Consider the following 71,842-nt stretch of genomic DNA (forward strand, 5'->3'; position numbering starts at 1 on the left):
TTGGTAGAGACCCATAATGGGATCTTCCTATTAATATGGTTTGTAAATTTCTGCCAGGCCCTAAACAACGTTCTTCTGACAAAGTGGTTCAGAAATTCTTTGTTGGCTTTCACCTTGTTGTAAAACATATATGCATGCCAACCAAAGCAATTATCCACTCCTGATTGTAAAAGTTTTCTGTTTCTTAGAGTAATCCATTCCCTAAGCCATTGTAGACTAGCTGCATAAAAGTAGATTTGTAAAGATGGTAAACCCAAACCTCCTCTTTGCGTGTTATCATCTATTAGAGATTTAAATCTGATTCTAGGTTTTTTCCTGCCCAGATGGATTTTTGCAGGTCCTTCTGCCGTTCTAAAAATGGTTTGTCATTAAGAAGGATAGGTATAGTCTGAAATGAAAATAGTAATTTAGGCAGTACGTTCATTTTAACTGCCCTGATCCTACCCAAGAGGGATAGGTTGAGTTTAGCCCATCTATTGGGATCTTGGTTGATATCACCCCATATTTTATCGTGGTTGTTTTTAAAGAAGTCTCAGTTTCTAGAGGTGAACTCAACAGCTAGATATTTGACCTTTTTTCCTACTTTAAAGCCAGTCACCTCTTGTAGATTTTCCTTATCATTCTTTTGTTAAATTCATTGGTAAAATATTTGTCTTATCCCTGTTAATCCGGAAATCTGAATGCTGTCCAAACTCCTTTAATTTATAAAGCAGGGGATCAACACTTTATATTGGGTCGGATAAGTTTATCACCACGTCGTCCGCGTATAGTTTAAGTTTGTACTCTTCCTGTTTTATTTCCAAGCCTTTGGTCTTCTTATCTCCTTTAATGCTAGTAGTCAGAGTCTCTAAAGTGGCCATAAATAACAAAGGTGAGAGAGGTATCTCTCATTACAAGTAACGCCTTTGCTTTCACCCCATTAATAATAAGTCTCACTGTTTGTTTTCTATAGATTGCGTCTATCCAGTTGATAAAGTTATCTCCTAGAACCATTTTTCTTAAGGTTTCCAATATGAAGTTCCAATTAACTTCATCAAACGCCTTTTCGGCCTCAAGAAAAATTATAGCTGCTTTTTAATCTGTTTTCTTCTCATAGAAGTCTATAATATATATTAAATTCCTTGTGTTGTTTCTAAGGTGCCTTTTTGGGAGGAAGAAAGTTTGGTCTTCACTTATGGTTTTTAAAAATCTTTCTGCTAAGACCATTACGAAGATTTTGTAATTGTTGTTAAGGAGAGAAATGGGTCTGAAATGTTTCACCTCCAGCAGCTCCTTACTTTCTTTAGGAATCAGTGCAATGTCAGCTATCTTCCAAGAGTCAGGTGTTCTTCTTTGTGAGAGCCTATTCATGATTTCTACAAGGGTTTAATTAGCTCTTTCTGTAAGCTCTTGTAATACATTGCACTTAGGCCATCTGGCCCTGGTGCTTTGGATGCCTTGGTTTTACTTATTGCTTATAGCACCTCAAGAGCCTTTATTGGTTTATTAAGTTCGATTCTCTGCTCTTCATCAATCTTTACTACGTCTTTTCTGTCCAAAGATTCTTGTATCCTCTCCTGGGAAATATATTCATCTTTGTATAGATTTGTGAAATATGTATATAAACATTCTTTCATATGTTTTTGGTTGGAATGAATCTTGTCCCCTTTTTAACACTTGAAAAGATCAGTTTCTCCTTTTCCTTTTTCAGTTTCCATGATAACCATTTGCAAGGTTTATTATCATTCTCAAAGTGTTTCTGTTTGATGCATCTTGATTTTTTCTCCTGGTCTTCTATTAGCCATCTGGATATTTCCTTTTGTATCTTCTTAATCTGTTGTTGAATAATTTTGTTTTGGGGGTGTTCTTTAAGTAATTGTTCCTCATTGTTTAATTTTTCCTGTAGTTCTTTCCAATTCTTTTCTCTATTTTTGTTTCCTTTCGTAAGATTGTTTCACAGAGAAACCCCTCATTACCGCTTTGCTTGTGTCCCAGACGATCTCTGGGCTGACTTCTCCATTCAGATGTTCTTCAAAGAAGGATTTAAGTGGGTTTGTTTTTGCTTTATCTAGACTTTTTCCGTCTTTTAACAAAGTCTCATCTAGTCTCCATATCAGTTCCTTAGGTTTATTCTTCAAAGACAAAAAAATTGGGTTGTGATCCGATAAGATTTTTGGTAGGGTTTCTACTGCTTCCACCATTTTGCTAATAGTTGGGGAAGTCAGGAACATATCTATTCTCAAACAAGATTGATGGGTGTTTGAAAAGAACATAAATCCTTAGACAGACCATATTGATTCTCCATTACCTTCTAATGTGAAGGCTTCTTTTAATTCAAATAAAGATTTTGGCAATTTCTCTTGCTTTAAGTATATTTTGTTGTCTGCTTTTCTATCTATCTGGGGGTCTATCACCCCTTTCCAATCTCCCATCATTAAGGTCCTATCGCACATACGGTCTGGCATTTGTCTTTTCTATTTTTCAATAAATACGCCTTTATTTCCTAAGGGTACATAAACTCCCACCATTAGGATCTTTTGGTTTTGTAAAGCAACTTCTACACCAACCAAGTATCCATTGGGGTCTGAGAATACCTCTTTAGATTCTGATTTATCCTTTACATATATTACTACACCTTTTTTCCTCTTTTTTGAGGCTGCTATGTATTCTTTCCCCAATTTGGCATTTTCCAACTGTCTTATATCCTCTTTCTTTATATGGGTTTCCTGAAGGCAAATTACATCAAGTCTCTGTTTTCCTAAATAATGAAAAAAATTACCTCTTTTTGGGGGCCTGTTAATTCCTTTAACTTTCCATGATAGGATATCCATCTTTTCCCATTTCATCATCATATTCTCCATCTATATCATCTTCTCTTGTGTTTGGATCTGGTTTCCTAAGCAATTCTCCTTCTTCTCTTTCTTCTTCTAAGCTCTCTTCCTCCTTATCCTCTTCTCCTTTTCCAGGGTTGTTTCTTTCTTCTTTCTGTCTCCGTTATTAAGTTCTTTTTCATTCTCATGTAGAACATTTCTTGCTTTTTGTACCGAGTTGATTTGGTATCTTTTTGGCTTGAATTTAAAAGAAAGACCCTCAATTAGTTCCCATTTGTAGTAGAGTCCATTGCTGCGCAAAACCTTAGTCAGTGGTCCATATTCCTTCCTCTTCCTTAACACTTTCCCAGAGATATCTTTAAATAATAAAATTTCATTTTCTTCAATTCTGAATCTTGTATGAAAGTGTTGTTGTAGAATTGCTTCTTTCATTTGAGTCCTAACAAAATAAATCATGATATCTCCTGGCAGACTCTTCTGTTTTGCAACCCAGGAGCTTACTCTAAACATCTTGTCCACCTCAAGGAGAAACGTTTCATTATCTAGGTCCATAAATTCAGCCAAGGCTGGTATTATCCTTTTATATAGATCTTCTTCTATTCGGGAAGACCTCTTATTCTAAGACATTGCTCCCTAAATCTTTGCTCTAATTTAATTTTTTCTGCTGTATCTTCAGTATGTTCTTCTGTTAATCTCTCTATCTCTTTTCCCAATTTTTTATATTCTTCCTCCAGGAATGTCACTCTTTCCCTGGTTTGTGTTAATTCTGATGTTATCTTTTCCAGAGAGTATTTATGTTAAGCAACGGGGTGGACACTAAACCAACAGAATCCCCAGACTTTCCCTAGTCTTTAAGCTGAGTCAAATACATTCGATGTGGTCCATCATACGGATAGGTACCCTGCTCAAGGCAAGATTGTCTTCATGGACCAAAGGCACTTCCCTTACCTGCTCATTGATGGAGAACCCGGCTGGTAAGGCCTGATCCCAGGTGGCGGAGCTATCATCACCAGCCAGGTCTCCGTGAAACAAGCCAGGTCAGCCTCTTTGTCCAGTAGGAGATCATGGACTATTTGTGTTGTATTTTTGACTGACCTGGCATTACACAACAGCAGGGAAAGGATCTGTGGTTGGTTTGGTATGCTTTCCAGCCCTTTTGGGATAGCAGGGTGAATGGAAGGGGAGAGAGATATCAGTCAGGGTCCTAATTGCAGCCCATCTTGCAAGACAAAAGGCAGTACTTTGAAAAAGGAACAGGTTGTATTGAAGAAGATACATGCAACAGAAGTGACTTTTTTGTCAGGAATGAAAGAGAGTATAAACTTACCACTTTTATAACCATATCAATTAACTCCACTCCATTAACCAATAAAGCTTATTAATTGGATAGCCCTTTCCTGCGTAGCGTCCTCCCATCTGGGATTCTGGCAGCTTTTCTTAAAGCAATTAAGCTCTCATGTGCCTTTTCTCAACCACTGCACCTGTGGCCTTGGACCACAGAACTCAGATACACAACAGTTTTCATTAACATTATGGCTTAACTATATAGATAGCTATCTATAATATAAAACCCTATCAATCTCCACATAATAAGATGCCATATGAAAATATAAGCACAAACCCATAGCAACATAATACATTATAAAAATACCAATAACTCTCTATGTTCCCGCTCCTTTTACAGAGACCAGTCTTTTAAACTCAAGCCTCTGTTAGAAGGGTGATTCCTGCACATTCCACTCCTAGCAAAGAAGCACATTCTTTAGCCATGATCTCCCTACCTCTTTCTAGTATCTTCTATTAAAGCACATATTAAAACATATTATTTTAACCCACCATAAATCCCATCTATCTTAATTCTACCCTAACCCTAACCTATAACCCTTATGTCATGAATCCCTAAATGAATAAATGCATGAATAAAGGGATTCATGACATATTGTGCCTTCAGGCTGGTGCTCCTTACTTGAATGAGACTGGCCCATTGTGATCTCAGGCCGATGCTCTTTGCCTGAATAATTGAGATGGTACTACTGTGACTTCAGAGGGGTGCTCTTTACGTGAAGGATTGGGACTGGCCCATTGTGTGTCAGAAATAGTGTATAAGGGTTCCGTCATAAAGGGTAAAAATATTAGAGTTTGATTATTAGAGTTAAAGTCGTAGTTATAGTTGCAGTTCTTAGTAGGCAGTGTAGAGTGATGGGTTATAGAAAGCACGTAATGGAAAATGATAGAAGGACAGATGGAGTGGCTTTTAGATGAAGGAGGGTGTTTGGAGAGGGGCTGGGGTTGCAGCTGGAGACTGGTTATCAAGGAGGAGTGAAGCTGGCTTGGGAACACCGCTCTTCAAGGTGAGGCTGTCTGGGAGAAGGGAAGGGAAGTATAGACAACCTTGGTATCTATGCAACCTCCGCTTGTGTTGCTTTGGCTTGAGAATTGGGGGCAGGCTTAGGGAGGGATTGAGCAAGTTCCTTTGGACTTCAGACTTTGCAAAAAGGTGTCAATGGATGTTTCTGCCTGGATTCATCAATAAAGCTTCTTTTGTTTCAAATGAGTTTGATTTTTTGAGCACAGGACTGACTCCAGATCTCACTGTTTGCAAAGTCTTACAGTTTTACCTCCAATGGAGACCCAGGAACAAGAAGAGTTGTTGGAGAACCCAGTGGTTCTGGAGATCCCGGTGGTGGAGGAGCAGGTGCCTTCTTCAGAGGAACTAGGGCCAAGCCCAAGACTAGGAAACCTCCTGAAGCTCACACCACCCAGGCCACCACTGGAGGATTTGAGTTTCCGGCCCCAGACTGGGGAAAGGAAGGCCGTCAAGGGGCAGAGTGAGAGCCTGGGACCTGGCAGTGGGGGAGTCCCTTGATAGCCGCCCCAGGACAGAAGAACCCCAGGTAGACGTTTATTGAATGGAGGAAGACAAACAAATTAAAGGTCCTCATGAAGTGGATGGTGTCCAAGTTTAAGATGTGGAGGAGGAAGATGCCAGAGGCGAACCAAGGGCAGCTGATGCTCCTTGCCTGAAGCATTGAGACTGTTCCATTGTGGTTTCCAAATCCTTCACCATTTTAGTCGCCTTCCTTTGGATGTGCTCCAGTTTCTCAACATCCTTTTTGAATTGTGGACACAATTTTCCTTTTTGAATTGTCAACACAATTTCTGACCAGAGCAAAATAGAGTGGCACTATTACTTCCCTTGATCTAGACACTATACTTCTATTGATGCAGCCTAAAATTGCATTGGCCTTGTTAGGTGCTGCATCACACTGTTGATTCATGTTCAATTTGTGGTCTATTTGGACTCCTAGATCCCTTTCACACGTAGAAGTCTCTCGTTCAGCCAGGTGTCCCCCATCCTATATTTGTGCATTTCATTATTCTGCCCTAAGTGCAGTACCTTACATTTCTCTCTGTTGAAATTCATTTTGTTAGCTTTGGCCCAGCTTTTTAATCTATTGTGATCATTTTGAATTTTGATCCTGTCCTCTGGGGTATCACCTACTCCTCCTTGTTTGGTGTCATCTGCAAATTTGATAAGCATGCCCCCATTTCTGTCATCCAAGTCATTGATAAAGATATTGAATAGCACTGGGCCCTGGACAACCCACTGGTCACTTCAGGATGAAACGGAGTCATTGTTGAGCACCCTTTCAGTTTGGCCGGTCAATCAGTTACAAATCTATGTGATACTTACCTTTTCTAGCTTGTTTCTCCAGGATAGAAGTTGGTGAGAAGCCCAAAGAGGCTGCAGTGCCCTGAGTATCCACAAGAGGGCGGCATTGTATTAGGAATGTTCTTTATTGATAAAACTGAAGTCTAAGGGGACTAATGTGATTTTCTCATTGGCTCCCCATTCCTGAGGGGGCGTGGCCTCCTTCCCTTTACGTGGACCTTCCTCCGCTCCCATTGGCTGCCTATTCCCCCCCCCCCCTCGGTTGCCCTGAAAGCTAAAGGACCACTGGAAGGAAATGGGGGGGATTGCAGCGCTACATCATGAGAAATTTGCAACTGGGGGGTTTGTGGTGGTGAAACAGAACAGAAGCAAAGCTGCATTCCCCTCCAGACCAATTCGGAGTGGAATCGGAGTGAACTTGGAAGCGATTTCACCAAAATGAGGGTCACTTTGGAATCACTGCGGAAGCCCCTCGGAAGGAGCCCCCATAGAAAGGAATCGCGTGTGATAACACTCACATTATCGCCTGAATTCGCATAGTTGGACCCACAGTGGCTTCGGATCTGAGCTGCAAAGAGCTGCAAAAACCTCAGTGTGATAAACACAGTCTTTGAGATTTCACAGGGCTCTGTGGTTTTGGGAACAAGAAGCTAATTACCATAATTGTTAATAATAATAATAATAATAATAATAATAATAATAATAATATCCCATTCTCCCTCATAAAGGGACACAACTGAAATTACAAGTTTAAGAAAACAAACTCTCTTCTCCTGGAGTTTGCACCCATTGCTCCGTCTCCCGGTCTCCTCCGCTGGGAGGAGGGAGAGTGTGGAATTCTGGGAAAGGCTGGCGGTTGGCTTGGAGCCTGAATAGGGTTCTAGAAGGCTGGTGGCTTTGACCGTTGGCTGCTTAGGAAGAAGAAGGGCTCCTTTTGGGTTTCCTTGGCAGGAAAGGGAAGGTGGGGGCCTTGAGATGGCGATGGGGGACCCCAGAATTTGGTTCCTCTGTGAGAAGGATGGCTGAGGGGAAGAGCCCCCATTTTGGAGCCAAGGATGGGGGTCTGGAGGGTCTTCTGTAGGAAGGCAGCTTTGGGGGCTGGAAGCAAGGAAGCCTCCCTCCTCCTCCCGTCTTCTCCAGGTTCCAGGCCTCCTCTCCTCTCTTGGGAGTCTCTGTGGGGCCCTGAGATTTTGGAGAGGGATCCAAGAGAATCAAAGGGAGGCTGGGACCAAGGAACCTCAGAATATGATTAAGACTGCAAGGTTCTTTCTGAGGAAGGAGAGGCAAACTAGGAGAGGCTGCAGCTGTTTGCTTTTGCCTGAGCCTCTGGGAAGGGCCCCTCTTCTCCTTTCTCCTTGGTTGTCTTCATGGAAGGCAGACTCCTTTTGCCCTTTGGATTCAGTTTGCAGCAATGGCAGTGAGCTCAAGAGAAGGGGAGAAATGGCAGCAGGAGGAGGAAACTGTGGCCTTTGAAGAGCATCTGAAAAAGTGGGAGGGCAGAGGATGAACCAGGGGAGGGTCCCTGCCAAACTGGGAGAGTTGGAAGGCATTCAGAAGGACCTGGGCCTGAAAATGGAGGAGGAGAAGGGGGCTTCTAAAATGACCTCCATAGATGAGGAAGGTGGGCCAAGTCCATGACATACAATGTCCCAGTGAAACAATGTCCATGATATAGGAGCCAGTGTGGCCTAGTGGTTTGAGCATAGTGGAACTACGACTCTGGAGATCAGTGTTTGATTCCCAGCTCCAACATAGAAACTCTCTGGGTGACTGGGCAATTCACACTCTCTCAGCCTTAGGAGAAGGCAATGGGAAACATTAAATATAGACATTTAAATATACAAATTGCTATGGTTGTTGTTACTGGGTTGTTGTTATTGCTCTTTATCTATACATTATGATTTTATGTAGATTATTAGAAGAAAACAATAAAAAATACAACCATTAAAATCAATCAGTCACATGAGTCCTACCCAGCCCTCCTCCTATTGACATCTTTGGGAGTGATGAAGGCTGGGGCCAACCCTAGGACTCCAATCCTAGCCCCATTTTCTGGAAATTAAGGGGTTGTTCAGGCCACCCCTTTTAGCGCCAGATCAGGGCCACGGCAAACACACTGCTTTGTGCAGCTCCTTTTTGCACTATGATAAGGTTATGCTGTGGTCCTGATGTGGCCTTTCCATGGTGCAAAAAGGAGCTCCTTTCTGCACCAGGGAAAAAGTGCCATATCTGCCAGCAGTGATGCTTTTCTGCACTCCTTTGGCACTGCGTCATCTGGAGTAGTGCCAGAGGAACGCCGTGACATCACCTGCGATGTGGTGCAGTGTGCAGCGTCACACCAGCATGCGGGAAGAGTCAGGGAGTGCGCTGTGCAGACGCCATCTTTGCCCTCATGCCGGCTAATGATCCTGGTCTCTATGCCCCAAAAGGCCCATTGAACTGTCTTAGTCTTCCAGCATTCACAAGATTCTTTCTCTGAGGGTTTGGAGGTGAGACTAATAATAATAGTAATAATAATAATAATAGTAATAATATCATCAATAATTTATATCCTGCTTTCCAACGGATTTATTTTGAATTTTAGGGAAGGTTCAGGTTTGATTTGCCCTTAGTGCTTTTGAATTGTATTTTCGGTGGTCCGTGAAAGATTGCATAAATGTGTGTACATAAAAACACTTTGTATTTTCTGTGGAAAGAACAAGATGCTTCCAAAGGAAGGGAGAGAAGAGAAACGACACTCAATTCCTCCTTTGTGGAAGAAACTGGAGGAAAGAAGACCTCCGGACAGGTTAGTGTCCAGACTTCCCTTTTTTGACTCTGGAGCCTCAGGAGAGAAAGAGAAGCCTCTGTTCAACTGAGGCCTCCGAGAAGGTTCTTGAACATTATTCCCCACAGTCACAAGCAGCACAAAATGCCTGCCGGGACACAAAATGTTTGAGGGATGGTGGGAGGGACGGGGATTCCAGCCAATCAGGGCCAGGGATGGTGGCAGGGACTGGGATTTTAGCCAATGGCAGCCCCTCAGAGTGTCCTCAGGAGCCAATCATGTGTAAAATACATATCACAAAAACATCACAAAGTATAAACATTTCAATTACAGTAATCGCAGGGCATTTAAGCTTTTATGAATGAAAGTAAACATATATACAATTATAATTATATATACATGCTGATGTTGACCAGAACCTGGGGGATGTATACATGCGCAGGTGCATCCATGTGCATTCATATGTACCCGCATATTTCTCCATTCATTTGCTTATGTTTAAATTGTACGCAAGTAGAAGAATATATATAAATGTGTGTGTGTGTGATCCAACATATATGTGTACATGTGCTTGCATCTCTCTCTCTCTTTCTCTCTTTCTTTCTCTCTCTCTCTCTCTCTATATATATATATATATTTAAATACGTGTATGTACACATGCACACATTCAGACAGATATCTATGGGTATGTATAGATGTATCTATAGGTGTTGTATGTAAGATCTATCTATATATCTATATCTATATATCTATATATATAGATAGATATGTAGGCTCATAAAGTTATAAGTCTGAGTGCACTTAGATAGAGATGCCTACACACACGCACACACACACACACATATATACATACATATACATATATACTGTACACACACACACACAGATGTACAGATGTATATACACAAACACACATGCACACATACATCTGTTGTTGTACATTGTTTTGATCCGTTGTTCCAAGTGATGCTGGAGAAGAGGTCCTGCCTCCAGCGGAACCAGAGGCTGCAGTCCTCTGCAGGAGTCCCTTGCCCAATGCATCGCTCACCTGGAGGGTCAGCACCAGGAAGGTCAGTCCCCCCACCTTCACAAAGGCCCCATTCCCACTCCCTCATTTGCCCTGGATAGAACCGGGCAGATCTGGGTGCCCCATATCGAATCTCCCCAGAAACAAGTTCGTACTACCCTTTACCTCAATCGAGGGAATCTACCCCCTGAACTTGACCCGATCATGACCGGGGCTGCGTTCATATTTGCCGGCAGCAGGGAAGAGCCAGTTGTTTTCAAAAAGAAAGGGTCAATAGTCCGCCTTCAGAAAAGCCACACTAAGGGGGATTTGCCCTGGATCTCTTGTGCAAGCCCCTAATCAAGTTGTGTTAAAATCGGCGCGAGTGTGAACTTTTAAACCGGTTTGGGAACCGGGGTAAAATGTAGTCTGAATGGCCCTTATATTTAAGGGTGAAGGTAGCAAGAAACAACAAGCAAAGTCTAAACACTTCCTTTGACCATTGCAGGGAAAGCGAGGTTTATGCAAATACAGAATGACATCACTGCTACGGAAGGCTCTCTTGACCAATCAGAGAGCAAGATAAAGGTTCTTCTGGAAGCTTCCGTGAAAAGGAGATATAAGGCCTGAGAGACCAAGAGACAGTTGGGGGAATTGTGTCGGTTGGAGATCGAGAGAGAGAGTTAAAGAGCGGATCTTGGAAGTTAGTCTCAGAATTGGACTCTTAGGTTTATTTATTGTTTTAATAGCTTGTATGAATTGAATATTATATACAGTGGTGCCTCGGGTTACGAAATTGATTCGTTCCGCTGTCAATTTCGTAACCCGAAAGGCTTTCGCAAGCCGAATCCCCATAGGCGCTAATGGGGAAAAGCCGCGATTTGGTGTAAAATAGCGCCGAAAAGCACCAAAAGTTTTTTCGTAACCCGAAAAAACTTTCTTAACCCGAAACAGTTTTTTTAAATTAATTTTTTTCGTATCCTGAAAATTTCGTAAGCTGGGTAATTCGTATCCCGAGGTACCACTGTACTTACAAATATTGTACCTGCAATATTCTTAATATCTTGTATGACTTATATTTCAGTTATATTTTGTTATTTATAATGAATACCTCCTTAGAGTATCTACTACTCCTTTTACACGTGTTTTGGCTCGATTGATGCTTGGGAAGATCAGTAAAGAAGGAGAAATAAGGTTCCTTAACTGGTCCCAGTGTAGGTTAAGGGAAACCCTTTTATAATTTACTGGGTGGCGGCAGCGAGATTTAAGGAAGTTAAGGGTCTGCTGGGCTAAGAGCCATAATGTCTGAGGCGGTTTACAGACTGCCCTTTTGGGGCGGCCTCCACCCACCCCTTTCCCTGACAGATCGGGGCCTCAGCTGCCACAGCAGCAGTTCTGACGCCTTGATCCGCCGCTTTTCCAGGCAGTGGGGAAGTGGCAAAATGGCACCTCCCCGCAGCCTGGATAGGAGTGATCTTGGGGCTTCAAGCCCCAAGGACACCCCGACAGCGGCGGGAAAATGGAGAATGGGCCTCTCAGCCCCTTTCTCCTTTGTATTGCTGATGCAGCCATGTAAAGGTTGCACCAGTGACACAAACCAAGGAAGGAGCTCCGTTTCAGAGCTACTTCCGGTGCCGCAGAAAGGGCGCCACATGTGGAGGCAGTGTGGCCGTGACGTTGTAATGGTGATGCCCATGGAGAAAGGGTGCCGCCATTACAAAGTACTAGGGTTGCGTGCAGTCTGGAAAAGACGCCCTGAGGCAACCCTAGTACAGGAAATCATCACAAGGTCAGAGGCAGTTAGAGCAGATGTTGAACAATTAATTAAATTTATAGGAGATTACCAGAAGAGATTCATCTTGGGTGCCTTTTTAAAGCCTTCAAGACTGGTGATATATCGGACCTCTTCCGGAGGCTATTCCATAACTTGGGAGTGACAGAAAAGAAGGTCCTCTGGGTAAATGCAGCCAGTCTACTTTTTAATAGTAAGTTTTTACCAGAGGTCCTTAATGTATGGGGCAGATTGATGGGAGATGGAGATCCCGTAAGTAAGCTGGACCCAAGCCATGAAGGTCTTTAAAGGTTATAACCAAGACCTTGTACTGTTCCTGGGATATTAACAGGCAGCGAGTGAAGGGACTTTAGAATGGGTTTAATATGGTCACCTCTAGAACTTCCAGTGACAACTGCGGCTGCTGCATTTTGAATTAAATGAAGTTTCCGGACTTGGTGCAAGGGTAGCCCTTTGTAGGCCACATTGCAGAAGTCAAGTCATGTGGTTACCAGCATCTATACCATAGTTTTTTAGGTCTTCAGGTTCCAGGAAGGGACACAGTTGGTGTATCAACTGAAGCTAATAACTGGCACTCCTGGCCATTGCATCTATCTGGATCGACGGATCCAACAGCACCCCCAAACTGCAAACACAGTCCTTTAGGGGAAGTGTGACCACATCCAGGACCGGTTGACAAACCTTCATTCCCAGATTAGGATACCCAACAACAAGTACCTCCATCCAGGAGGGAGGGAGCTCTTAAAAGCCCTTTTTACCTTTGGATCCCCCTCCCCTCCATGGCCATGCCTCTCTCCAAGGGTCCCCCTGCCCTCTCTTCTCATAATAACCCCCCAAGTACTTGGGCCCCAAGGAATCCACCAAGGAGGGGGCAGGGAAGGAAAGAGGGAGAGGAGGCCTGGCAGGGCCCCTGACTTTCTTTGGGGGGAGGAGATCGAGGTTTCCTTCCTTCTTATAACCCCTCAAGAGCTCACCAGAAGAACCTCCAGCCATTCCTTTGAATGAACAAGGGCTCTCCCCATTTCCCCCCTCCCTCAGAACAGACTGTGAGGGCAACAATGGCTTCAGTGGCTAAGACTGCACATGCACATACACCCGAAAGGTCCCTCCTCAGCATGCGCAGGCATAACAAGGCCCTTGCTGCTGGTGCTGCTTAGTCCACTTGCGGCCTTTGGAAGAAGGGAAGGAGAACACCCTTCCTTCCTTCCTTCCTTCCTTCCTTCCTTCCTTCCTTCCTTCCTTCCGGAATGGAGCTCAAGCTGCGGAGATGTACTCAGGAGGGAAAGGCTGGGAAGACTCTGCTTTGTACATATAGCTGTGTCTCTCTGAGTGTGTGTGTGTGTGTGTTTGCCTCTGTTATTATGGAGCTGAGGACTGAAGAGAGAAGAAAGGGTCAGTTTTGTGCAAATTCAGAACTTCTCTGCATAAAAGAGTCCAGTGTGTTGAAACAACAAAGAACTTTATTAAGAACACTCAGGCGGGGTACAGGCCGCCAAAAACAGATGCCTCTTTGGCGCCTCTCTCTGTTGCGGAGGACCACCGCAGCATACAAATTGTGTGGCACTGCTGCACAGCAAAGAAGGAGCTCCAAAAAGTGGCTTTTTGCGGCACCGCAAAGCGCCAAAGATGGCAGGATTACGTCTTGGAGGTGGCGCAACTGCGACGTAATCATTGTGTGCGCCATATATATGGCACTGCACAACTGCAGCACCTACATGACGTGCTAGGGTTGCGGGACGTGTGCATGCGCTGCCCAAGGCAACACTAGCAAGTCATGGACGTGCCGCAAAGGGTCCGTCTGGACAGGAACATAGTCAGAAATTCTGTATTTAAGCCAGAACTGCCCACTCCAAAGCAAAGAATAAATTAAAACACCCAAACCTAAAACTCCACCCTCTTCCAAACCTACCCCCTACCTCCAATTCCCACAGTCTATGCCTCACAGGTAACAAGCCCCCCTTTGCCATTCCCAGAAAGCAGTCCTTTCTGTTAATACCGCCCCCATCTTTCTTCAGCAAACATCCCACAAATTCCAAAAGCTATCATTCCCACAACTATTCTAGCCAGCTGCAAGAAATCCCACCCATCTATCTAGCTAACTTATTCCACAACCCATAATCCCCAGTCAAATTTAAATAATCAAGCTATGATTTATACTAATAGCAATTATACCCTAAACATACAATATAACTTTAAAACGTAAGCAGACATATGAACACACAAAATCACAACGGACTTCTCTTATCACCACTGGCTTAAAAACATATTCTTTGTAGTCTTCCTTGACAAAAATAATATTAATTCACTTTTGGGATTTGTGTGGCTTCTCTCCTGTGTGGCCTTTCTGATGTCTCACTAGGTCTGACATCTGAGAAAAACATTTCACACAGTGCTGGCATTTGTATCAATTCTCTCCAGTGTGACCTTTCTCATGTGTCGCTAGGTATGACTTTGACGAAAAACATTTCCCACAATGCTGGCATTTGTATGGATTCTCTCCAATGTGACCTTTCTCATGTGTCGTTAGGTATGACTTGGACGAAAAACATTTCCCACAATGCTGGCATTTGTATGGCTTCTCTCCTGTGTGGACTCTCTGATGTGTCACTAGGTATGATTTCTGAGAAAAACATTTCCCACAATGCTGGCATTTGTATGGCTTCTCTCCTGTGTGGACTCTCTGATGTGTCACTAGGTATGATTTCTGAGAAAAACATTTCCCACAATGCTGGCATTTGTATGGCTTCTCTCCTGTGTGGATTCTCTGATGTGCCACTAGGTGTGGCTTCCAAGAAAAACATTTCCCACAATGCTGGCATTTGTATGGCTTCTCTCCTGTGTGGACTCTCTGATGTTCCACTAGGTATGACTTCTGAGAAAAACATTTCCCACAATGCTGGCATTTGTATGGCTTCTCTCCTGTGTGGATTCTCTGATGTGTCACTAGGTGTGCCTGCTGAGAAAAACATTTCCCACAATGCTGGCATTTGTATGGCTTCTCTCCTGTGTGGACTCTCTGATGTTCCACTAGGTATGACTTCTGAGAAAAACATTTCCCACAATGCTGGCATTTGTATGGCTTCTCTCCTGTGTGGATTCTCTGATGTGTCACTAGGTGTGCCTGCTGAGAAAAACATTTCCCACAATGCTGGCATTTGTATGGCTTCTCTCCTGTGTGGATTCTCTGATGTGCCACTAGGTGTGGCTTCCAAGAAAAACATTTCCCACAATGCTGGCATTTGTATGGCTTCTCTCCTGTGTGGATCCTCCGATGCATGACAAGGATTGACTTGTAAGCAAAACGTTTCCCACAATGCTGACATTTGTAAGGCTTCTCTCCTGTGTGGACTCTCTGATGTGTCACTAGGTATGACCTCCAAGAAAAACCTTTCCCACAATGCTGGCATTTGTATGACTTCTCTCCTGTGTGGACTCTCTGATGTATCACTAGGTGTGCCTGCTGAGAAAAACATTTCCCACAATGCTGGCATTTGAATGGCTTCTCTCTTGTGTGGACTCTCTGATGTATCACTAGGTGTGCCTGCTGAGAAAAACATTTCCCACAATGCTGGCATTTGTATGGCTTCTGTCCTGTGTGGACCCTCTGATGCATGACAAGGATTGACTTGTAAGCATAACGTTTCCCACAATGCTGGCATTTATGTGACTTCTTTCCAGTGTGGATTCTCTCATGATTCAAATGTTCTTCTGTAAAGAAGGACAGTAACAGATAAGACTGAAAATCAGAGTTAAGAGAGGAGAGTGTTACCCCATGATTTAGCCCTCATTAAACCCTCCTTATTTGAGATAAAATTAATAAAGTTGCTGTGAGGAACCCAAGCATGACTCTGCTGCTTATGCCCCTAAATCCATGGAATGGTGATATCCTTACTCATAGGAGCTAGCAAAGAATGGGGACTGCCTTGAGGGAATCAGTGTAAGCAGATAGTCAAAGGACTATTGAAAATTTTTTTCATTAACCATGTGCAAAAATACTTTGATTGACAGGTGAAATCATATCTTGTGAGACGGCCATAGAGTCCTGAGTCAGAGCCCAAGGCATGATGGAAGCAAACTGCAGAGGTCATTTCATGCTGTTTAGCACCAGGAGATGACTCACAAGCAATACAGTATGCAGCTTATTTGCAGATTAACATGGATTGGATTGGAGTTCTGTACAAGGGATGGTGAAGTTGATGGAAGTCGGAGAAGAGAGCTTGCAAATATTTGTATTATTTTGCAACTCAAGAGAGAGTTTAAAAGCCATTTAAACCTTTTTGAACACTCAGTTTCTGCCCCGAAGCAACAATTACAGTATAAATTTTTGCCCTGGCTGGCTGTTCTTTGACATCAGTAAAATTACAGACAGTCTGTGGGTTTACATGGCTAAGCACCTCAATGCAGTCGCCAATCCCACTTGTCGCAGGAGCTCCTGACTTCTCTTCCCATTTCGAACCCTCAGCAATTGGAATCCAGATCCACCTAGGTAAATTATTACCATTATGAAAGTCTTACATCTCTTCACCACTCCCACCTGTTATCACGTTCTTGTGCATGTGTGTGAACGCTTATGCGTGTGCGTGTTTTGCTTTTCCCCTAAATAAAACATAAAACCTAATTCAAATGCCTTTGGAGTGCTGTGTGCTTCCGGCCTGGTATAGATGGGCTGAATCCCAAGCTCGCTCTTGACACAACAAAACTATATCTCTCTTTTCAGCAAAGTACTAAATTCCCCTAAAAGCATAGCACTTGCGGGTGTCCTCCCCAGACTCAAGCATTTTAGGTAACAAAGGGCCTCTGGACTCAATCATGAAACTAAGCAAGCTCAGGTAGGAAAAAGAACATTAGAGAACAAGCAGGTTTTGTGTCTCCCTTTCCTACCTTCATAGATATTACTCATAATTGCTAAATGTAACCCCTAAATATGTCTGAAAAACAAGGATTTGAGCTGGTTCTCACCAGTTCACTCAATCCGGTTCTTAAAATCTGTCAGGTTGGTGGCTGCCTCCCAATCCCCAAGGCCCCTCTCCTGGCCCTTCCCAGAGGTCCCTTCCTCTCCGCACAGAGCTAGGAGATCCTGGCTTTGCTCCTGCCTTCCCCTCATGGATCCCAGAGGCCTGATCCTCTTCCCTTTCTCCCTCTGCTCTCCCACCTTCCCTCTTGCTCTTCTGCACTGCTTCAGCATTTCACCTTCACCAACTCTTCCCTGCCTTTCTGTTTTTTACATTCCCCCCATCTCTCTATCACAGAGTGTGTGTAATGCATAAAAGATACACTTTGAAGCCCATTTTTGAGAAAGGCAGGATAATCAATATACAAATAACTCATTGGGAAAGGCAATGCAAGGGGGCTGGGACCTGAATGCCCATTTTAGTGAAGGTCAAGTGCCAGAGAGCAGCCTTAAAACAGCCTTAAGACATCTCTAGGACAGGGATGGACCACTGTTGGGGATTGGGGGGGAATCACATTGCCCCCCAAGGGATCTCAGGGCCACCCCACATTGTATTCCCTTTGGGGGTATAAATAACATTTTGCCCCTCAATATCCAACAGCATCCATTTGGGGAAATGGTGTCCATTTTGCCACTGTTCTCTGAGCCATTGCAGGGCCAAGGGAGGCATTTTACCCAGTAAGCCTCTCCAGAGACTCAAAAGGCTGGAAGAGGGGCCAAAAATCCAGGAACCTTGGTCAGTGATTGGTTGAGGAGCATTTGGTGCCAAAAAGCATTTATCTCCATGGTTCCTACTCACCAAATCCTAGAACTGACATTTTAAGATCCTTAGAAAGTGGAGAGCAATAGTGCCTCACTAAACTACAAATTCTAAGATCTCACATAAAGTTGCTATGACAATTAAACAACATGTCAAAGGGATCTAGGAGTCCTGGTAGACCACAACTTGAACATGGGTCAAAAGTGAGATGCAGCAGCTAAAAAGGCCAATGTGATCCTAGGCTACATCAATGAGAGTATAGTGTTATGGCAGGGGTTTTAACTGGATGGCTCTTCTAGTTTCTTTCAACTCTGTGATTCTATGTTATAGATTCAGGGAAGTAATAGTACAACTCTATTCTGCTTTGGTCAGGCCCTCACTTGGAATACTGTGTCCACTTCTGGTCACCACAATTCAAAGTGGATGTTGAGAAGTTGGAGTGTATCCAAAGGAGAACAATGAAAATGGTGAAGGGTCTGGAAACCATCAAGCCCTATGAGGAGTGGTTCAGGGAGCTGGGAATGTTTAGCCTGGAGAAGGTAAAGAGTGGATATGATAGCCCTGTTCAAATATTTAAAGAGATACTGAAGATGGAGCAAGCTTACTTTCTGCTGCTCTAGACTAAAGGACATGGAACAATGGAAGGAAGGCATAGGAAAAGAGGTTCCACCTAAACTTCCTGACAGTAAGAGCTATTCAACAGAGCATGGTGGTGTCTTATTATTATTATTGTTATTATTATTATTATTATTATTATTATTATTAGTTTATAAAGCACTCCTTCTTTGAAGGCCATTAAAGATCTTTGAAGGTCTTTAAACAAAGGCTTGGTGGCCATGTGCTGGGGATGGTTTAAATGTGTATTCCTATATGGCAAGGGGGGGAACCAGATGGTCCTTGTGGTCCATTCCAGCTCTATGATTCTATAATTCTAAAGTGGAATCATAGTGCCATGATAATGTAGTATGAAAGGCCCCTCACTCTTCATAGTAAGGGCAATGAATTCACCTTCCTTACCCACAGAGGCCCCATTCTCATAATTCTCGATCATCACATAATTGTACATATGTTTCTGCTTCTTTGTCAACAGTTTCCATTCATCCTCAGTGAAATATACCGCCACATCTGCAAAGGTCACCTGCAATAGAAAATAGCCCTCTTCCAGAGAATGACAAATAAAAGGGGGGGGGGGGAGCACATGATGCATCCCAAAATTATTTGCTCACCTCAGAATTTAGTCCAGTAAAAAAGCTACTGCCTTTGAGATCTAGTGTGTCTCAAATTCTTTCAATATAATACACAATATAATAAACAATATAATTTATGCCATGGCTGGGATATTGATGATGGATTAGGATACTGACTATCCCAACATGTATAGTACATTTAGCCATTTGTTGCCAAATTTCTGAGGCAAATGTCATTTTTAAAAAGCAGTTCTGGGGAGCACTGTGGGTTTGAGGGCCACTGGGCCACCTCCAATTTAGATCCTGAGACATTCTCCCATATCCCCCAACATTTCACAGATGGAAAAAACAAGACACACGAGGACAAGCAACACCAGAAAGTGGTGAAGATGGTCAAAGTTTTTTATGGGGAAGATCACACAAGCGGGGAAGAAGACAGCAGTTTGCTTTTGCCTCAGACTCCTAGCAAGGGCAAGTCCCTGACCCCTTCTTTCTTCTCCTCTCCCCACTTTTGAGTTGATGGGGTTCAAAATCTTTGGTACTCATTATGCAGAAATTGAAGTGAGCTGAAGAAGGAGGAAAGTAGTAGTAGGAGATAGAAATCAGGACATTTTCAAAGCCCCGAAATAATAGGGTGATAGAGGATTAACCAGGACTGTCTCTGCCAAACTCGGACGGTAATTTATTTGCTTCCTTTCATAAATTGGCCCAGCAGTGAAACATGAAACTAATAGGATAGCGACTCACCAAAGAGTTCTTGTAGCTCTGCATCCTCTTTCTCTTGGAGCCCAGCTCCCTCGGCTTGGCCTCTGTGTCGGCCATCAGGTGGGCAGGGGTTCCTGGTTGCCCTGCACTTAGGTCACTTCCAGCAAGAGAGGCCCAAAGCTGTGTCCAATGATGCTGAGAGGAAGTTCCTGAGAAAAGAGACTAGAGTTAAGATTGGCTTGGCAAGAAACCCTGCAGCACTCAAAGACACAGAGAACAACATCCTGCTGGTGACATACGCAGGTGACATATGCCTCCTTTGGGCCAATGCAGAGGTGGGTATCCCCTTCCTCCCTCTGCACCAAACAAAGCACCCTGGACCTAGCATAGATTCAATGCAGCTCCCCTACACAACAGATACTCCATGCCTTTTTAGAGTGGTGGGGGATTAGCAAATGGGGAATTGGAGAGGGCTCTGGTTATGTCCCCGTAGCGAGATGTGAAATGAGTCCATCATTAGCTGAAACCCCCTGACCGCCACAGTGGCCCTCAGAGGAAGATGTCTTCATTTTGCTCCCAGCTACATAAGCACAGCTGGATGCTTCTCCAGTACCTCGCACCCAAGACTCTCATCAGGCATGGAATATGCAGGATGGCTTTGACAACTCTATCGTTCTACCTAGGTCAGTGAATGGCCAGTTGTAGCCTCATTCCACCAGGAGCTGGAGCTTAGAGGGTTCTGCTGGGTTAGCCTGTCTGGTCTGGTGGCCCTTCATTCTCCCAGAGCTCTCTCTTCTCAGGTTGCTCCCCTTCCATGGGATCCAGCCCTCCCCCCAGGATCGGGGGGCACCAGAGGACTGAGCTGATGGGAAGGGAGCACCCAATTTTCATGGCAGCCTTCTGTATGCAGAGAAGTCACAATTCTGAGAGTGTCTCTGCCCATGTGGAGAGTGCCCATTTTCCACACTGTCTCCTGTCCATCTTGGCTTGGGAATTTCTTGTTCTAGCCACATGCAGGACTAAATCCTAGTCTGTATCCTATCCTTTGCTTAGTCCTAATCAGACAAGAATCACTGAATCAGTTGGATTTACCTATAGGTTGACTCACCTATGGGTTCAGTGGATCTACTCTCTTCAGTTAACCCAGAGGATTCAAGCATCCTCAGACTTTTAAATGCTGGAATGCTAATTCCTCCATGCTATGTCAGCATCACTTATGAGAATTAGACTTCCCTTTCATGCAGAGGAGGAGGAGAAGGACCTGTTTTATGTCCCATGTAGGGATGTTCAAGTTCCCGGACTGGATAAGACCTGCATTACTTTATGGATCTCATCCACTGCCTCCCCACATACTTCCCCTCTTTTCACCCACACTGGTGAAAATCATTATTTCATTTTTACAATGAGACCATTTATCTGAGTGTAACTGCTGTGTTTATGTGTCAGTCATAGAAGGAGCATGAGGTGTGCATCTCCTGTCTTTGTTTCCTGAAACCACACACAAATTGATGCATGTACACTTGTATGCATTGTATCTAAATGGATGTATTGTCAAAATCACAATTTCTTCACATTTCCTTTTATATTTTTCAAAAAGATGCACACTGCTGAATGTGTTGCATTTGATATAACACATATCTATAAATATATAGTTTTAAGATTAAAGATTGCATCCTGGATTATGCTCATTTTTGGGAAGTTAAGACGTGTGTAAATTCATTTTATAAACCCAGTGAAATAAATATTTCACAAAACTCTAGTAAACAACATGTACACACACAGTCACCACATAAAGGACTCACTGGCGCACTGTGTGTCTGGGTCTGGAAATCTCACTTCCACATTCTGGGAAGACAGTTCTGCTAGAGATTGCATTTGGGACTTTATTCCTCCAAAGCATGGGCTCAGTCTCTCAGCTGCAACCCTTCCATACAATCCTGGACTGAAACATTTAAACAAAGGTCCTCTTTCAGCTCCAGGAATAGAGACCTACCTTCAGTACAAAGACCCTGATTCCTGCAGCCCCAGAAAGGCCTCTCCTGCAGTCCTTTATGGCCGGAGCTTCCCTGGGTCAGAGGCCGTCTCCTCAGCCGTACAGAAGGGTTGCTCTGAGTGCGAAGGAGGAGGAGGTCCAAGGGCTGAGGGAGGGAAGGCAATGGGGAAAGGTCAGTGCCAATGACCATGGAGGGCAGAAGGTGACAATGCCTAGGAAACTCTTCTGAGTCCCAGCCATTCTAGGCATGAGTGGCAGGAGTGAGTCCAGGGGGCTGAGGGCGTCTCCTTTCCCAAAGGGGGAGGCAAGGACTGGTTCCCATGGGACTGTGGGCTCCATGACCTCTTGGCAAATCTATGGGAGACGCTGCCTGAAAGAGCATTGGAGGAGTCTCTGGCTGGATGGCCATCTCTTCAGAGGACTTGGAGGGCAGAATGGGGCTGACTGTTTGGCCCTTGGGGCTCCCTTCCAGCTCTAGGAGCCTATGAAGCCTACCTTACAAGGTTGTTGTGGGAGTTAATCACAAGGCAATTACTACACAAGAATGGCCACCTTTTAGCCGCTTACAATACAAATATCCATACAATACAAGAAAAACATGTTTCATGATATCCCAAACCCTTCCTTAAAGTCCCATCCAAAATAAAATGCCATTAAATTACTGGGCAGTTATTAAAAACAGGGATAGTAGTCAAAGCCCAATGTTTGTGAAGAAGAATAAGAATAAGGCATGTATTAAAACTATCCTCCCCATTTCTGATCCCTTTTAAAACCCATGTTCCCCAGAAGGAGCAGAGCTGTGTAATAACAAAACCCTCTCAGAAAAGAGACACAAAAGACACACTTCCTTCCTTTTGGCCCAAGGATCCTGGCTCTTTCTGACTCTGGAGCCTCAGGAGAGAAAGAGAGGCCTCTGTTCAACTGAGGCTCAGAGAAGGTTCTGGAACAATATTCCCCACAGTCACAAGCAGAACAAAATGGCCGCCAGAACACAAAATGTCTGCCTCTGCCTCAGTGCTTGGCAGTTTGAGGCCTTCAGGGAACCCAAAAATGGAGGATGAAAGGGCCCCAAAGTCGGAAGGGATCCCAAAAAGGATTTCCCAACCTTAAAACACCTAAAAGGCTTCCTGATGCTATAATTTAGAGACTCCCTGAGGCAGTCTATACAAGTAACTCTTTATAAGTCTTTGTAAATAAATAAAGTTATGAATAATAATAATAAGAAGAAACATTAACCAAGAGCTATTTCTCCCTGTGGCTTTTCCCTCTGAGGCCTCTGCACATGCCCAGGAGCCCCTTCTTCTTCTCCTTCTTCCCCTGAAGAATCCTCCAGAGGCCTCTCCTAAGCCTTCCTCCTCCTCTTCCTCAGGCCCTTCCTCTAAGACTCCCTCCTCCTGCTCCTGCTCCTCCTCCTCAGGCCTCTTAGCCTTCTCCTCCTGCTCTGTCCCTCCTCAGGCTCTTTCTTCCTGAGTCTGGAGGATTCTGTAGACGAGGAAGAAGGAGAAGCTGAAGAAGAAGCATAAGAAGAATGCACAGAGGCCTCAGGCGGAGAAGCCACAGGGAGAAATAGCTCCTGGTTGTACCTTATTACTATTAGTAGTAGTAGTAATATTAAATTTTATTTATTTATAAAGACATATAGAGGCGGATTTAGAAAGAGTGTTTCAGGGAGTCTCTATATTATAGCATCAGGAAAACTTTTAGCTGTTGTTAAGGTTGGGAAATCCTGTTTGCCCTTTCATCCTCCATTTTGGGTTCCCTAAACGCCTCAAACTGACAACTGCCAAGCGCTGAGGAAGAAGCAGCCATTTTTTCTTCCAGCGGCCATTTTGTTCTGCTTGTGACTGTTGGGAATAATGTTCCAGAACCTTCTCTGAGGCCTCAGTTGAACAGAGGCTTCTGTTTCTCTCCTGAGGCTCCAGAGTCAGAAGGAGGCCAGTCTCCTTGGGCCAAAAGGAAGGCAGTGTGTCTCTTCGTGCCTCTGGTCTTCCATTTTGGAAGAAGCAAGGAAGGAAGGATGGAAGGAAGGAAGGAAGGAAGGAAGGAAGGAAGGAAGGAAATAAGGAAGGGGCCTGTGGGGGTTTGAGGAAGGGCCAGTGGGGAGGCTGTGCTTTGGGGGCTGGGAGAGAGAGTTGGGAAAGAGACCCTCCCTTTAGGCCCTAACTGGGGAGGGTCCACCGGTCCTTGCCTCCTTCTTTGAGAAAGGAGACCTCTTCAGCCCCCTGGACTCACTCCTGCCACTCATTCCTAGAATGGCTGGGACTCAGAGGAGTTTCCTAGGCATTGTCACCTTCTTCCCTCCATGGCCATTGGCACTGACCTTTCCCCATTGCCTTCCCTCCCTCAGCCCTTGGACCTCCTCCTCCTTCGCACTCAGAGCAACCCTTCTCTACGGCTGAGGAGACGGCCTCTGACCCAGGGAAGCTCCGGCCATAAAGGACTGCAAAAGAGCCCTTTCTGGGGCTCCAGGAATCAGGGTCTTTGTACTGAAGGTAGGTCTCTATTCCTGGAGCTGGAAGAGGTCCTTTGTTTAAATGTTTCAGTCCAGGATTGTGTGGAAGGGTTGCAGCTGAGAGACTGAGCCCATGCTTTGCAGGCATAAAGCCCCAAATTCAGACTGTGGCAGCATTGTCTTCCCAGAAGGTGGAAGTGAGATTTCCAGACCCCAGACACATGGTCCTTTTTGTGGGGAATATATGTGTGTTGTTTACTAGAGCTTTGTGAGGTGTTTGTTTCACTGGGTTTATAAAAAATAACTTGCACTTATTTTTATCGATTTAGAAAAAGCCTTCGATAACTTAGGATGGGATATGTTATTTGAGCCACTTCAAAAAATCTAAATAGGAGCTTCTTATTTAAGATGGATAAAGGCAATGTATAAAGATCAAAGAGCCAAACAAATTGTTAACTATAAAGAAACAGAGGAATTTAAGGTTTCTAAAGGTACAAGGCAAGCTTTCCCACTATCACCCCTTTTGTTCATTCTGATCCTTGAAGCACTGAATAATAGGATAAGATTAGAAAATAAGATCAATGGAATAAAAATTAAAAACAACTGAGTTTAAAATGAGCGTCTTCTCAGACGACATTTGTATTCCCTGGAGAACCCAGAAAAGAGCACAAGGCAATTGATGGATGTAATAGTGGAATTGGAATATGTTTCAGGACTAAAAGTAAAGAGAGACAAAACAATATTAATAACAAAAAATATGGGAGAAAGGAAGAGCAAATCCTGGAAGAAATTAGTGGATTGAAAGTGGGAAAGAAAGTTAATTATCTAGGAATAAATTTAACAAATAAAAACTCATATCCATTTCAGAATAACTATGAGACACATGGAAGGAAATCAGAAAAGACCTAGAAAAATGGGGGAAATTACACTTATCGCTATTAGGAAAAATATCACTGATCCAAATGAGTTTCCTTCCTGAAATACTGTTTCTGTTTCAAGCGATACCCATCATCCAGAATGAAAAACCATTGAATCTATGGCAAAAGGAAATCTCAAAATTTATTTGGAATTAAAAAAAGAGCCGGGATAAAAATGAAAATACTTTGTGATGACAAAAATAGAAGAGGACTTTATTATGCTGCTTGTTGTTTAGTTTGGACTACAGAATGGTTTATGTCAGAGAATGAACAGTTGTTATGTCCGGAGGGTGAACATTTAAGATTTGAGTGGCATGGATTCATAATTTACGGTAAAGAGAAAGTTCATAAAGAAAGCATAAATAATTTCGTTAGAAAAGCTCTATTGAAGATCTGGGGAAAACAAGTGTAGAATATGTCCCAAAATACCTTTATGGTGTTTGCCGCATGAGGCTCTTTTCAGGAGGAAAGGCATCCAGAAAACTAACTGGTTAAGATACAAGGATGTCCTGAAAGAATTGCAAGGAAAACTAGAGATCAAAACACAAGAAGAACCTAAAGAATCTGGCCTAGATTGTCACTGGTATCTTTATCGTCAAATGAGGGAGAGGTTTAAAATAGATGTGAAATTAGAAGGAATACAGAATGCAAAATGGGAATTGTGGAAGCCATGCTCCATGTTCATTCCATGCCTGATGAGAGTGTTGGGTGCGAGGCATTGGAGAAGCATCCAGCTGTGTTTCTCTAGCCAGAAGCCAAAGGAAGGCCTTCTCCTCTGAGGGCCACTGGGGAGGTCAGGAGGTTTCAGCAGATGATGCGCTCATTTCACATCTAGCTACAGGGACATAGCCAGGGTCTTCTCCAATTCCCCATCCCCTGACCCCCTCCACTCTCACAAGGCATGGAGTGTCAGGACCATGGTGAACAGGTCTGAGGAAATGACATGCATGTGGCCACTACATGGAGCTGTTGTGGAAGTCATTGACAGCTCTAGTGGCAGTTAGATGTGTCAGCATTTAAACAGTGCACCATTGGAATGTTGATGCAACTGTCAGCTGTCATTCTCAACTGTCACTGAGGAAGAGTGAGACAGTGTGTGCCTCAGAGTGGGTTGTTACTGGTGTGGATGGTGGAGGGTGTCGATGTATATAGTGTTGTACGCAGTGGAACTTCTTATAGGAATAAAAGCCTCATCTGAGAGAAGATTACAGTGTCTCTCTGCTCATTGAGAAAGCGACAGGTGTTTCTTCAGCTCATAAGCTACTGACTACAGTCAAGGTGAAGAATCTGGTGCCATACGTTAATGTGTTGCCTCACATGCTGCGCAACATAGCAACGTTAAAAGCTTTTTAACATGGAGTATCTGTTGTGTAGGGGAGCTGCAGTGAATCTATGCTAGGTCCAGAGGTCTTTGTTTGGTGAAGAGGGAGGAAGGGGATGTTCATCTCTGCATTGGCCCAAAGGAGGCATATGTCACCTGCGTATGTCACTAGCAGCATGCTGTTCTCTGTGTCTTTGAGTGATGCAGGGTTTCTTGACAAACCAAGCACTAACCCTAGTCTCTTTTCTTAGGAACTTCATCTCGGTCTCTTTGTACACAGCGTTGGGGCATATTTTACTGGAAGAGACCCAGGTGCAGGGCCACCAGGACCCCTTTCCACCTAATGGCCAACACAGAGGCCAAGCGGAGGGAGTTGGGCTCCAAGAGAAAGAGGCTGTCGAAGTACAATAACTCTTTGGTGAGTCGCCATCCTGACTATTAATTTCATTTGTGTCACTGCTAGGCCAGCTCATGAAAGCAAGTGAAGAACATATTGTCCCAGTTTGGCAGAGAAAGTCCTGGTTAATCCTCTATCACCCCACTTTTTCAGAGGCTTTCAAAAATGTCCCGTTCCTTTCTCCTCCTCCCACTTTCCCCCTTTTCCTCAGCTCTCTTGGATTGCTGCAAAATGACTTCCAAGGTGTATGGACCCCTTCAACTCAAAAGGGGGGATAGGAGAGGAGATAGATTGCCAGGGTCTTCCCTTGCCGGGAGGCTGAGGCAAAAGCAAACTGCTGTGCCCTTCCTAGTTTGTTTGATCTTCCTCATAAACATCTTTGGCCATTCTCACCACCTTCTGGTGTTGCTTGTCCACATGTGCATTGCTTTTCCTTTCTGTGAAATGTTGGGGATATGGGAGACCATCTCTGGATCTAAATTGGGGGTGGGCCAGTGGCCCTCAAGTCTAGAGTCCTCCCCAGAACTGTTTTTTAAAAATGACATTTGCCTCTGAAATGTGGCAAGAAATGGCTAAATGCACCATAATTCGTTTGTGGTAAAATGTACTATATATTTTGGGATAGTCAGTATCCTAATCCATCCTCAATATCCCAGCCATGGCCTAAATTATACTGTTCATTATATTGTATATTATGTTGAAAATATCTGAGACAAACTGGATCTCAAAGGTAATAGCTTTTTTGCATATGTATGATGGGTATGATGGGCACAAACGGGACAAAGTCTTTAAAGAACATCTATTGAGAAAACCTTTCATTAATAACTGGCTAGCTGTGAAAAAATGTTTTACATTGGACTTTCACTTTGGGTTTCCACACAAGAGGTTTTTTTAGGCCAATGGGGAAAAGATCAGAAATGGATAAGGTACAGAGAAATATGAACTCATGATAATGAAGGAAATGTTATATTAAGATTAAAGGAAGAAATCATAACTAAACTAGGCCATATGAATTGGTTGAATTATATTCAACTTAAAGAAGGAATCATAGAATCATAGAGTTGGAAGAGACGACAAGGGCCATCAAGTCCAACCCCTGCCATGCAGGAATTCACAATCAAAGCATGCCCAACAGTATGCAAAGGAATCTTGTAGCACCTTGAAACCAACTAAAAGTAAGAGATTGGCAACATGAACCTTCATGGCCTTGTTCTCAATTCATCATGTGCATGATAGACCTTGTCACAATAGGTTTACCAAGCCAGATTTACAAAGGATAAGAGTTTATTTGGTTTTGAGAAAGAATATAACAAATATTAATGAAAGAAGATGATAAAGATATATTATGTAAAATATATAACATCTTACTGAAAAGATCCCTTGAAGAAGTGGAATTTAATGATTCTATGACAAAATGGGCAAAAGAGTTAGGATACAATTTAGACTTGGAAAAATGGGAAGAAGCTAGATTAAAAACAAAATAATTACTGTAGCACAAAAAATAAAAGAAATTTATTTGAAAGTTGTAAATAGATGGTATCAAACACCATGCTCACTAGAAAAAAATATAAATTAAAGGATAACCGATGTTGAGATGCCAAAAAAAAATGGGTACATATTTATATATGTGGTGGCAAAGCACATATATAAAGTCTTTTTGGGTGAAGATTCATTTGGAAATAATGTTAATATTAAAAATTGATTTTGAGTTTGGACCAGAAATATATCTGTTAAACAAGACTTCATTACTAGACCCAGAGGAAGAAAGGAAATATTGGGAAATATTATTATACTTAATATCGGCTGCCAGAAGGATAATAGCAAAGAACTGGAAATTACCTATAATAATCCCACAAATAGAGACTTGGCAAAACGAAATTCAAGAATTGAAAGATCTAGACAGATTAACAGCATTAATAAACAAGAAGGATATGGTTAAATGGGGAAAGGATTGGGAAGCTGTAAGACTTTATTTAGCGGCTGCTCAGTAAGGAGTGGTACAAGAAACAAAACCTTTCTATTCATACCTAGAGATAGGGGAATAAGATGTTGTATTAAAAGATAAAATTATACAGTTTCTTGTGGAGAGTTATCAGGAATAAGCCTAACAGATTTATAGCTTGTTGATATATGTTTTTATTTATCTTGTTGTAAACATGCAAGCTTTGTAAAAAAAAAGAAAGATGTATTACCACAATAAAAAAGGGGGGGGGAAAGGCAGTAGCTTTTTGCTTGCTAACAGAATTTAAACTTTATTTCCTGGACTGAATTCTGAAGTGAGGAAATAATATTTGGATGCACCATGTGCTTTCCTCCCCTTTTGCTTAGTCACTCTCTGGATGAGGGCTATTTTCTATTTCAGGTGACCTTTGCGGATGTGGCAGTATATTTCTCAGAGGATGAATGGAAACTGTTGACCAAGAAACAGAGACTGATGTACAATTATGTAATGATGGACAATTATGAAAATGTGGTTTCTGTAGGTAAGGAACCTGAATCCGTTGCTCGTTCTATAAAGACTGAGGGCCCTTTCATACTATATTATCATGTTGCTTTGGTTCCACTAGAATAATAGAATCATAGAGTTGGAATAGACCACAAGGGCCATCCAGTTCAACCCCCTTCTGCCCTGCAGGAATACACATTCAAATCACCCCCAAGAGATGGCCATCCAGCCTCGCTTTAAAGACCTCCAAAGAAGAGGACTCCATCAAACTCTAAGGGAGTATATTCCACTGTCAAAGAGCTCTTACTGTCATGAAGTTCCTCCTAATATTTTGGTGGAACCTCTTTCCCTGTGTCTTGCATCCATTGTAGTGTCTCCTTTTCTCTGTAGCAGCAAAAAGCAAGCCTGCTGCTTGCGCAACATGACACCCGTTCAAATATTTAAACATGGCTATCATATCCACTCTTTATTTTCTTTTCTCCAGGATAAACATAACCAGCTTTCTAAGCTGCTCCTCATAGAGCTTGATGGCTTTCATACCCTTCACCACTTTGGTTGGCCTCCTTTGGACATGCTCCAATTTGTCAACATCCTTTTTGAATTGTGGGGCCCAGAACTGGACACAGGATTATTCCAAGTGAGGACTGACCAAAGCAGAATAAAGTGGCACCATTACTTCCCTTGATCTAGAAACTATTCCTGTATTGATGCAGCCTAGAATCACATGGGCCTTTGTAGCTGCCTCATCACACTGTTGGCCCATGTTCAACTTGCGGTCTACTAGGAGTCCTAGATCCCTTTCAAGCCTAGTTTAATTGTGATAGCAACATCCTGTAGAATATTTGAATCTGTAGTTCACTGAGGCACTATTGCTCTCCAGTTTCTAAGGATTCTAAATACTCCATCCTAAACTGCCTATTATAGGATTTTGTAGGAAAAAGCCATAGAGATTAATGCTTTTCTCACCCAAATGGTACTCAGCACATCCCTGGGCAAGTTTCCTACCTCTTTTGGCCCCTCTTCCATCCTTTAAAGGCTCTAGAGAGTCTTCTTGGGGGAAAGACCTCCCTTGGGTCTGCAATGGCTCAGAGAGGGCCCACCAATGGCAAAATGGCCTCCATTTCCCCAAAGGGATGCTGTGGGATGTTGAGGGGCAAAATATTATTTCACTCCCCTCCCCCAGGCATATGGGGTTGCCCCTGAGGTCTCCTCCAAACCCCATCAGTAGTCCATGCCTGTCTTATAATGTTTTAAGGCTGCTCCCTGGTGCTTGACCCTCACCAAAACTGGAGTCCAAGTCCCAGCCCCCTTGCTCTGCCTTTGCCAATGAGTTATTTGTATATTGATTATCCTGCCTTTCTCAACAAATGGGCCTCAAAGTATCCCTTTTATGCATCACACTCTGTGGGTATGTGTCTGTGATGGAGAGACAGAGGGGAAGTTAAAAAATAGAAAAGCAGGGAAGAGATGCTGAAAATGAGATGCTGAAGTGGTGCAGATGTGCAAGAGGGAAGGTTGGGGAGCAGAGGGAGAAAGGGAAGGGGATCAGGCTATGGGAGCCAGGAGGGGAAGGCAGGAGCAAAGCCAGGATCGCCTAGCTCTGTGCGGAGAGGAAGGGACCTCTGGGAAGGGCCAGGAGAGGGGCCTTGGGGATTGGGAGGAAGCCACCAACCTGACAGATTTTAAGAACTGAACTGGTGAGAACCGGCTCAAGTCCTTGTTTTCAAACATATTAAGGGGTTCCATTTAGAAATTATGAGCAATGTCTATGAATAGAGGAAAAGGCGACAGAAAAATTCCTTTTTCTCTAATGTTTCTTTTCCAACCTGAGCTTGCTTAGCTCCATGGTTGATTCCAGAGGCTCTTTGTTACCCGAAATGCTGGAGTCTGGGGAGGACACTCCCAAGTGCTATGCTTTTAGGGGAATTTCATACTTCGTTCAAAGGGGAGATTGGGGCAACAGTGGCCTCGGGAGTCATCCCGTTCCCCCCCCCCCCGGCATTAGGGGAACTCAGTGTATTCTCGAGCCCTATTTATATGAATGGTGCTCCGCGCAGTGGAATGTCTGTGCCCGGCACAGTCACAGGCGCCATTAACCCTTATGGGGCGCACCTCCCTTTTTCCTAGTGTGGCTTTTAGTGTATGCTGAAATCCGCCCAAGGCGTGCCCGCATGTGACATAGGTGCACTGTACACGCTTGCACACACATATAAGTGTTCATACGCACACACAAGAACTAGGTAACAAAGGTAGGAGTGGTGAATAGATGTTAGGCTTTGCTAATGGTAATACATAACCTAGACAGAACTTGATTCCAATTGCTGAGGGTCCAGAATGGGGAGAGAAGTCAGTAACTCCCAAGGCAAGTGGAGCTGGTGAGTGTAATGAGATGTTTAGCAATGTAAACCAACAGAGAGTCTGTCTGCAACAAGACTGAAATATTTATACTGAAATTGTTGCTAGTGGGCAGAACCTGAGTTTTCTATAAGGTTTAAATCACTTTAGAATGTTTTCTGGGTGGGGAAAATATAGTCCAAAATCAAATTGAATGCAATAGGTGCATGGTGCAAATACCTCAGACATAAGGGATTAGAACACCGGTCCTCAGGTCCTTGTTGGCTCTGAATTCCAGTCCTGTTCAAAAGCCAATGTACAGCGCAATGTGAGCATGATGCTCCCAGATGCAGCTCAACTTAGCAAAGTATGGAAAAAAAATTCCAGGTACAGGTTTTGGCAATGCACTGACCACTTTTCACACTTAAAAATAAGTCACTGACACAGTTGATTTCATCTGAATCTTTGGGAGTTCTCTATCTTGAGTTGCAAAATAATAAAAGTATTTGCAAGCTCTCCTCTCTGACTTCCATCATGCTCACCATCTCTTGTATATACAACTCCAATCCAATCCTATACACAGCAATTCACATGTAAGGAGTATACTGTATTGGCTGTGATTCATCTCCTGGTGCCACACAGCATGAAGCATCCTCTGCACTTAGATTGCATCATGCCAGGTGCTCTGACTTAAGAATCTATGGCAGTCTCACAGGAAATGATGCCACCTGTCAATCAAAATATTTTTACTCATGTTTAATGGAATATTTTTTCAACAGCCCTTTGACTATCAGCTTCCACTGACTCCCTCAAGGTAGTCCCCATCCAGTCTCTTCTTTGCTAGCTCATATGAGTAAGGATACAATCGTTCCATGTATTTAGGGGCATAAGCAGCAGGATCATGCTCAGGTCACCCACTCCAACTTTATTAATTTAATATCAAATAGGTGTTGTGGATGATAGGCTTTAAAAGGTTGTGACAGAATAGAGTAAGGCAGAGGAGCCAGATTTTGTTAACAATTCAGATTTATTCAAAGCTAGCTGTCCTCAGTAGAATTCCCATTCTAACAAAACTGAGGCCCAGAGCCAAAGAAAATGGCTACCTTTATAGGAAAACAAACAAAGAAAACTCATCTTCATCACTTTATTGAGCATTTCGCACTCCAAACATATACATTTCCAACAATCATAGTTCAGATACATGAATACATTTAAATATACTTTAAAATACCTTTGGCTACACCCCATTGCTCCTTATCAGATATGGTGGCACTCAGAGGAACTTCTGCCAGTGAAATTACATTCTATATCAGTCTTTTCCTAAGGCTCTTTGTTTCCTTTAAGTGCTTGGACAAATGCTTCACCTTGAACAACTTCACATCTGCCCCCCTTCTGCATTCCACTCTCCCAGAGGCCTCTATTCTAAAATGTGTACTTTGGTTCACTCTCATAATTTATTCCATCTATATATACATTGATTCTTGCATATTACCAAACACTGATATTTGGGTTTCTTCACCTCATAGAGAGGTGGGCTTGGGCTAAAACGTTCCTCTCTTAAATCTGATATTCAGTATTATCTGTCATTATCCTTCTTTACAGAAGAACTTGTCAGTCATGAGAGAGTCCACACATCAGAGAAGCCATACAACTGCCAGCATTGTGGGAAACATTTTGCTTACAAGTCGATTCTTGTCATGCATCAGAGAGTCCACACCGGAGAGAAGCCATGCAAATGCCAGCATTGTGGGAAATGTTTTTATTTGAAGTCAAGCCTAGTGACACATCAGAGAGTCCACACAGGGGAGAAGCCATACAAATGCCAGCATTGTGGGAAATGTTTTTCTCAGCTGTCAGCCCTACTGACACACCAGAGAATCCACTCAGGAGAGAAGCCATACAAATGCCAGCATTGTGGGAACTGTTTCTCTTTGAAGGGAGACTTAGTGAGACATCAGAGAGTCCACACTGGAGAGAAGCCATACAAATGCCAGCATTGTGGGAAATGTTTTTCTCAGCTGTCAGCCCTACTGACACACCAGAGAATCCACACAGGAGAGAAGCCATACAAATGCCAGCATTGTGGGAACTGTTTCTCTTTGAAGGGAGACTTAGTGAAACATCAGAGAGTTCACACAGGAGAGAAGCCATACAAATGCCAGCATTGCGGGAACTGTTTTTCTCAGCTGTCAGCCCTACTAACACACCAGAGAATCCACACAGGAGAGAAGCCATACAAATGCCAGCATTGTGGGAAATGTTTCTCTTTGAAGGGAGACTTAGTGAGACATCAGAGAGTCCACTCAGGAGAGAAGCGATACAAATGCCAGCATTGTGGGAACTGTTTTGCTCGGCAGTCAACCCTACTGACACACCAGAGAATCCACTCAGGAGAGAAGCCACACAAATCCAAGCAGTGAACCAACATTATTTTTGTAAAGAAGGAATAAAAACTATTTTTCAATCCAGTGGTGCTAAGAAACGGCCCTTATGATTTTATATGTACGGTTTATCTGTCCATATGTCTGTTTATATTTTAAAGTTATGTTTTGTTAAGTTTAGGTTTTAATTGCTACTAGTATAGATAATCACTTTGGGTTATAAATTTGGCTGGGGATTATGGGTCATGGTTTAGGTTAGTTAGACGGGGGGCTGGGATTTGTTGGAGCTAGCTAGAATACCAATGATAGCATTCAGAATTTGTGGGATGTTGGCTGAAGAAAGTTGGGGACTGGTAGTAAGAGAAAGGGAGCCAGCTTCTTCAAATGTCTGGAGGGAGAGATTGTGCTTGTGAGAAGGATGGCAAAGTGGGACTGGTTAATAATGGGGGATGGATGGTGGGGATTGTAGGTGGGGGCTAGGTTTAGTAGAAGGTGGAGTTTTAGGTTTTGGGTTTCAATATATCCTTTGGCTTGGGGAGGGCAGTTCTGGCTTAAACACTGAATTTCTGACTATGTTTTCAATAAAGTTCTTTGCTATTTCAACACATTGGACTCTTTGATGCACAGAAGTTCTGAATTTGCACAAAACTGACACCTTCTTCTCTCCTCAGCCCTCAGCTCCATTCCCAGTTATAAGAACAGGCCGCCAGCAGAATGAACAGCAGCAGCAGTAAGGCCCTGGTGATCCCTGTGCATGATCAGAAGGGGCCTTTCGATGTATGTGTGCTTGCGCAGTCTCACACCTGAAGCCATTGGTGCTTTCACAGTCTGTTCTGAGAGAGGCAAGGAAGTGGGGAGAGCTCTCGTTCTATTGAAGGAATGGCTAGAGGGTCTCCCGGGGGGGGGAGGGTTCAGGGTTATAAGAAGGAAGAAAGCCCCTCTTCTCTCCCCAAAGAAAGGGAGCGGGCTTCCCAGGCCTCCTCTCCTTCTTTCTTTCCCTTTGTTCTCCTCAGGGGATTCCTTGAGGCCTAGGTACTTGGGGGTTTATTAGGAGAAAAGAGGGCAGGAAGGACCCTTGGAGAGAGGTATGGCCATGGAGGGGATCAGGATCCAAAGGTAAAAAGGGCTTTGAGGAGCCCCCTTCCTCCTGGAAAGTGGGGCAGAGGAAAGACCCTCCATTCTTATGCCTCATTTGGAGAATATTTTTGTGCCAAATAAAGAGCATCACACAGGATAGCATTGGAAATAACATTTTTTGGGTGGGATGAGTTGTCCCTGGGGTCTTGTGGAAGGGGCTCTATCTGGGCAGGAGAGAAGAGCCCAAATTTAGGACACAGACAAGAGAAGGCAGATGGAGGGACCCAAAGCCCCTTCTGGAAGAGGGACACCCCCATGGTAACCTCGGAACTAGGCTTAGAGGCCCACAAGATTTGGATTTTCCTTCGCAACAACCCTGCAAAGGAGGAAAAGGAGAAAGACCTTCAGCCCCTGAAAGATTACCCCCCTCCCGGTTCTGGGAAAATGCTGAAAGGGCCTTGGACCCCCTTGAAGGGGTGTAGGTTAAAGGATGGGAAGGAGGAGGGAGGGAGGGAAAGTGCCAAGGGCAGAGAAGCATAAAGGGACTGCTGAAGTGGGGAGCATCTGGGACCTGATCCAGAAATCCACCTCCCAGAACCCATTGTTAGAGCCTACCACAGCTCAGTGTGATGCTTTAAATGACCATTTCGCAGATAAAATCTCTCACAGAAGAACCAACTTCGATACCAGCATAAGATGATGATGATAATAATAATAATAATAATAATAATAATAATAGATTTATTTCTAGGTTACAACAATAAAATACATTGAGATTACAATAAAATCCAAAAGAAATCAATCCCTATGCCCACCCCGATCCCAATACTAAAACTGGATCAAACAATGATAGTATAAAAACAGTAAAACAGTAAAAACATTCGATTAGAGGCTATAGGTGAGGTGTCCAGTGACTCTGTGAATAAGATCATACTGGATCATTTTGAATCTGTGAGTACCAAGGATGTGGACAAGCTCCTTAGAAGTGTGAAGAAGACAAATTGCCCTCTCGACCCTTGCCTTTCATGGCTGGTCATCCAAGGAGGAGATGCTTTGAGGACTCACCTGAGATATATCATAGATGCATCTCTTAGTTAAGGCTATTTTCCATCTTGCTTAAAAGAAGCGGTGATATGGCCTCTTCTGAAAAAGCCCTCCCTAGATCCCTTGGACATGAAGAATTACAGACAGGTCTCCCATCTTCCATTTCTAAACAAGGTGATTGAGAAGGCAGTTGCTCTTCAACACCAAGTAGTCTTGGAAGAATCAGATTATCTAGACCCATTTCAAACTGGCTTCAGGATGGGATACGGAGTCAAGATTGCTATGCTCACCTTAGATCATCTCCACTTGAGTATTGACAGTGGAAGTGTGACCCTGTTGATGCTTTTGGACCTCTCAGTGGCTTTTGATACTAGTGAACATGGCATCCTTCTGGAACTCCTGAGAGAATTGGGGATAGGGGCCAATGCATTGCAATGGTTCCGGTCCTATTTCTCAAGCAGATTCCAGATGGAGATGCTTGGGGACAGTTGCTCCTCTAAAAAGGAGCTTAAATCCAGCATTCCCCAGGGCACCTTCCTATCCCCAATGCTATTCAGCATCTACATGAAACCACCAAGAGGGTTCATCCGGAGGCATTGGGCGGGTGCTATCAGTATGCTCATGACATCCAGAGATATCTCAGTGTCAACTAAAGAAGGCATCTCCCTCTGAATGAATGTCTTGAGGCAGCAATGGGCTGGATAAGGAAAGAAAAGAATGAAACTGAATCCAGATAAAACGGAGGTGCGTGTTGTTGGAGGTCCTAATCTGGGTATGGAGGTTTGTCAACCGGTCCTGGATGGAGTCACACTTCCCCTAAAGGACTGTGTTTGCAGTTTGGGGGTGCTCCTGAATCCATTGCTCCAGATGTCAGCTCAGATAGATGCGATGGCCAAGAATGCCTGTTATCATCTTTGACTGATACACCAACTGCGTCCCTTCCTGGAACCTGAAGACCTAAAAACTATGGTGCATGCGCTGGTAACCTCACATCTTGACTTCTGTAATGTGCTCTACATAGGGCTACCCTTATATCAAGTCTGGAAACTTCAACTAATCCAAAATATGGCAGCCAGAGTGGTCACTGGAAGATCTAGAGGTGATCATATCACACCTATACTAACCTCTCTTCACTGGCTGCCCATTAATTTCCGGGGACAGTACAAGGTGATAGTTATAACCTTTAAAGCCCTTCATGGCTTGGGTCCAGCTTACTTACAGGATCCTCTTTTCCCACGCAATCTGCCCCACACATTGAGGTCCTCTAGTAAAAGGTTACTGCAGCCAACCATAACAAGGCTCTCTGCATTTACCCAGAGGACCCTCTCTTCTGCTGCTCCCAGTTTATGGAATGGCCTCCGGAAGAGGTCTGATATATCACCCGTCTTGAAGGCTTTAAAAATGCGATCAAGACGTATATCTTCCGACAGGCCTTTTCAGATTAACATTACAGCAATCTCCAATTAATTTAATAAATTGTTCAACAACTGCTCTAACTGCCTCTGCTCTGTTTTTAATAATTATTTTAATAATTGTTTAAGAATTTAATTGTATTTTAATGTGGATGGGAGGAATTGGGAGAGTTTTGGATGCAACAATGATAAGTTGCTATTGTATTTTACTTATGCTTTTACTGTTAGCCTCTTTGATCTGTTTGGAGAAGCGCAATAATAATAATAATAATAATAATAATAATAATAATACAATGATTTGATAAATAACCAAGGCAATATGATTAAATTAAAAACATTAGAGGAAATAAGAGAAGAAGGTAAAGAATGTCATTGGCTTATTTTCAGGCAAATAAGAGAGAGGTTTTTGTTAGATATGAAAACATATGGAATAGAAATAATTAGTACAGAAATACTAGGAAATGTGCTTGCTATCGGGAAAGGTTCACTTGTGGGGAAATTGTATAAAATCCTGTTAAAACATGAGATGGAATCTGAAGTGGTTAAAGAAAACATGGTTCAATGGCCAAGAAATCTAGGACGCAATATTGAGATGGAAGAATGGGAGTTATCCTGGAAAAGGAGGATAAAATACACAGCTTCCCAAGCCCTAAGGAAAAACTACTACAAAATATTTTTTGAATGGTATTTTAAACATGAAAACGTTGGTTTTCTGACTGTCCTGAAACCAAACCTCAGCAGATACTGAGGTCAAACTGTAAATAATGTTCAAATTCCTTTTATTTTCAGAATAAACAACCATACAATCAATAAAATTACAATTCAAACATACATCACACTTATTCTTTTTTTGTTCTTATTATTAGCATCTACTTCTTCCATCTACATCTTTCTCCTTCCTACCTCCTCTATTCTTTAAACCGCATGTCATCATACCTTCCTACTACCTTCTTTCTCATTCTTTCCACCTTTCTCCTCCTTTCTCTCTCTCTCCTTCATAACTGTACCATTCTCTTTCTCATCATTCCACTCTACCCAACTGTAACCTCTACCTTATACACTTACACATACCTTCAACTACATACATAACTCTCTTTTTACCACATCTATCTTCTTTCTCACTTTCTTTCTCACTTCTAGAAGAATAGGAAAGAAGATCTTATTTCAGCTTCCTCACTTCTAATTTAGTCTATACTTTACCATGTATCATAACTTTCCTTTCTTTCTCTATTTCATATTTACTTTACTACTACACTTCTATCTTGTTACTCAATTTACATTCTTCTACTCTATCCAAAGTTCACTTAATACACAGAAAAGAATCTACAATGTCATCTCCTTCTATCTCCTTTGAAGGCTGCTGACTGATGCATTTCTGCATCATTATATAAAACAGTGATGACTCCACTCCACTCCTATGCCCTCTAACTCTGGGTGAATATGATGATGATGATGATGATGATGATGATGATGATGATGATATATTTAGATCCCGCCTTTTCCCGAAGGAATGAAGGTGGGTTACAAGAAAAAGTAATAAAATACAATATACATTTAAAATAATAGCCAAACCCTAACCCTCCCTCCTGCACCCCAGTCCCAATTATAGAAGTAAATTATGGGCCTGAACAGACAGGCCAAAATAAAGCTGCTTTGGGTCACTTTGGAGGTATGCTGTTCAGAGACACATGCATCTTAAGAGGCCAGAAGCTGCACCAAAGCTGTACCCCAGTCCTTAGGACTGTAGCATGGCTTTGTCATGGCTTCTGGCTTCTTAGGACACATGCATCATTTAAATAGCATACCTCCAAAGTGATCCAAAGGAGCTTTGTTTTGGCCTGTCTCTATGGCCTCTAAGTAAGATAAATTACAATACAGATAAGAGAAAGATAAAATGGTCTAACATTAGGGTGGAGAGGCTGAGGGGAGAACTTCTATCTATGCAGGGTAGCCGGGTTATCGTTAACAATAACAGTGTCAGTGACAGTGAAAAGTCTAATCTGGAAAGGCCTGCTGAAAGAGATCCGCCTTAACAGCCTTTTAAAAAGCTTCTAAGGTGGTGATGTGACGGATCTCTTCCAGCAGGTCATTCCAAAGCCTAGGAGTGGCAGAAGAAAAGGTCCTCTGGGTTGTTGTAGCCAATCTAGTCTTCTTAGGCTTTAGGAGACTTTTTCCAGTGCAGAGAGGATTGTGTGGAAGAAGGCACTCCTGAAAGTAGTCTGGACCCAAGCCATGTAGGGCTTTAAGGTTACAACCAACACCTTGTATCTTGCAAGTGGAGGGATTTAAGAGCCTCCCTTTGATTCTCTTGGATCCCTCTCTAAAATCTCAGGGCCCCACAGAGACTCCCAAGAGAGGAGATGAGAGGAGGCCTGGCAGCCGGAGAAGAGGGGAGGGGGGGCTTCCTTGCTTCCAGCCCCCAAAGCTGCCTCCCTACAGAAGACCCTCCAGACCCCCATCCTTGGCTCCAAAATGGGGGCTCTTACCCCTCAGCCATCCTTCTCACAGAGGAACCAAATTTGGGGGCCCCCCATCGCCATCTCAAGGCCCCCACCTTCCCTTTCCTGCCAAGGAAACCCAGAAGGAGCCCTTCTTCTTCCTAAGCAGCCAATGGTCAAAGCCACCAGCCTTCTAGAACCCTATTCAGGCTCCAAGCCAACCGCCAGCCTTTCCCAGAATTCCACACTCTCCCTCCTCCGAGCGGAGGAGACCGGGAGACGGAGCAATGGGTGCAGACTCCAAGGAAAGAGAATTTATTGTCTTAAACTTGTAATTTCAGTTGTGTCTCTTTATGAGGGAGAATTGCATATTATTATTATTATTATTATTATTATTATTATTATTTATTATCAACAACAATTATGATAATTAGTGTCTTGTTCCCAAAACCACAGAGCCTTGTGAAATCTCAAAGACTGTGTTTCTCACACGGAGGTTTTTGCAGCTCTTTGCAGCTCGGATCCGAAGCCACTGCGGGTCCAATGATGCGAATTCAGGCAACAACGTTTTGTGTTATCACAGGCGATTCCTTTCTTCTTCTTTTTAAATAAAGTTTATTGAGTTTAAAGTAAAACATACATACATACATCTTTCTAAAATGAACCAACAGTTACATTGACAAGGTATATGAGGTATCAATATTTGTATGCAGCCTTTTATACTCAGAGGTTGAACAGTCAGTTCTTTGGCTTCTCCCATCTCATACCTTCTTCAGATCAGCTCCTCGCTCCTTTTATCTTTCTTATCTCACTCATCCAACTAATCCCACTTTCCGTGTCTCTTCCTCCTCGTTCATACATACTCTAACCTTCTTTGCCCAATTTTATCCTTGATTGCTTGATTATTTCTTGCTCTGAGTCCCAGCTTAGCAACACCTTTTATATTTTACCCATCAGACCTTTTTGATATCCTTTGATAAATAAAAGCTTTTCTAGCTCTGAACTATCATCTTTTTCTCCCGTGATTTTAGGTCTTGCTGCGTTTTGAAGTAAATTTGTTGATATTCAAACCAATTCAGATTAAAACCTTGTAACTTTAAATCTTTTTGTGTTTTAATTTCTATTTCTTCACCCTTAAACTTTAAGAGATCGTCATAAATAATCCAATTCCCTTCTCTCTCCATTTTCGTTCTGTAAATGGCTTCTAAAGGCGAGGCCCATTTTGGGAATCCCATAACTATCCGACCTTTATACTTGTTCCAAATCCTAAACAACGCATGTCTAATACAATGATTGTTAAGCGAGGGATCTGCTTTTTCTTTGTCATATAAGAGAAAAGCATGCCTTCCAAATTTAAGGCCTTCACCTTCCAATTCTCATGATTCTTTATCCTGCAAATTAATCCAGTTTTTAATTAGCCTCATCATATAATTTAATATTTGGAACCATTAACCCTCCTCTTTCCTTTGCGTCTTGTAAAACCTTTAGTTTTGCTCTAGGGTTTTCACTCCCAAATGAAGTCTGTTAAATCCCTTTCCCAATTCTTAAGCATTTTCTCTGGGATTATAATAGGGAGAGTTTGAAATAAAAAGAGGGTTTTAGGGAATATGTTCATTTTAATGGCAGCTATCTTACCTAAGAAGATAAGTGCAGTTTATTCCAATTATTAATTTCATTTTAATTGTTTTTCCACAGAGAGCCATAATTATTCCCGAAGAGTTCATTTGTTTTATTTGAAATCATTAATCCTAAATATCTAATTTTCCCTTTAACTTCAATTCCATTGAATCCGGTTACTTTGGACATTTGTTCTTTATTCATATTTTTCGTTAAAATCGCGGATTTTGGTAAATTCACTCTGAAACCACTAAAGTCTCCAATGTTTTTATAGCCTTCTTAAGCTTATCTGCATTCTCTAAGGGCTCCTCTAGATCTATAAACAAATCATCTGCATAGGCTTTTATTTCATATGTATGTGTTTTAATTGTTACTCCCTTCAAACCAATATCCAATTTTACCTTCCTAATTAAGATCTCAATCACAACTAAGAAGAGAAGGGGAGATAAGGGGCATCCTTGACGCGTTCCCTTTTTAATTGGAAAGGAGGGGGTTTTCTCTCCGTTTCTTAAAATATTAGCCTTTTGATCCGAATACAGTCTCTCTATCCATCTACGAAAATCATCTCCTATATTCATCGCCTCTAAGATTTTAAAGATTGTGTTCCAATTTACAGAATCGGATGCTTTTTGTAGGTCTAAAAGAAATAAACCTGGCTGCTTGCCATTATGTCTATGATAGTCCTCCAAAATATTCAAGGTATGCCGTGTGTCCTCTTTTAGTTGTCTTCCAGGGAGAAAACCTTTCTGATCCACATCAATGATTTTACTTAAGATCTTTTTAAATCTTTTAGCCAAAATTGCTGTGTATATTTTGTAGTTAGAGTTTAATAACGAGAGAGGCCTATAATTAGCGGGGTCATCGCCTGCTTTGCTTTCTTTCACAATTAAGGTAATTTTCGCTTCTTTCCATGTATCTGGTATTTTACCAGTAAGAGCTTCTTTGGAAACTTGGTATAAGGGGCGGCATAACTCTTCCTTAAATAGTTTATAGACATATAAGGGAAAGCCATCTGGGGTTTTATGGGCTTTCCCTTCCTCTATTGCTTCTAAAATTTCATCAAGAGTTATATCTGGCTCTAAGAAATTTCTTTGCTCTTCGTCTAGTTTCACTCTTTCTTCTATGTTACACCAATCGGGTAAGTTTTCCACCTTGAGATTTTCACTTCCATATAAGTTTTTGAAGTATTCAAAGAAGGTCTGTTTAATATCCTTTTGTCTTGATAATATTTTCCTGTCTTTCTTGATTTGGTTTCTATTTCTCTTCTCTTTTAATTTAAGGGCGAACCATCTCCCTTCCTTCTTGGCATGACCGAAATAGTCTAATTGGGGGCTCCTTCCGTGGGGCTTCCGCAGTGATTCCAAAGTGACCCCTCATTTTGGCGAAATAGGTAAGAAGCGAATGGACAGAAATTGCTTCCAAGCTCACTCCGATTCCACTCCGAATTGGTCTGGTGTGGGATGCAGCTTTGCTTCTGCTCTGTTTCACCACCGCAAACCCCCCGGTTGCAGATTTCCCATGATGCAGCACTGCAATTCCCCCCATTTCCTTCCGGTGGTCCTTTCGTTTTCAGGGCAACCGAGGGGAGGGGGGAATGGGTAGCCAATGGGAGCGGAGGAAGGTTCAGGTAAAGGGAAGAACAGTATATAAAACAAAAACATGAAACAAGATAGACAAGGTAACTGTTACATGGATTTGTAATTGGTTGACCGGCCGAACCCAGAGGTTGCTCAGCAATGGCTCCTTTTCATCCTGGAGAGAAGTGACCAGTGGGGTGTCCAGTGGGGTTCTGTCCAGAGCCCAGTGCTATTCAACATCTTTATCAATGACTTGGATGACAGAAATGGGGGCATACTTATCAAATTTGCAGATGACACCAAAGTAGAAGTAGTAGCTAATTCCCCAGAGGACAGGATCAAAATTCAAAAGGACCTGAATAGACCAGAAAGCTGGGCCAAAGTTAACAAAATGAAATTCAACATGAAGAAATGTAAGGTATTGCATTAAGGCCAGAAAAATGAAATGCACAGATATAGGATTATGGGGGACACCTTGATGAATGAAACTATGTGTGAAATGGATCTAGGAGTCCAAGAAGACCACAAGTTGAACATGAGTCAACAGTGCGATGCAGCAGCTAAAAAGGCCAGTGCAATTTTAGGCTGCATCAATAGAAGTATAGTGTCTAGAAAAACCAAGGGAAGTAATAGTGCCACTCTATTGTGCTTTGGTCAGAGCCCACCTGAGGCCCTCACTCCTGGAACCTTCTTCCCCCGTGAGCAAGAGCCATCACTTCTTTAACCAGCTTCAAAACAGAGTTGAAGACCATCCTGTTCAGGGCAGCGTTCCCAGGCATTGCATAATTGCCACTTGCTATTTGATGTTCTTTTGTTGTCTGTTTTATTGAATCATTTCCTGTATTGCTATGTATTTTATATGTATTATCCTACTAGAGAGGCCCCTTCCCCACCACCACTCCCTTTGTGTCGTATCTTTTTAGATTGTAAGCCTGAGGGCAGGGAACCGTCCAATTATAAAGATTGTCTGTACAGCGCTGTGTAAATTTACAGCACTTTATAAATAAAGGTTAATAACAACAACAACAACAACAACAACAACAACAGTTCTGGGCACCACTATTCAAAAAGGATGTTGAGAAACTGAAGCGTGTCCAAAGGAAGGTGACTAAAATGGTGAAGGATTTGGAAACCAAAGATCACAATGGGACAGTCTCAATGCTTCAGGCAAGGAGCATCAGACTGAAGTCACAATGGGACAGTCTCAATGCTTAAGGCAAAGAGCATGAGACTGAAGTCACAATGGGACAGTCTCAATGCTTCAGGCAAGGAGCATCAGACTGAAGTCACAATGGGACAGTCTCAATGCTTAAGGCAAAGAGCATGAGACTGAAGTCACAATGGGACAGTCTCAATGCTTCAGGCAAGGAGCATCAGACTGAAGTCACAATGGGACAGTCTCAATGCTTAAGGCAAAGAGCATCAGACTGAAGTCACAATGGGACAGTCTCAATGCTTCAGGCAAGGAGCATCAGACCGAAGTCACAATAGGACAGTCTCAATGCTTCAGGTAAAGAGCATCAGACTGAAGTCACAAAGGGACAGTCTCAATGCTTCAGGCAAAGAGTATCAGACTGAAGTCACAATGGGACAGTCTCAATGCTTCAGGCAAGGAGCATCAGCTTCCCTCGGTTCGCCTCTGACATCTTTCTCCTCCGCATCTTTAACTTGGGCACCATCCACTTCATAAGGTCCTTTAATTCCTTTATGTCTTCCTCCATTCGATAAACGTCTACCTGGTGTTCTTCTGTCCTGGGGCAGCTATCAAGCGACTCCCCCACTGCCAGGTCCCAGGCTGTCACTCCGACCCCCAACGGCCTTCCTTTCCCCAGTCTGGGGCCAGAAACCCAAATCCTCCAGTGGTGGCCTGGATAGTGTGAGCTTCAGGAGGTTTCCCAGTCTTGGGCATGGCTCCTAGTTCCTCTGAAGAAGGCACTGCTCCTCCACCACCGGACTCTCCAGAACCACCGGGTTCTCCAAGAACTCTTCTTGTTCCTGGGTCTCCATTGGAGTTAAAACTGTGAGACCTGGAGTCAGTCCTGTGCTCAGAAAATAAAACTCATTTGAAACAAAAGAAGCTTTATTGATGAATCCAGGCAGAAACATCCGTTAACACCTTTTTGCAAAGTCTGAAGTCCAAAGGAACTTGCTCAACCCCTCCCTAAGCCAGCCCCCAATTCCCAAGCTAAAGCAACACAAGTGGAGGTTGCATAGATACCAAGGTTGTCTATACTTCCCTTCTCCCAGACAGCCTCACCTTGAAGAGCGGTGTTCCCAAGCCAGCTTCACTCCTCCTTGATAACCATTCTCCAGCTGCAACCCCAGCCCCTCTCCAAACGCCCTCCTTCATCTAAAAGCCACTCCATCTGCCCTTCTATCATTTTCCATGATGTGCTTTCTATCACCCATCACTCTACACTACCTACTATGAACTACAACTCCTACTTTAATAAGCAAACCCTAATATTTTTACCCTTTATGACAGAACTCTTATACACTAGTCCTGACACGCAATGGGCCAGTCTGAAGTGACAATTCTCCTGTCTCAATCCTTCAGGCAAGGAGCATCAGCATAAAGTCACAATGGGCCAGTCTCAGTCTTTCAGGCAAGGAGCATCAGCATGAAATCATAATGAACCTGAGTTCAAATTGGGCCAGTCTGAATCCTTCAAGCAAGGAGCATTGGCCTGAGGTTGCAATGGGCCAGTCTAAATCCTTCACGTAAAGAGCACCCCTCTGAAGTCACAGTACTACTATCTCAATTATTCAGGCAAAGAGCATCAGCCTGAGGTCACAATATGTCATGTATTCATGCATTTATTGATTTAGGGATTCATGCCATAAGGGTTATAGGTTTAGGTTTAAATTAGAGTTAAGATAGATGGGATTTATGGTGGGTTAAAATAATATGTTTGAATATGTGCTTTAATGGAAGATACTAGAAAGAGGTAGAGAGATCATGGCTAAAGAATGTGCTTCTTTGCTAGGATTGGAATGTGTGGGCATCACCCTTCTAACAGAGCCTTGAGTTTAAAAGACTGGTCTCTGGAAAAGGAGGAGGGAACATAGAGAGTCATTGGTGTTGTTATATTGTATTATGTTGTTATGGGTTTATGCTTATTATATTTTCATATGGTACCATATTAGATTGGGATTGATGGGGTTTCGTATTAGATAGATAGATAGATAGATAGATAGATAGATAGATAGATAGATATTGTTAAGCCATAATGTTAATTAAAACTGTTGTGTGGCTGAGCTCTGTGGTCCAAGGCCAGAGGTTCAGTGGTTGAGAAAAGGCACATGAGAGCTTAATTGTCTTTAGAACAGCTGCCAAAATCTCAGATGGGAGGACACTGCGCAGGAAAGGGCTACCCAATTAATTGGCTTTATTGGTGAATGGGGTGGGGTTAATTGATATAAAAGTGATATGTTTATACTTTCTTTCATTCCTGCCAAATAAAGTCCCTTCTATTGCATGTATCTTCTTCAATAAAAGCTGTTCTTTTTCAAAGTACTGCCTTTTGTGTTTCAAGAGGGGCTGCAATTAGGACCCTGACATATATCTCTCTCCCCTTCCATTCACCCTGCTTTCCCAAAAGGGCTGGAGAGCATACCAAAACAACCACAGAACCATTCCCTGCTCTTGTGTAATGCCAGGTCAGTCAAAAATAAAACACACATAGTCCATGATCTCCTACTGGATGAAGAGGCTGACCTGGCTTGTTTCACAGAGACCTGGCTGGTGAAGATAGCTCAGCCACCTGGGATCAGGCCTTACCAGCCAGGTTCTCCTCCAGTGAGCAGATAAAGGGACGTCGCTTTGGTTCATAAAGAGAATCTTGCTTTGGCCAGGATACCTATCCATAAGATGGCCCACATCAAATGTATTTGCCTCAGCTTAAAGACTAGGGAATGTCTGGGGATTCTGTTGGTTTAATGTCCACCTGTTGCTTAACATAAATACTCTCTGGAAAAGATAACATCAGAATTAACACAAACCAGGGAAAGAGTGACATTCCTGGAGGAAGAAAATAAAAAAATGGGAAAAGAGATAGAGAGATTAACAAAAGAACATACTTAAGATACAGCAGAAAGAATTAAATTAGAGCAAAGATTTAGGGAGAGATGTCTTAGAATAAGAGGTCTTCCTGAACAGAAGGACAAAGATCTATATAAAAGGATAATACCGGCCTTGGCTGAATTTATGGACCTAGATAATGAAACCTTTCTCCTTGAGGTGGACAAGATGTTTAGAGTAAGCAAAACAGAAGAGACTGCCCAGAGATATCGTGATTTATTTTGTTAGGACTCAAATGAAAGAAGCAATTCTACAACAACACTTTCATTCAAGATTCAAAATTGAAGAAAATGAAATTTTATTATTTAAAGATATCTCTGGGAAACTGTTAAGGAAGAGGAAGGAATATGGACCACTGACTAAGGTGTTGCGCTGCAATGCAATCTACTGCAAATGGGAACTAAGGGCCTATCTTTACAATTCAAGCAAAAAAGATACCAATCAACTCGGTACAAAAAAGAAGACATTTTCTACATGAGAATGAAAAAGAACTTAATAAAAGGGACAGTCAGAAAAAAGAAAGAAACAACCCCGGAAAAGGAGAAGAGGATAAGGAGGAAGAGAGCTTAGAAGAAGAAACAGAAGAAGGAGAACTGCTTAGGAAACCAGATCCAAACACAAGAGAGGATGATATAGATGGAGAATATGAAGATGAAACGGAAAAAGACGGACATCCTATCATCGAATGTTAAAGGAATTAACAGACCCCAAAAATGAGGTAAACTTTTCCATTATTAAGGGAAACAGAGACTTGATGTAATTTGCCTTCAGGAAACCCAGATAAAGAAAGAGGATATAAGATTGTTGGAAAATGACAAATTGGGGAAAGAATACATAGCAGCCTCAAAAAAGAGGGAAAAAGGTGTAGTGATTTATGTAAAGGATAAATGAGAATCTAAAGAGGTATTCTCAGACCCCAATGGATACTTGGTTGGTGTAGAAGTTACTTTACAAGACCAAAAGATCCTAATGGTGGGAGTTTCTTGGCCTGTTCTTTGGAAAATTGAAAAAAACAAATGCCAGACCATATGTGCGATAGGACCTTAATGATGGGAGATTGAAATGGGGTGATAGACCCCCAGATAGATAGAAAGGCAGACAACTAAATATACTTAAAGCAAGGGAAATTACTGAAATCTTTCTTTGAATTAAAAGAAGCCTTTGCATTAGAAGATACTGGAGAATGAAGTATGTTCTGTCTAAGGATTTACGTTCTTTTCAAACACTCATCAATCCTGGTTGAGAATAGATATGTTCTTGACTTCCCCAACTATTAGCACAATGGTGGAAGCAGGAGAAACCCTACCAAAAATCCTATTGGGTCACAATCCAATTTTATTCTCTTTGATGAGTAAACCTAAGGAACTGATATGGAGACTAGATGAGACTTTGTTAAAAGATGGAAAAAGTCTAGATAAAGCAAAAACAAACCCACTTAAATCCTTCTTTGAATAAAATATGAATGGGGAAGTCAGCCCAGAGATCGTCTGGGACACAAGGAAAGCGGTAATGAGGGGTTTCTCTTTGAAACAATCTTACAAAAGGAAAACAAATAGAGAAAAGAATTGGAAAGAACTATAGGAAAAGTTAAAGGATAAGGAACAATTACTTCAAGAAAACCCCCAAAACAAAATGATTCAACAACAGATTAAGAAGATTCAAAAGGAAATATCCAGATGGCTAATAGAAGACCAGGAGAAAAAATTAAGACACATCAAACAGAAACACTTCTTGAATGCTAATAAACCTGGCAAATGGTTAGCAAGGAAACTGAAAAAGGGAAAGGAGAAACAAATCTTTTCAAGGGTTAAAGAAGGGGACAAGATTTATTCCAACCAAAAACATATGAAAGAATGTTTATATAAATATTTCACAAATCTATACAAAGAAGAATATATTTCCCATGAGAGGATACAAGAATCTTTGGACAGAAAAGGCGTAGTAAAGATTGATGAAGAACAGATAATTGAACTTAATAAACCAATAACAGCTCCTGAGGTGCTAGAATCAATCAGTAAAACCAAGGCACCCAAAGCGCCAGGGCTGGATGGCCTAAGAGCAATATATTACAAGAGCTTACAGAAAGAGCTAATTAAACCTCTAGTAGAAATCATGGATAGACTTTCACAAAAAAGAACGCCTGACTCTTGGAAGAGAGCTGATATTGCACTGATTCCTAAAGAAAGTAAGGAGCTGCTGGAGGTGAAACATTTCAGACCGATTTCTCGCTTTAACAACGATTATAAAATCTTTGCAATGGTTTTAGCAGAAAGATTTTTGAAAACCCTACAAAATATCATAAACGAAGACCAAACGGGCTTCCTCCCAAAAAGGCACCTTAGAAACAACACGAGGAATTTAATAGATATTATAGACTTCTATGAGAAGAAAACAGATTAAAAAGCAGCTATGATTTTTCTTGAGGCCGAAAAGGCGTTTGATGAAGTTAATTGGACCTTCATGCTGGAAACCTTAAGAAAAATGGTTCTAGGAGATAACTTTATCAGCTGGATAGATGCAATCTATAGAAAACAAACAGCGAGGCTTATTATTAATGGGGGAAAGCGAAGGCGTTACCTGTAATGAGAGATACCCCTCTCACCTTTGTTATTTATGGCCACTTTAGAGACTCTGAGTCCTAGCATTAAAGAAGATAAGAAGACCAAAGGCCTGGAAATAAAACAGGAAGAGTACAAACTTAAACTGTATGCGGACGACGTGGTGATATCCTTATCTGACCCAATAGAAAGTGTTAATCCCCTGCTTTATAAATTAAAGGAATACGGACAGCATTCAGGTTTACGGATTAACAAGGATAAGACAAACATTTTACCAATGGATTTAACAAAAGAACGATCAGGAAAATCTACAAGAGGTGAGTGGCTTTAAAGTAGAAGAAAAGGGTCAAATATCTAGGTTTTGAGTTCTCCTCTAAAAACCGAGACCTCTTTAAAAGCAACTACAAGAAAATATGGGGTGATATCAAACAAAATCCCAATAGATGGGCTAAACTCAACCTATCCCTCTTGGGAAGGATCAGGACAGTTAAAATGAACGTACCACCTAAATTACTATGTTTCGTTCAGACTATACTATCCTTCTTAATGACAAACCATTTTTAAAACAGCAGAAGGACCTGCAAAAATCCATCCGGGAAGGGAAAAAACCTAGAATCAGATTTAAATCTCTCATAGATGATGTAACGATTCACAATCCTCTCTTCTATTTTGACCTGACACTTCTTTGGGTGTTTGAAGGACAGTCGTGTGGATGGATTGTAAAACACAGACCAAGCGGCTGATTAAACAAGAATGTAAGTTTAATTTTAAAACAGAATAGGCAAAGGTATCTTTGAGATGGAGTTGTTACTATGTCTTCTTTTGTTTTATATATACAGGGCTGGTTTTAACTCTATAGTAATAATAACAACAACAACTCTGCCACACAGGCTATACTATCACTCAAGAAATGATGGAAGCCAAAGCCCTCTTCCTGAGTCTGGTTCCCCTGAGTCTCTCTTCTAGACTCTCCAGAACTAATCCTGTCCCTCTCTGGACAAAGCAGTTCCTTAAGTAACCATCCCCTCAGGAACTATGGGAACCCAGTCCTCTCTTGGACTCTGCCGTTCCCATCCTCTCTATCACTATCTCCCACTGAACTCCCGCTTCATCCCTCAGGATTGCAAACCCTAACTGACTCCACCCAACTGCCAAGCGGAATCTTCAAACTCCTCAGCCAGCACCTGATTGGCTTAGAGTCTCTGGCTTCTGATTGGCTGGTTTGTAAGTCAGTCCGTCACACGCCTCCCCCCTTTAATAGGTTCATTGAGACACAGAACCAAACGGTTCTATGGTCCAAGGAACTCCCAGTTATCAATTATACTTACCCATTATATATAACATTATACACACATCAGGTGACACATATGATATACTTCATATACTTGTTTTATCAGTAACCATTACCAACTTAAATATCTTTGGTATTTTCCTGTATGTTCCCCTTTTAAACATATGTCTAATATCAGTTTTACTTGTTATAACAACTTACCATCATTTTCTTATAAGTTTAGCATATTATATCCATACTCCACATCACTTGTTGGGTTTTAATATTTTAATAACACTTAAATAACCTTTTCCCCAACTTTAGATCTTTATATGTTCCATTTAAATGTTTTTATCAAACATATTTAATCTTTTAACCCTTTTCTCTTATTGATGGAACATCATCTCCAACTACTTTGCCCCGTTCCCAGTATGGTTTTGAAAATATTTCATCTTCCATTATACTAATGGCAAACTACAATATATTGGTTTTCCAGTCTATCAACTCAATGATATCCTTGTCCTTTTTAGGAGTCTTCTCTGGATCAGTCCTTGTAACTGACCACGTGTTTCTTTTTACCGGCTGTGGACTTAACACCTCATCTAGTAAAAAGTCTTTGCTTCCTCCTGTTTCACTGGACCACATTCCTTGAGTGCTCTGAGCAATCTTTACATCTTCTTCTGTAGACCGTAAAGTGTCCCTTATCAAAATCATCCCGTTCTCTAGATAGTTCATCACAATCTTTGGGCTTTTTCCCTCTGTTGAATCTCCTTTTCCAGTTGGTTGATGGCTTTTGGGGTCCCACCAACGCTTGTCTGTCATCTGGTCGCCACCAGTATGTTTGACAGCGAAGTTTATAGACATGAACATGTTCTGCATATACATATCTATTCTTTCAACTTTTACTTTAAGATTCTTCCAGTCTCTGTGAACTAAACCCTTTTCTTGGGTTATATCACCCATTTGCCAAACTACATATTTTTCAACACTGTCCCATTTAATATATAGCTTCCAGAACCCTGAACTCTTTATTAGAACCTACAAAAGCCTGCTGTGATGCTTTTAATAACTACTTCACGGACAAAATCTCTCAGATGAGAGCCGATTTGGATGCTGGCCTTACGACAGAAGTGACAGGAGAGGTATCCAGAGCCTCCACCCATACTGTTATTCTGGATGAATTTGAGTCATTAGTACAGAGGATGTGGAGAAGCTCCTTGGGAGTATGATAAAGAGGACTTGCTCTCTCAATCCTTGCCCATCTTGGCTGGCCATCCAGTGGGGAAATACCATCAAGATGCTGCTAAAAATATAACTAATGCATCTTTCAGGGAAGGCTGTCTTCCATCTTGCCTCAAAGAGGTGGTGGTTAAACCACTTCTACAAAAAGCCTTCCCCTTGACCGTCTGGACAGAAACAATTTCAGGCCAGTTTGGATCTTAATATTCTTAGGCAAGGTAATGGAGAGGGCAGTCGCCATTCAACTCCAAGCAGTCTTGGAAGGAATGGATTTTTCTACATCCATTTCAAACTGGATTTAGGATGGGTTACAGAGTTGAAACTGCCATGGTCACCTTAGTCGGTGATCTCTGTCTGACAATCGACAGCTCTTTGAAAAGGGGAAGTCTGACCCTTCTGGTGCTATTGAAGGCCTCTCAGCGGCCTTCAATACCATTGACCACAGTATCCTGGAACATATGGGAGAGTTGGGAATTGGGGCACTGCTTTCCAGTGGTTCAGGTCCTACATCTCAGGCAGATTCCTGTCACTTGGGGACAGTTGTTCGTCCAAGAGGGAGCTCAAGTCGGGCATCCCTCAAAGCGTGATTCTGTCCCCAATGCTATTCAACATTTACATGAAGCTGCTGGGTGAGATCATTCGGAGACATGGGGCGGGGAGCAGGGAGACCTTGAAACAGTAGTACATGCGCTGGTCACCTCTCGGCTGGACTTCTGTAACGCACTCTACATGGGGCTACCCTTGTGCCAAGTTCAGAGACTTCAATTGGAACAGAATATGGCAGCCAGGTTGGTTATGGGCTCTTCTAGAACTGCCCACATTACACCGGTTCTTAAATCCCTCCACTGGATGCCCATTAGTTTCTGGACAAGATACAAGGTGTTGGTTCACTCTGGAACGACCTCCGGATGAGATCCATCCTATTAACACCTTGGAAGCCTTTAGGAAGGCTATTAAGACGGACCTCTTTCCAGACTAGATGAGATCTATTGACTTGCCTCCCCCTCCTCCTGACCCTTACCCTTGCCATCGTTAGTGTGATGGAAATTGCTATTGATGTATATCGTTCCTGCCCTCCCACCTCTCCTTCAGAAAACGACCCATTTCTTGCCCGAAAAACTTTTTTACTGTATTGTGTTATGAAAGTTTTAAATTTTCTTGCTGTTTAATAGGATTTTTAAGGGTTGATTAATGTTTTTATAATTGGGAGAAGGGGTTTGGAATTTTAATTGTATTTCTTAAATTGTATGTTATTTTATTACTGTAATCCTCTTTGATTCCATTGAAAAAAGGTGGAATATAAATAATAAGAATAAGAATAAAAATAACAACATCTGTTCAAGGTGGTCAAAAGCCCTTTCAGTATGCTCCCAGAACTGGGGGGGATGTTTCTGGGGCTGTGGGTCTCTCTGTTGGTCCTCCTCTGCAGGTTTGTTGTGAAGGAAAAGGTAAGTATGTGAGGGGGTGCCCAATCTGGATCCTGTGGGTCTCTAAGCCTAGTTCCCAGGTTTACAGGGGATTGCCAGAGTTTTGAGGTCCCTCTGTCTCCCTCCTCTGGGCTTTGGCCAAGAGGATTTTGGCTCTTCTCTCCCCCCAGAGCCCCCTCCCCCAGGACTCTAAAGAACCCCCCCCCCCAAGAAAAATGCTACTGAATCCTATCCTGTGTGATGCTTTCTATTTGGCACAAAACTCTTCCATAAATGAGGCATCAGAAGAGAGGGGTTCTCCTCGGCCCCACTTTCCACAAGGGAGGGGGCTCCTCAAAGACCTTTTTACCTTTGGATCCCCCTCCCCTCCATGGCCATGCCTCTCTCCAAGGGTCCCACCGGCCTTCATTTCTCATAATAACTCCCCAAGTACCCGGGACCCAAGGAATCCCCCAAGGAGGGGGCAGGGAAGGAAAGAGGGAGAGGAGGCCTTGCAGGACCCCTGCCTTTCTTTGGGGGGAGAAGAGGGGCTTCTCCCCTCCAGCCATTCCTCTGAATGAACAAGGGCTCTCCCCACTTCCCTCCCTCCCTCAGAACTGACTGTGAGGGCAGAAATGGTTTCTGGGGCTGAGACTGTGCAGGCGCATAAAGTCCCAAAGGCCCCTCCTCAGCATGCACAGGGATTGCCAGGTCCTAGATGCTGCTGCTTATTCCGCTGGCGGCCTTTGTGGGAAAGGAAGGTATGCGCCGGGGTTCAGTGGCCTCCCCTTCCTTCCCTCCTTTCTTCCTTTGAGGAGACCGCAATGGAGGCCAAGTTGCAGAGCTGGACTCAGGAGGGAAAGGCAGGAAAGGAAGGCTCTGCTTTGGAAATATAGCTCTCTCTGTGTATCCTGTATGTTTGTGTCTGTGTGTCTGTGCTGTTCTTATGGCTGGGAATGGAGATGAGAACTGAGGAGAGAAGAAAGGGTCAGTTTTGGGCAAATTCAGAAATTCTGTGCATCAAAGTCCAGTGTGTTGAAACAGTAAAGAACTTTATTGAGAACACATAGAAATTCAGTGTTTAAGCCAGAACTGACCACTCCAATCCAAACAATATATTAAAACCCCTAAAACCTAAAACATGACCCTCTTCCAAACCTAGCCCCTACCTCCAATTCCCACAGTCGATGCCCCACAGGTAACAAGGCCCCCTTTTGCCATTCCCAGAAACTAGCCCTTTCTGTTAATACCTGCCCCCAACTTTCTTAAGCCAAAATCCCACACATTGCAAAAGCTATAATTCCCATAACTATTCTAACCAGCTGCAACAAATCCCAACCTCCCATCTACCTAACGTATACCACAACCCACAATCCCCAGCCCAATTGACAACCCAAAGCAATTATCTATACTATTGGCAATTAAAACCTAAACTTAACAAAATCCAACTTGAAAACATAGAGACATATTGGCAGACAAATTTTACAAATAAGATCATAAGGGCCTTTTCTTTGCACTGCTGGATTGAAAATATATTTGTTGTATTCGTTATTGACAAATATAATGTTAGGATTTGTGTGGCTTCTCTCCTCTGTGGACTCTCTGATGTTTCACTAGGTGTGACTTTGAAGAAAAGCATTTCCCACAATGCTGGCATTTGTATGTCTTCTCTCCTGTGTTGACTCTCTGATGTTTCACTAGGTGTGACTTTGAAGAAAAGCATTTCCCACAATGCTGGCATTTGTATGGCTTCTCTCCTGTGTGGACTCTCTGATGTATCATTAGGATTGACTTCCGAGAAAAACATTTCCCGCAACGCTGGCATTTGTATGACTTCTCTCCTGTGTGGACTCTCTGATGTATCATTAGGATTGACTTCCGAGAAAAACATTTCCCACAATGCTGGCATTTGTATGGCTTCTCTCCTGTGTGGACTCTCTGATGTATCATTAGGCCTGACTTCTGAGAAAAACATTTCCCACAATGCTGGCATTTGTATGGCTTCTCTCCTGTGTGGACTCTCTGATGTATCATTAGGATTGACTTCCGAGAAAAACATTTCCCACAATGCTGGCATTTGTATGGCTTCTCTCCTGTGTGGACTCTCTGATGTTTCACTAGGTTTGACTTCCAAGAAAAACCTTTCCCACAATGCTGGCATTTGTATGGCTTCTCTCCTGTGTGGACTCTCTGATGTATCATTAGGATTGACTTCCGAGAAAAACATTTCCCACAATGCTGGCATTTGTATGGCTTCTCTCCTGTGTGGACTCTCTGATGTATCATTAGGCCTGACTTCAGAGAAAAACATTTCCCACAATGCTGGCATTTGTATGGCTTCTCTCCTGTGTGGACTCTCTGATGTATCATTAGGATTGACTTCAGAGAAAAACATTTCCCACAATGCTGACATTTGTATGGCTTCTCTCCTGTGTGCACTCTCTGATGTGACACTATGTGTGACGCACAAGAAAAACATTTCCCACAACGCTGGCATTTGTATGGCTTCTCTCCTGTGTGGACTCTCTGATGTATCATTAGGATTGACTTCCGAGAAAAACATTTCCCGCAACGCTGGCATTTGTATGGCTTCTCTCCTGTGTGGACTCTCTGATGTTTCACTAGGTCAGACTTCCAAGAAAAACCTTTCCCACAATGCTGGCATTTGTATGGCTTCTCTCCTCTGTGGACTCTCTGATGTATCATTAGGATTGACTTCCGAGAAAAACATTTCCCACAATGCTGGCATTTGTATGGCTTCTCTCCTGTGTGGACTCTCTGATGTATCATTAGGATTGACTTCTGAGAAAAACATTTCCCACAATGCTGGCATTTGTATGGCTTCTCTCCTGTGTGGACTCCCTGATGTCTCACTAGGTTTGACTTCCGAGAAAAACATTTCCCACAATGCTGGCATTTGTATGGCTTCTCTCCTGTGTGGACTCTCTGATGTATCATTAGGATTGACTTCCGAGAAAAACCTTTCCCACAATGCTGGCATTTGTATGGCTTCTCTCCTGTGTGGACTCTCTGATGTATCATTAGGCCTGACTTCTGAGAAAAACATTTCCCACAATGCTGGCATTTGTATGGCTTCTCTCCTGTGTGGACTCTCTGATGTATCATTAGGATTGACTTCAGAGAAAAACATTTCCCACAATGCTGGCATTTGTATGGCTTCTCTCCTGTGTGGACTCTCTGATGTATCATTAGGATTGACTTCCGAGAAAAACATTTCCCACAATGCTGGCATTTGTATGGCTTCTGCCTGGTGTGGACCCTCTGATGCATGACTAGGATTGACTTGTACGCAAAATATTTCCCACAATGCTGGCATTTATGTGACTTCTTTCCTGTGTGGACTCTCTCATGACTCAAATGTTTTTCTGTAAAGAAGGACAATTACAGATGAGACTGAAAATCAGTTAAGAGAGGAAGGTGTTATCGCATGATTTAGTCCTCATTAACCCCTCCTTCTTACAGATTAAATTAATAAAGTTGCTGTGAGTAAGCCAAGCCTGACCCTGCTGCTTATGCCCCTAAATCCATTGAACGGTTGCATTCTTCCTCCTAGGAGCTAGCAAAGAAGAGACCATATGGGAACTGCCTTGAGGGAATCAGTAGAAGAAGATAGTCAAAGGACTGTTGAAAAAAAAGTATTCAATTAAACATGTGCAAAAATACTTTGATTGGCAGGTGGCATCATATCCTGTGAGACGGCCACTGAATGCTGAGTCAGAGCCCAAGGCATGATGCAAGCTAACTGCAGAGGATGCTTCATGCTGTTTGGCACCAGGAGAGGACTCACAACCAATACAGTATGCAGCTCACATGAGGATTGGAGTGGATTGGATCGGAGTTGTGTGTACAATGGATGGTGAAGTTGATGGAAGTCGGAGAGGAGAGCTTGCAAATATTTGCATTATTTTGCAACTCAAGATAGAGAACCTCCAAGGATTTCAATGAAATCGACTGTGTTTGTGACTTATTTTTAAGTGTGAAAAGTGGTCAGTGCATTGCCAATGCCTATATCTGGATATTTGCTTCCGTACTCTGCTATGATATTTTTGAGCTGTATCTGGGTGCATCACCCTCAGATTGTAGTGTACATTGGCTTGTGAACGCGGTCAAAATTCAGAGCCAACAAGAATCTGAGAGGCGGTGTGCTAATCCCTTTTGTCTGATGTATTTGCATCCAACACCCATTGCATTCAATTCGTTTCACACCATTCTTCCCCCACAAAGGAAATATTCTAAAGTGATATAAACCTTTCTGAACCCACAGTTTCTGCTCCCAAGCAGAAACCAATTTCAGTATAAATATCAGCCCCGACTTGCTGTTCTTCGGTGTCAGTCCAGTTACAGATAGACACTCTGTTTGTTTTCATGGCTAAACACCTCAATGCACTCACCAACCCCAATTGTCATGGGAACTACTGATCTCTCCTTATTTCAAATCCTCAACAATTGGAATAAAGATCTGGATAGATAAAGTATCATCATTATCAAAGCCTTACATCTATTCACCACACCCACCTTTGTTACCTAGTTCTTGTGTGTGTGCGTGAACACTTCTATGTATGTGTCTGTGTGTTTTGCTTTCCCCCTAAATAAAACACAAAAACCTATTTCAAATCCCACTCAAGATCTGTTTGATTCAGGAACTGCTATAGATTGGCTGAGGTCACTATTGCCCCAGTAAAACTATTTCACTCTATTGAGCTAAGTACCAAAATCCCCTAAAAGCATAGCACTTGCGTCCCACAACATTCCAGAATTGGCAGTTTAGGATTGGATATTTAGAAGCCTTAGAAAGTGGAGAACAATAGTGCCTCACTAAAACTAGAAATTCCAAGATTCCGCAGGAAGTTGTTAGGACAATTAAATTACGTGTGAAAGGGAACTAGGAATGGTAGTAGAGCACAAGTTGAACATGTGTCAACAGTGTGGTGCAGCGGCTAAAAAGGCCAATGTGATCCTAGGCTATATCAATAGGAGTATAGTGTCAAGATCAAGGGAAGTAATAGTGCCACTCTATTTTGGTTTGGTCAAGGCTCACTTGCAATAATCCTGTGTCCAGTTCTGGGACGACAATTCAAACAGATGTTGAGAAGCTGGAGCATGTCCAGAGGAGGGAAACCAAAATGGTGAATGGTCTGGAAACCATGTTCTCTGAGGAACGACTTAGGGAGCTGGGTATGTTTAGCTTGGAGAAGAGAAGGTTAAGAGTGGATATGACAGCCCTGTTCAAATATTTGAAGAGATGTCATATTCAGGATGAAGCAGGCTTGCTTTCTGCTACTCCAGAGAAAAGGACATGGAACAATGGATGCAAGCCACAGGGACAAGAGATTCCACTTAAACTCTAGGAGGAACTTCCTGAGAGTAAGGGCTCTTCAACAGTGGAATATACTCCCTCAGAGTTTGGTGGAGTCTCTTTCTTTGGAGGTCTTTAAACAGAAGTTGGATGGCCATCTCTTGGGGGGTGCTTTGAATGTCTGTTCCTGCATGGCAGAAGACTGAAACGGATGGTCCTTGTGGTCTGTTTCAACTCTTTGATTCTATAATTCTAAAGTGGAATCATAGCTCTCTGACAGTGAATTATGAAAGGGGCCTCAGTCTTAACAGGAAGGGCAATGGATTCAGGTTCCTTACCCACAGAGGCCACATTCTCGTAATTCTCCATCATCACATTACTGTACATAAGTTTCTGCTTCTTCGTCAACATTTTCCATTCCTCTTCGGTGAAATATACCGCCACATCCGCAAAGGTCACCTGCAACAGAAAATAGCCCTCATCCAGAGAGTGACTAAACAAAAGGGGAGGGAAGCACATGGTGCATTGCAAATATTATTTGATCACTTTAGAATTCAGTCCAGGAAATAAACTTTAAATTCTGCAAGCCAGAAAAAAGCTGCAGCCTTTGAGATCCAGTTTGTCTCAAATCCTATCAATATAATATACTATATAATAAAGAATATAATTTAGGCCATTTCTGGAATATTTTTGATTGATTAGGATACTGACTATCCCAACATGTATAGTACATTTAGTCACCAATGAATTATAGTGCATTTAGCCATATCTCACCTAATTTCAGAGGTATATTTCATTGTTAAAAACAGTTCTGGGGAGTGCTCTGGGTTTGAGGGCCACTGGGCCCACCCTCAATTTAGGCCTAGACATATTCTCCCATATCCCCCAGCATTTCACAGATGGGGAAAGCAAGACACATGTGGCTAAGCAACACCAGAAGGTGGTCAAGATGGCCAAAGTTGTATGATAAAGATCACACAAGCGAGGAAGGGTACCGAAGTTTGCTTTTACCTCCGTCTCCTGGCAAGGGCAAGACCCTGCTTCCTCCTCTCCTCCCTTCTCCCCTCTTTTGAGTGGAAGGGATGAACACTCTTTTGAACTTGGAACAAATTTTTCAGCAACTGAACTGACCTGAGGAGAATGGGGAAAGTGGGAGGAGGAGAGAGAAATAGGACATTTTCTAAGCCCCTGAAAAAATGAGGTGACAGAGGATTACCCAGGACTCTTTCTGCCAAACTGGGACAGTGTGTTCTCTGCATGCTTTCATGAGCCGGACCAGACATAGATGAAACTAATAGTAAGGATGGCAACTTACCAAAGAGCTGTTGTACCTCAGGACCCTCTTTCTGTTGGAGCCCGACTCCCTCTGCTTGGCCTCTGTTTCGGCCATCAGGTGGGCAGGGGGATCCTGGTTGTCCTGCACTTGGGTCACTTCTAGCAAGAGAGGCCCAAAGCCGTGTCCAAGGAGGCCGAGATGAAGGTCCTGAGAAAAGGGAACAGGATTAGGATTGACTTGGCAAGAAACCCTGCAGCACTCAAAGACACAAAGAACAGCATCCTGCTGGTGACATACGCAGGTGACAAATGCCTCCTTTGGCCCAATGCAGAGGTGGGCATTCCCTTCCTCCCTCTCCACCAAAGAAAGCTCCCTGGACCTAGCATAGATTTACTTCAGCTCCCCTACTCAACAGATACTCCATGCCTTATTAGAGTGGGGGGGGGGGGGGTTAGGGGATGGGGAATTAGAGAGGCCCCTGGTTATGTCCCCATAGATAGATGTGAAATCAGTGCATCATAAATAAATAAACCATCTGCTGAAACCTGCAGAGGTCCCCAGTGCTTTTCCCCAGCATCAGCCCCTTTCACAAGAAGGCTGCATCTGCACTATAGAAATAAGGCACTTTGACACCGCTTTAACTGCTCAGTGCTATGGAATCCTGGGATTTTACCTTTAGGACACTTAGCCTTCTCTGCCAGAGAGTTCTCATTCCACAACAAACTACAAATCCCAGGATTCCATAGAATGGAGCCAGGAGTTTCAAAGTGGATTATTTCTGCAGTGCAGATACATCCTGAGTCGATTGTAAAAGGATAGAAGCACCGATGTCTTGTTTTCATCCTCCTAATAATGGTTTTCCTTTAAAAAATTAAGTAGTTTGTTTTAGTCTAGAATCCTTATTTTTGTTGTTTGTTTTATGTTTCATTCTCAGTAATATGAGTTATTCTGGTCTTTCTCCTTCCTTCTTGCCTAAAAATCTATTAATAAGGAAACTGGGGAGACTCTTAAAACCTCCCAAAGGAGCCACTTTTGGCCTTGTTTGGGGGACTAGCCTCCTCTTAGAAGCCAAAGCCCAATGTTTGTGAAGAAGAAGAAGAATAAGGCTTGTATGAAAACTATCCTCCCCATTTCTGATCCCTTTTAAAGCCCATGTTCCCCAGAAGGAGCAGAGCTGTGTAATAAGAAAACCCTCTTCAGAAAAGAGACACAAAAGACACACAAAGAGACACAATTCCTTCCTTTTGGCCCAAGGAGCCTGGCCTCCTTCTGACTCTGGAGCCTCAGGAGAGAAAGAGAGGCCTCTGTTCAACTGAGGCCTCAGAGAAGGTTCCGGAATATTATTCCCCACAGTCACAAGCAGAACAAAATGGCCACCTCTGGCTCAGCACTTGGAGGCCTCAGTGCAGTAGTGAAACCTACCACTTCCAGGCCTTGTCCCTCTGCTCCCTCTCCCCTCTCTCTCTGCCTCCTTCCTTCCTCCTTGTCTCTGTCTCTCTCTCTCTGTCTGTCTGTCTGTCTGTCTGTCTGTCTGTCTGTCTGTCTGTCTGTCTCTCTCTCTCTCTCTCTCTCTCTCCCTCTCCTTCCTTCCTTCTCTCTGTCCCCTTCTCACTCACTCTTCTTTGCGCAGAGCTAAATATAGAGGCAGAAGCTCCTCCCCTTCTTTAATCTGGCCAATGGGAGCAGAGGAGCTGGAAGGCCCCGCCCCCTGCCCCACCCTCACAGGCTCCTCCTGCAGTTAATATGGAACAAGGCAGGAGGGACTGAGGGACCCTGGAGCCCCAGCCACACTGGCGGCCATTTTGTGTTCTGGCGGCCATTTTGTGTGCTGTTTGTGACTATGGAGTATGTTCTAGAACCTTCTCTGAGTCCTCAGTTGAACATGCATAAACACACACAGATACACACACACACACACACACACACAGACATACAGACACACATATACACACATTATATATATATACACACACACACACACACACACAGACATATATACACATACATATACTGTATATATACATACGTGTCACAACAAACTACAATTCCCAGGATTCCCTGATTTGACAAGGGAATTGCCTCCACGCTTCCAGATCACAGCCCCAGAGAAAGAGTCTCTACAGTATATCAGCATTGCCAATTTAAGTCCACTTTTTCAGCTGCATTTGAATTTAATAATGATAATAATAATGGTGATGATGATGATGATAGATAGATAGATAGATAGATAGATAGATAGATAGATAGATAGATAGATAGATAGATAGATCGTGTAGCACATTTGAGACTCACTAAAAGAAAAGTTGGCAGCATGAGCTTTCCTAGACTTAAGCGTACTTCCTCAGATGTATGGGAATTGTAGTTTATTGTGGCATCAGAGCTCTCTCCCACAAAACTACAATTCCCAGAGTTCCCTAGCACTGAGCCAGGGCAGTTAAAGTGGTCTTGAACTGGATTATTTCTGCAGTGTGTCTTGGAACCAACTCAGACTGCATCTTCACTCCAGAGACAATCCAGTTTCATACCGTTTTAACTGCCATGGCCCAGTGCTATGAAGTCCCGGTAATTGTAGTTTGTTATCATACCAGAGTTTGCTGAGAGAGAAGGTTCAATGTCTCACAGAACTAGAATTCCCAGGATTCCATAGCACCGAGCCTGGGCAATTAAAGGGGTGTCAAACTGGATTATTTCTGGAGTGTGGTTGCAGCCGAACACGTTTCTATTTTGCATAAATCTTCCTGGCCCCCCTTCATGTCCAAATAAGTATCTTAAAGGTATTAGAAGGACTGAAAGATTCTTTGTTTGGTCCAATGGTAATTTTGAGAGTTGAAATAAGTTACAATTATTTTTATTCAATTAGGTTTACATTTATTTGCTAAAGATCCACCATATTAGTAAAAATATAAATAAATCCTATTATTATTATTATTATTATTATTAACATTACGGGAACTTTCAAGGGATTTTGACTGAATATTCCGTGTAATATGGGGTGGATTCCATGGATTTTGGTAAAACATGCCGGGAAATAAGTTCAAGGCTTCTTACCAACACTGGTCCTGCCCTGCAGTAAGGCCACTCCAATCCCTCTCAACCGAGGACTACAACTCCCAAGTCTTCTTTCTTTCTTTCTTTCTTTCTTTCTTTCTTTCTTTTTTGTTACTTTCCTTCTTCCTTCCTTCCTTCTTTTCTCCCAAGCTGCCTTGTGTTAGTGCTGTTACTGCTCTTGTTGTCACTGTGTGCTTCTAAGTTGTTTCTGACTTATGGTGACCCTAAGGGACGTCCATTGAAGGCTTTTCTTGGCAAGATTTGTCCAGAAGTGGTTTTGCAAGTGCCTCCCTCTGAGGCTGAGAGAGTGTGACTTCTTGTCTAAGGTCACTCAGTGGATTTCTGTGGCCAAGAGGGCATTCGGACCCTGGGCTCCAGGGTCATAGTCCAATGCTCCAGCCACTAAACCACCGCTGGCTCTTTCTTGAGGCTTTGTAGTTTTTTGTGGAGTGGCTCTAAGTCATTGCCGACTTCTGGGGAGCCTTCCCTGGGGTTTTCTTGGCAAGAGTTGTTCAGAGGAGGTTTGCCATTGCCTTCCTCTGAGGCTGAGAGAGTGTGACTTCTTGCCCAAGGGACCCAGCTGGTTTCATGGAGGAGTGGGGCACTGGAGCCTGGACTTCAGAGTTGTAACCCAACACTCAAACCATTGCACCACACTGCCCCCCGTTCCCATGTACAACCTGAGAAATAATAGCAGACTTTTTTCTGTTCTTCATGTGTGTCTTCAAGTCTAATCCAATTTATGGCAACCCTAAGGCAAACTTATCATGGGGTTTCCTTGGCAGGTTTATTCAGCGAGGGGATGCCATTGCCATCCTTTGAGGCTGAGAGAGTGTGACTTGCCAAGGGTCACCTAAGTCCAAAACACACTGCAGCAATAATCCAATCTGAGATTGCTTTAACTGCCCTGGCTCAGTGCTAGGGTATTGTGGGAGATGTAGTTTTGTGAGACATTGAGCCTTCTCTGTCAGAGGGCTCTGGTGCCACAATAAACTCCATTTCCCAGGATTCCCTAGCACTAGGCCAGGGCAGTTAAAGCGCTCTCAAAATGGACTATTGCTGCTGTGTGTTTTGGACCTTACTTGGCCGCAAACTGTCCATATCCTGCAGTGCATCTCCTAATTCTGTTGGCAGTCCCTCCCTCCCAACACTTTCTCATTTCCCCCCAAAACCAGCACAAAGCTGGCAGATGGAAAGAGGTTTTAAAGCAGCATTTAAATCTGCCATATTTGCTTTTAAAAGACTAAATGTCCCAAATGCTATTATCAGTTTTGTAGCTATTATTACAGAAAGAGATAGAGTGCAAACTCCTGAAGTACCTTTATTTTCTGGAGTGAGATGCGTTTTTGCAACTGACTCACTGTGATGATCTCCGGTGGTCCAAGCAGCCAAACCGCGGCCCTGTAATAATAATAATAATAATAATAATAATAATAATAATAGTTTTATACCCCTCTTTCTTCAGCCAAAAGGCTACCAGAGTGGCTTACAAATTGTTAATTAGACATTTAGACATTATGGCTCTTAGCCCAGCAGACCCTTAAATTCCTTAAATCACGCTGCCATCATCCAGTGAATTATAAAAGGGTTTCCCTTAACCTACACTGGGACCAGTTAAGGAACCTTATTTCTACTTCTTTACTGATCTTCCAAAGCATCAACCGATCCAAGACACGTGTAAAAGGAGCATTGAGTAGTAGATACTCCAAGGAGATATTCATTATAAATAACAAAATATAACTAAAATATCAGTTATACAAGATATTAAGAATCTTGCAGGTACAATATTTGTAAGTATATAATATTCAATTCATAAAAGCTATTAAAATAATAAATAGACCTAAGTGTCCATTTCTGAGACTAACTTCCAAGATCCGCTCTTTAACTCTCTCTCTCGATCTCCAACCGACACAATTCCCCCAACTGTCTCTTGGTCTCTCAGGCCTTATATCTCCTTCTCACGGAAGCTTCCAGAAGAACCTTCATCTTGCTCTCTGATTGGTCAAGAGAGCCTTCCGTAGCAGTGATGTCATTCTGCATTTGCATAAACCTCCCTTTACTGCCTGAAGAAGACCTCCATTGACTGGAGCCCAGTCATTACACTTGCCCAAGGCAAGGCTTGCACCTATTTCCAATGTTGTTCTTGGGGTCTGCCTCCCAGTTGTTTCCAGGTCTTATGGTGACCTTATGGGAATCTCTGAAGGGGTTTTCTTGGCAGGTTTCTTCAGAGTGGGTTTCCCATGGCCATCCTCTGAGGCTGAGAGAGTGTGACTTGCCCAAGGCTTCAGTTGTTTTGGAAGCCTTTTTGCTTTCTCTTCTAGAAGGCAGCTGAAGTGTTGCTTCTTGCTCTGAGGAAGGAGAGGAACATTATGGCATCCAAAAGGCTAACATTCTCTGGAGTTTGGTCTGATAATATGAATATATAGAATTGAAATACCTGTTCATTTATTAAAATGTTTATAGTGCACCCCATATCATAGATATGTCTCTTAATAGTGTAGCGGGTGAACCCCAAATCCACAAACCCGAAGGCCTGTGGCCTGCCAGAGGACAAGCAGAGTCAAAGAGACCGAACTGGCTAGGATAAAAAAAAAACGCTTTATTTTCTTGGCCAAGGGCAGCAGCACGCACACACACAGCAAGGTGGGCGTTATCAAAACTGCAGCGCTGAGGGCCTCTTGCCATCTTCTTTTATGCCCTTCTAACTCTACTTTTCCTAGCGTAAGCCAATCACAAAAGCGAAGCAGCATTGTGTCCTACATTTTCTTTTTGGCATTACATTTGCTTGGCATTACATGTGCTTGCTTGCTTGCTTGGAGCCTGGAATGTACAGAGAGATAACTGTAAGATACATACTCGGCTAAGCTAGGCTCTTCAAGGCCGCTGGTTAAACACAGGCCATTGTGTTCAGAGTCCTCCAGAGGAAGGAGGGGGTGATTATGTGAGTGTGTATACTACTGCCACACATACAGAAAGAAAGGGTGGGGGCCAGCATAGCCCATTTGCACTTTACTCTGTAGGCTCAATCTATGGGCCTTCTGTAATTATTGATTCGTTTGCAAAGCAAAGTACAGAAGCAAGAAAGCATTATTATTATTGTGTTCCTCTCATTCCCCCCTTTTTCTCTTTGAAAGTTGTGAAAACAAGTTTCACTATGAATGTTCATCATATGCCCTCATTATCATCATTTCTTTTGCTACAAAGCTTGCAGTGGTCTTAGTAATACTTCTCTTTATACATTGCAATAAGCATGGCACTAACATACATAACAATAGCCCTATTGTGAGGACAATTATTCCTGTTCCAAACAGACCTTTTAACCATCCAAAGTTTGGCAACCAGGATGTCAGCCAGTCCCATAGATTCCATCCTTTTCCCATGTGAGGAACCTCTGCTATTTTTGCTATTCTGTCGACATGCTGTTTGACATCTTCTTCATAGTCTGGGATGTATACACAACACTCCTGTTTTATTAGTGTACACACTCCTCCCTGACTGGCTAACATGGTGTCCAGTGCTAGCCTGTTCTGCAACACCATTTTTCTGATTTCTTTCTGTTCTTTGGCTAGACCAATGAGGGCTTCACCTGTCTTATTTGCCATGATTTCTACCACCGCCTGCAGTCTATATACTGCATTCAATAGGCCTCTGTGGCCTCTCCAGTGTCTCATTGGGGCATAATCTTTTACAAACTGCCTGCTTTCTTCCAAATCTCAGTAATTTCTAATTATTCCCTCAGGTAGTTCATTTCTAATTGTCATAGCTGGAAGTATGGTGGCTACATAACAATTCCCACTCCAATTCTCAGGCAAAATGGCATATGCACGTATCCCACAGATAAAATAATGTCCTTTCAAAGCAGGGAACGACCTTCTACATGATGCAGACACTGTCCATGATACATAATAACCACTTACATTCTGATTTTGCAAGGTGTATCCTGCCACCCAGCTACCATTGATATATGCCCCATTTATTTTTAGGTTGACTTTACACTTACTGATGCCCACTCTTGGTCCTGTGGTCTCATTGCATTGCCAGCACCATTGTCCTGCCTTTTGACCAACTCTATAGTACCCTTGGGTGGAGGGTTCAGACTTTACCCAACTCCAGCCCGTGCTGTTGTCTGGTCTATATGGTTTGGCCAATACAGCAGAGTTCAATGGTACTACCTCAAAGGGCATCCCAGTGTGTGAGTCAAGGGGCATTTGGTGACACACCCAGCAGTCAGATACATTTAAAGCGTTCCCAATTTTCTGTGAGTATACCAAAAGGGAATTACTTTCTGAAAATCCATGACATCTCGGTGGGAATATGAACATCATTACTATGAAACCAGCTAACCAAATGATTACCATATGGTTAAGTGTGAGGCAGCTTAATCTGGATGAAGGTGGGCATATAGGTGGGGGTGATGAAAATGTTTGTGTTTGTGTTTCTACATCAATTGTGCAACACATCCCATTTCCCATAAGTCCCTTCTGTCTTTCAGAATGGCTCTCGGAAGCCATTCCTCCTGTTACTTCGAGGCTGATCTTAGCATCATGACCTCGGAAGGGGGGCTCACGTTGCGATGCTGCCCCTTCCTCCATCTCCATCTGTAGGATGTTTGGTGATCTTTACCTGCAAAGGGTTGTCTTTATTGGTCTGTATGGTCCACACAGGTCCCTGTTGGGTGTGGTCCTTCTTGATGCAAGTGTAATGGACCCAAGGTTTAACTCCTTCCAGTTTAACTGCAGTTGGAGTTGTCGGCAAAATCACAAATGGTCCCTTCCACTTGGGTCCCAGGGTAGACGTTTTCCAATCTTTTAACCACACAGTGTCCCCTGGAGAGAAAGAATGTAAAGCAGTAAAGGGGAACGGATATCTGATTTCACCCACATATATGTACAACTGTTGCAAAATAATCCCTAATGCTTGGACCTCTTTAGCTAACCTGTTGGGACCCAAGATTCCTGGATCTGCTTGCAATTGGGGAATTGCTAACGGTGGTCTGCCAAACACTAATTCATAAGGTGACAATCCCAAAAACCTGGTGGGTGTACACCTGACTTTTAACAACGCCATTGGTAAAACCTTAACCCAATTTAGTTTAGTTTCCTAGCACATTTTCTTCAAGTACAACTTTGGGCTGTAACACAGGTCTCTTGTAGGAGTTTTGACTTAGCTCTGGTCACACAACCTTTGGAGGCATCTCTGCACATACTTGAGAGCCAGTCAATATATATATAGTTTGTTCAGTCAAATATCTCAGTGTCTCTTCTCCTAAGTGACACAGGCTGTACATGTAAATGACAACTTCTAGACCAAGTTGGGATGGCCTAGCCTTTTGGGATGGGAAACAGTGTGGCTGAGTTAAGCATAGCTCAGTCTTTAACTATGCTGACCAAATGGCTGTAATAAAGTTATTATTATTTCTCCAATCTCAAACTTGTCTTCTACTTAGGCCTTTAAATTTCCAACAGGGTTTGAATTTAATGTGAGCTCATAACTTTAACAGTTTGCCCATAAATAGGTTTGACAGCTTCTTCCAACAAAAGAGAGATAGCCACAATGTTTCTGAGACAGCCTGGCTATCTTTGGCTCACAGGGTCCCTATTCTTATTGAAACAGGCTACAGGCTTATTCCAGGAACCAAGATGCTAGGTCTGCTGATGTCTGGTAATCCTAAAACAGGTGGGCTACAGTTGTCTTCTTGGTGTTTGCCTGTCCACAAAAAAAGTGCAGACTCTAGTAGTTTTTCTTTTAACATATCATACAGTGGTTTCACCAGAGAAGCAAGGTTTAAAATCCATATTTGACAGTGGCCTGTTACAGACAGCCAAAATAAAGCTGCTTCAAGTCACAGTGGAGGTATGGTGTTTCAATGATGCATGCGTCCTAAGAGTCCAGAAGCCACACCAAAGCCACGCTCCAGTCCTTAGGGCTGGAGCGTGGCTTTGGTGCGACTTCTGGACTCTTAGGACGCATGCATCATTGAAACATCATACCTCCACTGTGACTCGAAGCAGCTTTATTTTGGCTGTCTGTAACAGGCCAGTATCTTGCCATCAGCTGTCTGCTAAGACTCTTGTATTCTGTTTTCTACTTTAGTCTTCTTTTTCCTCCACATCTCTCATTACCATGGCAGGAACATCCTAGGAAGCGGAATAGAAGGGGAGCTCTAGCATTGAATTCATGGCACCCTTTCCGCATCCACGCCTTCTTCCTCATCCTCATGCATCATCATTCCACATACTCTCATCTGGCCTCTCCAGTCCAATGGGACACATCATCCTCCTTCAGTGCTGCTGGGCCAGCAAACTTGCTTTTTCCTGCATCTGCTTCTCACTGTTCCTTAAACTTCTGTCTGCCAAGGCTGGGACATTCCTCAGTCCTTCTACAACTTCTTCCAGGTATGGTTACAAAACATTTAAAACTCACTCAGGATTACAATCTCCAAAACTCAAAAACACTAAATTGATGAAAAAATGTCCTTTCCCCAAAAATCAAAATCCAAACAGTCCCAAACACTCTCAAAAGTGGTTGAATTTCATAAACATCAAAAGTTTAAAAAACAAGAACTGAAAAACTCTTTAAAGTCTGGAAATGCTTTTCTTTGTTAGAAATCCTTCTCAGACTCTTTCAACTTAGCAAGATGTCTCTCTGTAATTTTATTGTTGTTGTTGTTGCTGCTGTTATCAAGTGCAGCTAAAACTTATTCTGCAATGGTAACTTCATCTCCTTTTTCATTAAGATAGCACTCTTGTTATGCTCTGGAACCCTTGTTGACACTCTAGTGCCTCCAGTGTTCACTTTCAGAGTATTGCAAGAACTCTCTCTTTTTCTCTCTCATGCTTTCTTAAAAGAAACCTTCTTTGTCCTCTCTGTAGTGCACACAGTGTCTTATCTCTGGCCTTGCCTTGAGGAACTGAAAGTATTTTTTTTCATCCTCCATGGCAAAGAATAAAGGGGGGCAGGAGAAAAAAAAAAGAAAGCCTTCGCTCTCTAGAAGGAAACTTTTCCTTCCTTTTTAAATTGCTCAATGAAAGTTTTCCCAAAAAGCTGTTAGCAATCCTGTCCCATTTATTTCCTCATTGTTTCCTGCTTTTCTCTGGGTGGGTTGGCTGTGTGCTCTGTATTATATTTCAGGATTTCTCTCTCAGGATTCCTCTCTCAGGCCTCCATGCATACACCCTTCCTCAGCCTGGATTTCCACAATCCAAAGGCTTCTTGTGAGTCTCTTTCCTTTTACAAACATGCTTGGTTCTTTCATGTGTTTTGCATAACTTTGCAAACCCGTCTTTACTCTTTAAATGTGGTTGTTCTACTGCTCTCACAACCAAATTTCAAGCTTGTCCTGCTTTGTTACTCCAGGTTCTCTGTTACGTTAGGACAGCAAAACTCATCTGTTTTCTAACTCAATCTGTGGAAGTTTGTTGTTTGTACATTGTATGTATTATAATGTATAGCACTGTGTAAATTTACAGTGCTTTATAAATAAAGGTTAATAATAATAATAGTTCCTTTAAACTCACACAGATTGGGATTATATTTTTCTTTAACAGGAGTGTTTTCCACACAAACTGGTATTTCATTAATGTGATTTTTCTTCTTATATGATATACAGTCCATTTGGGTGCTTTTAAATTACTCTAACACCCATCTTTCATTTTTCATTTTAAACACTCCAGGCTTTTAATCTTTCTTCTGCCCATGCTCCTGTGTTTATCTTCTGTTTGCTCCTTTTTAAATTTTAGACACAGTCCTCAGAGCAAACGGACATAGGCTTTTTCAAATTTCATCACAAATTTCTAGTTTCAGGCAAAGTCTGTTTCAAAGGTACTGGGCATCTAGGAGCATTTTAGAACTTAGGGGCTATTCAGTGTATTGCATAAACTTTAATCTCTTCCAATAGGTTGACAGAAGGGGTCTTATTTTACAATTAAAACTCTTAGCATTTTATTACTCAGTCTCTGTTTTTTCCTTCAGGTTCTCATTCACTGGGCCATAGATCACAAAACTCAAGAACCCTCTCTGTTGTTTTGTTTTTGAATCTTCCTCTTGCCTTAGGCAAACTTGCATCACTGTTGCCAGTCTCCTTCACAATTGGTCTCCATGTCTTTAGCACATGAAGAATCACAGAATTGTAGATTTTTCTTGTGTAGTTTGTATTTTAACTACCATGCAACATTGTTCTTAACCATGGCAGATTTTCTTTTACAACATTGTACCATGCAATAATGTAGTAGCATTGATCTGGATTGGTACTTTGCTGTAAAGGCTAACACTTTCTTTATAAGTTTTAGGTCCAAGGACACAATAGCTGGCCAGGGGGAATCTAAAGGGAAAAGTGGCCACTCTAACATACAAAAGGTTTGCTTGTTTGTTTCAACTTCCATGCTTTTCGGTGCCTGCCGAAATGTGTTTTTTCTCCAAAGTTTGCTAGCATACAATCCAAAGATGTCTTGCCTCCAGTTTTTGATTTTCCATTAACCCTTGCAGACCAGGTGTTGAGGCACCCTCCCTAGTCTTCTGAACAGCTGTTTTTATTAGCTCAATGGCACTTTGCCTTTTGAACTTTTTCCTCCCATTGCAGACTAGATTTAGT

General features: G+C 42.6%; 3 protein-coding genes across 3 annotated transcripts; 1 reads left to right on the plus strand and 2 right to left on the minus strand.

Moving 5' to 3' along the window:
* Positions 1-13,641: 13,641 nt before the first annotated feature.
* Positions 13,642-15,745, minus strand: LOC149282492 (uncharacterized). Its single transcript, XM_089498190.1, has one exon. It carries the CDS (start codon positions 15,659-15,661, stop codon positions 14,453-14,455), a length of 1,209 nt encoding a protein of 402 aa, XP_089354316.1. The 5' UTR covers positions 15,662-15,745; the 3' UTR covers positions 13,642-14,452.
* Positions 15,746-28,450: 12,705 nt separating this feature from the next.
* LOC149282493 (uncharacterized) lies at positions 28,451-34,741 on the plus strand. The gene is made up of 2 exons (XM_089498191.1): positions 28,451-29,214; positions 33,114-34,741. The coding sequence occupies exons 1-2, from the start codon at positions 29,034-29,036 to the stop codon at positions 33,929-33,931; spliced, it is 999 nt and encodes a 332-aa protein (XP_089354317.1). The 5' UTR covers positions 28,451-29,033; the 3' UTR covers positions 33,932-34,741.
* Positions 34,742-49,149: 14,408 nt separating this feature from the next.
* On the minus strand, positions 49,150-57,093 carry LOC149282494 (uncharacterized). Its single transcript, XM_089498180.1, has 2 exons — positions 55,762-57,093; positions 49,150-49,190 (listed from the first exon to the last, which is right to left on the minus strand). The coding sequence occupies exons 1-2, from the start codon at positions 56,900-56,902 to the stop codon at positions 49,150-49,152; spliced, it is 1,182 nt and encodes a 393-aa protein (XP_089354306.1). The 5' UTR covers positions 56,903-57,093.
* Positions 57,094-71,842: the final 14,749 nt, after the last annotated feature.

Source organism: Sceloporus occidentalis, unplaced genomic scaffold (assembly GCF_023333645.1).
Source record: "Sceloporus occidentalis isolate IW3139 unplaced genomic scaffold, rSceOcc1.0.p SCAF_114, whole genome shotgun sequence".
Classification (NCBI taxonomy): Eukaryota; Metazoa; Chordata; class Lepidosauria; order Squamata; family Phrynosomatidae; genus Sceloporus; species Sceloporus occidentalis.

What these genes read in the sequence shown, in the direction of transcription:
- LOC149282492 (XM_089498190.1), bottom strand. Translation starts at nt 15,661, where the DNA reads ATGCATCAGAGGGTCCACACAGGACAGAAGCCATACAAATGCCAGCAT.
- LOC149282494 (XM_089498180.1), bottom strand. Translation starts at nt 56,902, where the DNA reads ATGCATCAGAGGGTCCACACCAGGCAGAAGCCATACAAATGCCAGCAT. An exon ending in GCCATACAAATGCCAGCATT is followed by an intron (nt 49,191 to 55,761) that starts GTGGGAAAGGTT and finishes TATTGCTCTTAG; the next exon opens with GCCATCCAGCCCTGGCGCTT.
- LOC149282493 (XM_089498191.1), top strand. Translation starts at nt 29,034, where the DNA reads ATGTGCTTTCCTCCCCTTTTGCTTAGTCACTCTCTGGATGAGGGCTAT. An exon ending in TGAAAATGTGGTTTCTGTAG is followed by an intron (nt 29,215 to 33,113) that starts GTAAGGAACCTG and finishes CCTTCTTTACAG; the next exon opens with AAGAACTTGTCAGTCATGAG.